The 55,489-nt window shown below is 39.5% G+C and overlaps 1 protein-coding gene and 1 pseudogene across 1 annotated transcript; one reads left to right on the plus strand and one right to left on the minus strand.

Moving 5' to 3' along the window:
* The first annotated feature begins 18,179 nt into the window (after nucleotides 1-18,179).
* On the plus strand, nucleotides 18,180-19,609 carry LOC142179132 (uncharacterized). Its single transcript, XM_075248951.1, has 4 exons — nucleotides 18,180-18,429; nucleotides 18,484-18,788; nucleotides 18,877-19,295; nucleotides 19,408-19,609. The coding sequence occupies exons 1-4, from the start codon at nucleotides 18,180-18,182 to the stop codon at nucleotides 19,607-19,609; spliced, it is 1,176 nt and encodes a 391-aa protein (XP_075105052.1).
* Nucleotides 19,610-26,471: 6,862 nt separating this feature from the next.
* On the minus strand, nucleotides 26,472-27,335 carry LOC142179133 (protein TRANSPORT INHIBITOR RESPONSE 1-like; annotated as a pseudogene).
* Nucleotides 27,336-55,489: the final 28,154 nt, after the last annotated feature.

A 55,489-nucleotide genomic window follows, 5' to 3' on the forward strand; every position in this document is an offset into this window, starting at 1 on the left:
TATCGTGGATTCCGACGGAGATTTTCAGCTGAGTTTCCCTTATAAAATGGACACTAGCCAAACTTGCAGGCAGTTAAACCCAACCTATGGCCATACAAGACTATACAAAGCATTATGGATATGTACGTTATCTGCATATCACCATTTTGTATTAAAAAAAAGAGTATTCACAAGCTATTGCTTACCTCATAGAGCCGTTTCACCTTATAATGCGTCCTTCTTTCCCCCGGTATCCTCGTTATTTTCACTCTGGAATAGGTAAGGGTATTTAGACTTCATCTCCTCTTCTGCTTCCCATGTCATTTCTTCTATATTCTTGTTCCTCCATAATACTTTCACGGAAGCTACATCCTTTGTTCTCAGCTTGCGGACTTGTCGATCTAATATAGCCACTAGCACTTCATCATATGATAGATCCTTTGTAACTTGTACATCTCTGATAGGGACGACCCGAGAAGGGTCTCCAATACATTTCCTCAACATAGATACATGGAATACCGGGTGGACAAATTCCAATTCAGATGGCAATTCTAACTCGTAAGCAACCTGTCCAATTCGTCGAAGAATTTTGTACGGCCCAATATACCGCGGACTCAACTTACCCTTCTTCCCAAAACGCATAACACCCTTCATCGGCGAGATCTTCAGGAAAACCCAATCACCAACCTCAAATTCCAGATCACGATGTCGGACATCGGAATAAGATTTTTGTCTGCTTTGTGCCGTCCTCAGCCGCTCTTGTATCACTTTCACCTTCTCAATGGCTTGGTGAATCAAATCTGGCCCATATAATTCTGTCTCACCGACTTCGAACCATCCAACTGGTGATCTACATCTCCTCCCGTAAAGTGCCTCATACGGGGCCATTTTAATACTGGAATGGTAGCTATTATTGTAGGTAAATTCTATAACTGCCAGATGGTCATCCCAATTCCCCTTAAAATCTAGAACACATGCTCGTAGCATATCTTCCAGCGTCTGGATGGTACGTTTAGCCTGTCCGTCAGTCTGCGGATGGAATGCAGTGCTGAGATTTACTTGTGTGCCTAAACCCTTCTGAAAAGACCTCCAAAAGTTAGCCGTAAATTGAGCTCCTCGGTCTGATATAATAGATACCGGCACACCATGAAGCCTAACAATCTCCTTGATATACAACTTCGCATAATCTTCAGCCGTGTAAGTTGTCTTAACTGGTAGAAAATGGGCAGATTTTGTAAGTCGATCAACTATCACCCAAATGGAGTCAAACTTATGATAAGAGCGAGGTAATCCAATAATGAAGTCCATATTAATCACCTCCCATTTCCAGGTCAGAATCTCTATATTCTGAATCAATCCACTGGGTTTCTGATGCTCGATCTTTACTTGTTGACAATTAGGACACTGGGCTACAAATTCTGCAATAGACTTCTTCATGTTGTCCCACCAATACTGCTCCTTAACGTCATGATACATCTTTGTCGAGCCAGGATGGATAGAATATCGGGACTGATGAATCTCAATCATAATCTTCTCTCGCAACCCTGCCACACTAGGCACACATAATCGGCCCTGGTATCTCAGTGTCCCATCTCCTCCGATCTTGAAAGCTGTAATCTTACACTGCTGAATTCCCTCTCTCAATCTTACTAAGGTAGGATCTTCATATTGCCGTGCTTTTACCTCGGCTACCAAAGATGATTCTGCTATATTCTGTACAGTAACACCTCCGTCATCAGAGTCCAACAATCTGATTCTCATATTGGCCTGCTGGTGAAGCTCTTTGGTCAACCCTTGTCTACCTGCCTCAATATGTATTAAGCTTCCCATTGACTTACGGCTGAGAGCATCTGCCATAACATTAGCTTTACCGGGATGGTACAATATCTCGACATCATAGTCTTTCAGTAATTCAAGCCACCTACGCTGCCTCAAATTCAACTCCTTCTGCTTGAAGATGTATTGTAAACTTTTGTGATCTGTGTAGATGTCAACATGGACGCCGTATAAGTAGTGCCGCCATATCTTCAAAGCATATATTACTGCAGCCAATTCCAAATCATGAGTTGGGTAATTCTTTTCATGCTTCTTCAATTGTCGTGATGCATAAGCAATCACCTTCCCACGTTGCATCAATACGCACCCCAAACCTATACCTGAGGCATCACAATATACCACATAACCTTGTGTTCCTTCTGGGAGAGTGAGCACTGGCGTGGATGTCAATCGATTCTTTAGCTCCTGAAAACTATGTTCACAAGCATCAGACCACTAGAACTTGGTAGCTTTCTGTGGTAACTTAGTCAATGGTGCTGATATAGAGGAAAACCCTTCTACAAACCGCCTATAATATCCTGCTAGCCCCAGGAAGCTGCGGACTTCTGACGGTGTTGTAGGTCTCAGCCAATTCTTCACTGTATCGATCTTCTGAGTGTCGACACTAATACCCTCTTCAGATATCACATGGCCAAGGAATGCTACTGAGTTCAGCAAGAATTCACATTTAGAGAGCTTAGCATATAACTTATGATCCTAAAAGGTCTGGGCATAAGCCTGAATACGGGAAATATCCATGCCCTCTACCAAGGAGGCTGTTGTGCACTCATTTATCAGATGTGGTCCCAACCCGTTCACGAACAGGTGCACCCGATCACTCATCTCGGCCACCATATGGGGAGTATACCTTGCTAAAGAATCAAACTGTATACTATACTCTAGTACACTCATATTACCCCGTCGAAGGTTTAAGAACTTATCAGCTATAGCTCGTCGTATCTCAGCTGGCAAGTAGTGACGAAGAAAGGCCTCAGAAAATTCCTTCCACACAGCTGGAGGAGCATTCGGACCCCTAGATCTCTCCCAACTATCATACCATAAAATTTCTAAGTCCTGTAACCGATAAGAAGCCAACTCTACTGCCTCCGTATCACTAGCATGCATAACCCGCAATGTACGATGAACCTGATCAATAAATGTTTGTGGGTCCTCCTTGGGGTCTGATCCGGTAAACACTGGAGGGTCTAGGCTAATAAAATCACGAACTCTCGCACTAACTGGTTTATCAGCAGCACCGGTATTCTGCCTCTGAGCCTGAGCAGCTACCAAGCTAGTCAACAACTGCACCGCACTGCGCATATCGTGGTCTGTAGTGCCAGACGGTGGAACTGGATGTACTGGGTGCCTCCTAATATCCTCTGGAGGAGACGGAGAGGTATGAGATGGCATCTCACTCTGAGCCTCACTTTGGCCTGCTCTGGCTGGAGGCACCTGAATGTTACCCTCTCCCACAGCTGTATCAAGCCGTTTACTAATCGCTTGCGCCCTAGTCGAAGGCATCGCTAAAAGAAAGCAAGGTGAATATTAGATATGAACACTTACGCCTCAACTCTACGCACGATCTAGATTCAGGAAGAAGGTAATAACCCTAGATGTCATGTAGCCTCCTGATTATAAATGTGGCGCGCTACACATCCATAATCAAAACTCTACTAGACACGGCTCATAGACAACCCCTAGGACAGACTTGCTCTGATACCAAGTTTGTCACGACCCAACTAGAGGGTCATGACTAGCACCCGGGCCATACTAGCCGAGCACCAACGTACATTTTATCTAACCTTCCTTATTATCTTTAAGGGCCGACAAGACCAATATAAATGGTAGACATGGATCATGAACATCCAACAATGAAAGATAATGTCATGAACATACATAACATGGGACGACAAGACTGTCAAGAAACTATATATAAGGTACGAGCTACCATGAGTCGACACTTGTCTATGAGCCTCTAAAGGAACATAAGTTCTACAACATTGCCGGAACAGGGCCCCGACATACCCATAATGTCTATAACAAAAATGCATACCAAGACCATGGCAAGTCCGGAGAAGGGATCTCGCCAATAACCGCTGAACTGGACAGCCTACTGTGGTGGGGGAGCTGCGTCTACCCGTCTATCAGGACCTGCAGCACGACATGCAGTGTCCACAAATAAAAGGGACGTCAGTACGAATAAAGTACTGAGTATGTAAGGCAGGAAAGCATAAGTAAGAATAGTAATGTAAACATGGATATGGAATATACAACCTGTGACATCTGGGTACCTCTGAGGGCTACTGACATGAAATACATGATACATACATATATATATACATAAACTTTTAAAACATATGCCTTTGTGGGCATCATCATCATCATATCGTACCCGGCCGTAATAGGCTCGGTAAAACGTACCCGGCCATCATAGGGCTCGGTAGAATCGTACCCGGCCACGTGGAGCTCGGTAAAACCCAACTGATCAGTGGTTGCACAATAGGTTCCATACCCGGCCGACTATAGCGCGGCTCGGTAGAGTAAAATAGATACATATATATGATGCATGCTGGACTCATTGGAATCACATTTTGAACCTTTCGGAGTGACGTAAGGTCGGTATCCTTCGTAAATGTTATTAGGATTAACTCTTCATCAAGAATCTTATAAGAATAAGGAACTACCAACAACATTGATAATATAAGAATAAGAGAAGCAACATCAATATCAATTGCTTCATAAGAAGGGCAGCAATGTAAGTACTGCTAGCTTCTAAGAGTAGAGTATCTTTGGGAGCTCGTTCATTACATTATGTACAATTGGAGTCGTGCAAAAGAATGAAGGGGATAGCCTCGCATACCTTGTATATACTGCCCAACCTCAAGCTATGCAAATGTCACGACTCCTTAGTCTACAATAAGATAAATGACACTATCATTATCGTTTAAGTGTCGTAACTATTATGTATCGACCGCAACCTATTTTACGATGAAACGGACAGAACCTCCCCTATTTATATGACTTCACACAAGTCAATACAATCACCAAACAGCCCAAACAACATCATTAATAATCATATTGAGCCTCCAAAACAGTCCACCAACTAACAACATTACTACCAAGCCTTTCGATATATATTTCACAAGTTCTAGCATCAACGACTTAGCCACAACTTGGATAATCTTAAATATATATAGAGTAAGAGGCTCCTTACCTTTAAACAGAAAGAACAACTCCAATTTGACCTTAATGTTCCACGAAATATCCCTCAAATTCTGCCACAAGAACAAGGAAGCGAAACTAGCAATCAATTTGGGCTTTTCGGAACTAGAATTACTTTAGAAGACTTGAAATCACCTAGGGTTGATATTAAGAACTTTAAGGAGTATTTATAGAACATAAAACACTTAAAACAACCTCCAACACGAGCTGGAACAACACAAAAATCAGCAACAACAAGAAGAACAAGAAACTTACTAGCGCCACGGGATTCCCGACACTTGATTTGTGTTGTTTGCCCTTTGTTTGGGTCTTGGATCATGAGAGAACCTTGAGAGAGTGTTTTTAGGTGTCTAGGGTCTGAAGAGAATGAAAATTAATGAGTTAAAACGGGGTTAAAGGGTCTGATATATATCAATATATCTCAACCGCCTATGTGGGCCCCATAGAGAGCTGCTTGGCGCACTCTCGCGAAAACGCGAATATCTCTCTATTCCGAGATCGTATCGACAAACGGTTTAATGCGTTGGAAAGTAGACTCATAGATCTTCAATTTGATAGGAAGATCACCCCATAATTCCATGTACATTGGGAGAAAACTGTAGTAACATTTGACCTAAATTTTATGTAAAATTATAAACGTAAGTTGCGACAACTTTTATCGACTTTTGTTTCATAACTCTCTTGACTTCAAGACTTATGATATGGATATTATATTATTCAAATACATTAAAACAAGACCTCTTGGGAAAATTAATCACCTCTAGTATTACCCGAAAATACAGGTTACAACATCCTCGATTCGTTTAACGTCAAATACTTGTTAACCACTGTTATACACCCTTGTATCATTTAAGACCAATAGGATTAAATTCTTATCATCTCAAAGATAATATCTTTTTGGATTTACGTCGAGTAACGTACGGCGTGATCTATGGTATCCGAATTTGGGTTGTAACAGCCAATATGATGATCCTCATTTACTTGTCCTTAAGGACACGTTGATGCAAGAGATGTTACTATTGGGGATGATGGAGTATTGAGGATGGAGGGACGGATTTGTGTGCCTAATGTGTTCTTGAGGAGGCCCACAGTTTGTGGTATTCCATTCACCCGGGTGCCGCGAAGATGTATCAGGACTTGAGGTAGAATTATTAGTGGAGAAGAATGAAGAAAGATATAGTGGGGATTGTAGCTCGGTGCCTTAACTGTCAGCAGGTGAAGTATGAGCATCAAAGACCGGGTGGATTACTGCAGAGGCTAGAGATATCAGATTGGTAGTGGGAGCGAATCACCATGGATTTTTGTCATTCCCCAAACCTAGGGGGCGTGGATGGGACCCAGTGCCGTACTGGACCGAGCGAACCACTCTATAACTTATGATCGTTCAACGAAAATTAGAACATGCATAGGCCGACTTGGCTATACTCATTGTTTTTGTGACCATCTTAGGACAACATGGCCACAATTCGTAATGCATTACTATAAGTGGGCAAATGCTGTATGAACTATCCATCGTACGTAAAACATGAATACACAAGGGTCGTCAAGGCTTCTATACATAATGAACCTATGTCTATAAAGCCGCTAAGAGTATTTGACATCAAACAGGATAAGGCCCCGACATACCCATAATTCTGCAGTAAAACTCTGACAAGATAACTTATAGACTCGGCTGCACTTCGAACGAAGTGAAGTCTTACCGATCTTTTGCTGAATGCTAACCTCGTATACTATGAGGGCTCATCAAAAAAATTTCTTATACCTGCAAGCATAAATGCAGCGTCCACAACAAAAAGATATCCATACGAATAATGTACCCAGTATGTAAGGTAAAACTGAAACATAACTATAATTCAACAGCAATGAGAGAGATATATGAATCAAACTGAACCTCTGAAGTTCCACTAAAGGCCATGATATCCATACTAATTATAATTGTATATATAATGCCTCTTTGGGATTATTATCCATATCATAACATGACTGCCCAATTGATCAGTAGTAACTGCCCGACCTACCGTAGCTCGGTGGTAAATGTATAACTGCCCAACTGGTGGTAACTGCCCGACCGACCGTAGAATGGTGGTAAATGCATGACTGCCCGACTAGCCGTATCTCGGTGATAAATGCATGACTGCCCGACCGGCCGTAGCACGGTGGTAAATGCATGACTGTCCGACCGGTCGTAGCACGGTGGTAAATGCATGACTACTCGACCAGCCGTAGCACGATGGTAAATGAAGATACATGACTGCCCAACCGGCCGTAGCTCGGTGTTAAAATGAAGATGCATGTAACACTACGTTATGAACATTAACATCTTTATCGTATGCCTCAATAAAGACTTAGAAATATACGTAGACATGTTTTGTATTATATTTCATATGAATGAATAACGTAGACATTCTTAACTACTAAGAGTAGAACCATTATAGAATAATATTACGTTTACGTTTCATTGCTTGGATCATGCCAAAAGAAGAAAGGGTTAGCCTTAACATACCTTACTTTATTATGAATTGATATCCGACTTGCTAAGATCCTGAGAAAACCGACGTTATAATCGCGAAATTGTCGGAAACAATCATGATTGATCCCGAGTCAACCTCACCTTGTATATTCTCGTAGTAACTTTTGGGGCCATAAAATTTGTTCAAAACTAAGAGCAATGTGAGATGCTACTGATTCTTGTTATTTCTCCATTACAAAATGATAGAAAAGGTCATATAATAACCAAGAGTTATTCTCTTATACTGGACCCATTTAAAGATAAGAGTTCATATTATGATAAGAATAAAAATACGTGGAAGTAAGGCATACATAGTGGTAATTACTATGTATTATGCTGCAACATTTGTTTACAATTCCTAAACACATGACATGTAGCCCCCACCTCTAATTACATTACACTTCTATTATAACAAAGTGTTGTACAAAGATTTGACATGTAGAAACATTTGAACCAAACATATAGCTCTTTACCCACTACTATTAATAAATCAGAGGTATTTTATAAAATTGGGACATATACTAATACTTCAAAAACTATATTTTATCAAATTCTAATTTTTCCAACTTAATATATAGGGTGCATATGTTTGAACTATTGATTCTCAAAGCGGTATAAAGATAACTTTCTTATGAAATGATAATTTCTATTTTTATAATAAAGAAAATCCCATTTATAAACTTTCTCATATTATGTGTATAGCTAAAAACTTATCCAATAAAATAGTATACTAATAACTTTAGAAAATCACATTTATCCAACATTTGCAAAAAAATAATGTTTCACTTAAAATAAAGTACCATATCAAGGCAATATATAATGTTTTCGAAATTCATCAAATTTACGGGGTCTTACATCTATAACTTCATGTACGACCTTAATTCTCGCCAACTCATATGTATTACAACGACTCATCCTAACACTAAAGTACGAGATGTTACACTACTAGCATTAGAGACCCCCTTTTCATTCTACACATGCAGATATCTAGGTGCATACCTAATGACTCATCACCAAAATTTACACCTCATATATATAAGTGTCACTTTCTGCTCATTCAGAGATATGGTCCATGTTGAATAATAGTCATCCAACAATTCCGAATAATTTTCGCACATCCACTACACTTTCCTATTTAATTAATTACACACATAATAATTTATGAATCTCACTTCACTTAAATACTATTCACTTTTTAACATACTTCATATACCTTACTATCACGGTCATGAGGTATAGCACTAGTCCATAAATATAGGGTATTATAGCTTGGACTGTATTTTATCCCAAAATATCAAACTTCTACGAAACTCATTTTCTTTGATTTGTTTACCCTCTGACCTTCACGACACTTACTTATCACTTGTTATAAATAGCATAAATACTTATAACCTCAAAAATAATCTTGTCCTTGAACTTATGTCAATTATCTTACGACAAATCTAACGTACAAAAGTGTGGGATATAACAATTTTCTAGTTGGACTCCCACGGACTTTGAGAAAGTTTGATGCTATTTGGGTGATTGTGGATCAGATGACCGAGTCCGTGCACTTCATTCAAGTTGGGACTACTTATACTTCAGAGTGGTTGGCTGAGATTTACATCCGATAGATTGTTCGCCTTCATGGTGTTCCAGTGTTCATCATTTTCAGATCGGGGCATGCAATTTACATCGTAGTTTTGGAGCGCCGTACAGTGAGAGTTGGGCACCCAGGTTGAGTTGAGTGCATCATTGCATTCTCAAAAGGACGAACAGTCCGAGCGCACTATTTAAATATTGAAGGACATGCTACGCACTTGTGTCATTGATTTTGGGGGTTCATGGGATCAGTTTCTGCCACTCGCGGAGTTTGCCTACAACAACAGCTACCAGTCAAGTATTCAGATGGCTCCGTATGAGAATTTGTATTTGAGACAGTGTAGATCTCCGATGGGTTGGTTTGAGCCGGGTGAGGCTAGGCTATTGCGTACTGACTTGGCTTAGGATGCTTTGAAAAAGGTTAAATTGATTCAGGATCGATTTCACACGATGCAGTCTAGACAGAAGAGGTATGCCGACAGAAGGCCCGTGATGTTGCTTACATGGTTGGGGAGAAGGTTCTTCTCAAGGTCTCACCCATGAAGGGGTTTTGAGGTTCAGGAAGAAGGTCAAGTTGAGCCCTCGGTACATTGGGCCGTTTGAGGTACTTCAGAGGATTGGGGAGGTGGCTTAAAAGCTTGACTCGCCACCTAGTCTGTTGAGTGTACATCCAGTGTTTCATGTTTCTATTCTCCAAAAGTATGTTGATAATCCGTCTCATGTTTTGGATTTTAGCACAGTTCAGTTGGATGGTTATTTGACTTATGATGTGGAGCCGATGGCCATTTTGGATTGGCAGGTTCGAATGTTGAGGTCAAAGGACATAGCTTCCATGAAGGTGTATTGGAGAGGCCAACCAGTTGAGGAGGCAACTTGGGAGACCGAGCGGGAGATGCGGAGAAGATATACACACCTATTTGAGACTCTAGGTACGTTTCTAGACCCGTTCGAGGACGATTTAATAAGGGGAGGATGTAACGACCCGACCAGTCGTTTTGAGAGTTGTAGCCCCGTTTCCCCATTTACTGCTCATTTTGTACTCTATAGTGGTTATGTGACTTGCCGGGGTAGTTGTCTCGGGTCCGGAGAGATTTCAGAATGAATTGAGATACTTAGTCTCGAGGTTGAAAGCTTAAGTTGAAATAGTTGTCCGAATGTTGACTTATGTATAAATGACTCCGTAATGGAGTTTTGATGATTCTGTTAGCTTCGTTGGGTGACTTTGAACTTAGGAGAATGTACAGATTGTGATTTGGAGGTCCGTAGTGGAATTAGGCTTGAAATAGTGAAGGTTGAATTTTTGGAAAGTTTGACCGTTAGTGGAATTTTTGATATCGAGGTCGGATTCCGATTCCATAAGTTGGAGTAGGTATCATTTGTGACTTGTGTGCAAAATTTGGGGTCAATTGGACGTGAGTTGATAGGTTTCAGTGTCATTTGTTGAAGTTGAATTTCCTTCATTACATTAGGCTTGAATTGGGGTGCGATTCGTGTTTTATATATTGTTTGATGTGATTTAAGGGCTCGTCTAAGTTCGTATAGTGTTTTAGGACTTGTTGGTATGTTTGGTTGAGGTCCCGGGGGCCTCGAGGTGATTTCAGATGGTTTTCGGATCAACTTTTGAGTTGGAGGACTATTGTAGCTGTAGTCTGCTGGTGTAACCGCATCTGCAGAGCTTTGATCGCAGGTGCGAGCTGAGGAGCGCAGATGCGGCCAAGACTGGGCAGGACTGTGATCGCAGGTGCGAGGAGTTTTCCGCACCTGCGTGATGGGCGCAATGCGAAGGGTGCGCAAGTACGATGAGGAGTTCCGCACCTGCGGTTGCGCAGATGCGATGGTGAGGACTGCAGAAATGGAGGCCTAGCACCAGTGGTTCACCCCAGAAGCAGAAGTTTAGTCGCTTCTGCGACACCGCAGATGTGGTTAAGTGCCCGCAGAAGCGGAAAGGCTGGACAGAAAGATAAATACAAGGGTTCACAATTTTTGCTTCATTTTAACATTTTGGGCTCGGGTTTTGGCGACTCTTGAGAACTTTTCGAGGTGATTCTTGAGGTAAGTCCCTTGTGTTCATTTTTTATCAATAATATTGTCTCCCCATTGATTTCCCACCCAGTTGGTGTGTATTTAAGGTGTAAATTGGGAGTTTGAGGCTAGTGATTTGGCGAGTTTTATTTGGGGATTTGGGTGACGATTTTGTGTCAAATTTTAATAAATTTGGTATGGTTGGACTAGTGGTTGAATGGGCTTTCGGGTTTTATGACTTTTATCGAACTTTGAGATGTGGGCCCAAGGGCCGGCTTTTGAGTCGATTTTTGACATTTGATTAATAACTTTGCATTTTCTTATGGAATTGATTCCTTTAGCTCGTATTGATTATATCAAATTATTTATTGCTAGATTCGAGGCATTAGGAGACCGTTTCACAAGGCAAGGGTGTGTTGGAGTAGAGATTTGCTCGGATTGAGGTAAGTAACAGTTCTAAATTTGGTTATGAGAGTATGAAACCCCGGATTATGTGTTATGTGTTGGGTTTTGAGGTGACGCACATGCTAGGTGGCGGGCGTGTGGGCATGCACCGTAGGGATTGTGACTTGGTCAATCCCATGAAACTTTGTAGTTGAATAATCTGTTGTTACCCATACATTCTCCCCATGTTAGAGAAATTGAACGGCAAATCATGTTAGAAATCATGTTTAAATTATGTGTTGGCACTGTTGGGACCCTCAGAGGTCGCATACATGTTGAATTATCTACTAATTGTTGTTTTGTTCTCAGTCACGCTTTTACTTGCATATCATATTTCTGTTTCTATTGTTCCTTGTTGATACATTACATGATTTCCGTTTGGGCTGATTTTCATGATCATTGAGAGCCGAGAGCCTGGAGAGGTTGATGACTGAGTGAGGCCGAGGGCTTGATTGTGAGGATATTTTTGGTATCGGGCTGCACGTCGCAGCATGTTTCATTGATATATTCCATGATTGGCTTGTTATAGCGCTTGGGCTGAAGGATCCCCTCCGGAGTCTATACACACCCTCAGTGAGCGCAGGTACCACTGAGTGCAAGTGCCGAGTGCTGAGTGATTGAGAGGAATGAGTGATTGTGAGGAAAGAGTGATTGTGAGGTTGGAGTGAATAGAAGGACTGAGTGACTGTTGCCTAGAGTGGATGCATTGACTTCATTATTCTTGCATTTTAGCTATCATATATCACTGTCTTGAAATTTCTGAGAGATGTTATCTTCTGTTCTGTTGAACTTGATATGAATTAGCTGTTTTGGTCTTAATTGTCGAACTTGAAAGGATGCCTCCTTCGTATGTTGAAATTATTGTAATTGGACTTTAACTGTGAAGCTCGTCACTACTTTCAGTTCTTCATTTAGTCTTGTTACTTACTAAGTTGGTTGTACTCACGCTACACCCTGCACTTCGTGTGCAGATTTAGGTGTTTCTGGACACAGTGTGTGTTGATCTCCTTGCACAGTTCATCTTTTGGGAGATTCCAAGGTAGCTGCCCGGCGTTTCGTAGACCTTGTCTCTCCTTCTCAATCTTTCCGCTTGTTGTATTTACTTTTAGACTATCATAGACAATATTTTCCAGACTTATGATGTATAGTTGGGAACTTCCGGGTTAAGTTTTGGGTTTCTATCCCCTATTATGAGAATTTTTATTACCTAAACAAGTTTGAATCATTTTCTATTAAAAGTATTGGGATTTATTTTGTAATGTCAGCTTGCCTAGTACCATGATAGGCGACTGTAGACATATAAAATTTATTAAGTTAATCCATACAAAATTTGGATTGAATCTTAATTTTATTTGGGTTAAATAATTAATTTGTTCTTTACAAATCAAATCAGTCCATTTTATTATTTTTAAGCCCAAGGTCCATTAATTTTAAGGCCTAGACTCATGCCATGTGTCAATTGACATGGCATATCTAGTCAAACTGCAAGCCAAAAAGACGTCGCCACGTGTTAAATGATGTGACAATCCAAGTCAAAAAGCAAGAACCAACCACAGGTCGCCAAGTGGCTAAAATAACATGGGCCAATCAGAATCAAGCAAGAGAGTTCATATGTAGCTGGACTGTCCATCCTCTACAACTATAAATAGAGGGGTTACATAACTCTCAAGACATGGAGAGTTGGAGAAGAACACTCCGCAATTGGTGAAGGCATCCACTCTCCATTCTCGCTATTTGACAAACTTTCTCAAACAACCCCAAACCTTGGTGGATTTGAGGATTTAGTGGATTCTCCAGTTTCAATGAAAGTCAACGCTTTGATACCTGACGCAACTAACGTGGACGAAAAGTTTGCAATGATGCTATACAAGTCTTGATGAAATCTGTTGAAGACAAAGACCTTCAAATCGCTAAACTCATGAACAAACTTGAGGCCTATGCACCTGAAGAGTCAAGACACGTCCCTCTTCGTTCATCAGTCTTCACCTCGCAAAAAACGGTTGTTGAGGAATCACTTACCAAATTTAGAATTTAGAGGTATCAACAATCCACTTCGGTTGCGGCGTTAACTTTCCAACAATTGCAGGACATGATAACAAATACCATCAGAGCTCAATACGACGAACCATCACAAAGTTCATTGTACTACTCTAAGCCTTATACTAAGAGGATTGATTGTCTAACTATGCCAACCAATTATCAGCCACCAAAGCTACATCAATTTGATGGCAAAGGAAACCTAAGGCAATATATTGACCACTTTATCGAGACTTGTAGCAATGCTGGAACGCATGGTGACCTTTTGGTAAAGCAGTTTGTTTATTCGCTAAAAGGAACGCATTTGACTGGTATATTGACTTAGAGCCCAAGTCCATTGATAGTTGGGAGCAACTTGAGAAAGAATTCCTCAATCGTTTTTATAGTACCCGAAGAATTGTATGCATGATAGAGTTGACAGGCACCAAGCAAAGGAAGGACGAGCCCGTGGTGGATTACATCAATTGTTGGAGGGAATTAAGTGTGGACTGCAAGGATCGCCTTTTAGAAATATCTGCTATCAAGATGTGCATTCATGGAATGCATTGGGGCCTTTTGTACATCCTACAAGGGATCAAACCTCAAACTTTTGAAGAACTTGCAATTCGAGCTCACGACATGGAGTTAAGCATCGCAAGCCATGGAAATGCATCTCCATTCGCTGATCAGAAAGAGTTCAAGAAAAATGTTGCATCAAAGAACCGAACCAAAGAATCTATGGCGGTGAAAGCAACTTCTGTGAAAGTCATGACTAAGCAAAAGGTCAAGGAGGATAAGACCCCGAGTCAATATCCCAAAGAGGAGAAACGTCGTCTAACCTTGAAGGAATTGGAGGCGAAGGTTTATCCATTTACAGATTCAGACGTATCCACGATCCTCGATGAATTGCTGGCCAAGAAAATCAAAGATCTCCTGAATCAAAAAAGGCCTAAAGAAATTGGTAAAGTTGGCGATCCAAAATTCTGCAAGTTTCATCGCGTCATTATTCACCCTACAGAGAAATGCTTCATCCTAAATGAGAAAATATGGCTCTTGTAATTGAAGGAAAAATCATCATAGACATGGATGAAAAACCATAAGCAAATCATGCAAGTATCGTGCTCAAGGAAAAGAAGTGTTCAAGGTTGCAAAACATGTCAAGCACAACCTTCTTACAATTTGGTAGTTTCGAGCCCTTTGAAGTTGATCTTCCAAGGAAACCTCTTGAAGGTTCACTAGAGCTAGACAATCACTCCAAATACAAAGGCGATGAGGGTTGGATTCTAATCACTCACAAGAAGCGAAAATATCAGGTAGTTTTGAGGCTACGAATTCCAAATCCAAGAGCGATGATGAGCAATGCGAATAGGCTACAACCACTAAGAAATATCAAATCTTCTACTAGCAAGAAGATTAACTGTGCCTTATCGCCAAAGTTCTGAAAGCCCATCACATTGCATGAATTCTTTCCTGGAAAAATCCTTCATGGAGGCCACGTTGGTGCAACTCATGTAGTTTCTAGTACTGATGAAACAAAGGAAAGCAACGATGAGCTTGCTCCAATGAAAACACAAGAACATCATGATAACGAAAAAGTTGTCACATGTTGTGCAACAATTTCCTTCACAGATGATAACTTGCTACTGGGGTCTAAGCCACATAACAGACCTTTGCTCGTTGTAGGAGCCATTAGGGAACAATATCTCAATCGCATACTTGTTGATGATGGTTAGGCTGTCAACATCATGCCGAAGATGGTGCTATAAAGCTTGGTATCTCTATCGATAAGCTATCCAAAAGTAACCTAACAATCCAAGGTTTCAACCAAGGAGGATAACAAGCCATAAGTATGATCTGCGTAGGACTATCCATTAGTGATATGAAGTCAAACACCTTGATTCACATCATAGATGCTAAAATATCATACAGCCTACTGCTCAGACGTCTTGGGATTCATGATAATGGAGTGGTATCATCCACTTTGCATCAATGTCTGAAGTACATAAAGGATGGAGAGATAGTCAAAATTGACACACATATCAATCCTTTCACTAAGACGGAGTCATACTTTGAAGATGCAAAATTCTACCTAGATTCTTGTAAACTGAGTGTGGAGAAACCATCATCAGTCGACGAAGCTAATATCAAGTCAGAAGAATAAAATGAGGCTCAATGGAATACCACAAAGCTACTTAAGAAGAGAACCAAAGAAGTCTCCATTAAGTTATCATCATCTGAAGGTGACATACAGACAAAAACTGATAAGGAGCATCTAGTTTTCGTTATGTTCCACGTGAACGTCGAAAGAATAGGCAACCTTTGCTACAGGAATGTACTCCAAATAAGCAAATGAGTCACAAAGATATCCAACATTTGAAGGAGCATATGACTATCCCAATTGCACAAATCCCATACGTGACTTGTGAGTGTACTAAAGGCAATCTCCAAGCTGATAAAATAAAATGGCACTATGATCCTAAGGCCTTCATACTGCTTGAAAAGTCTAGTTATGACTTCTACAATCCATCAAGACAAAGAGAACTCAAAGACGAAGTCACTGGTGAAAAGATACATGGGCTCAATGAGTCCCAAATGAAGTTGAGAAAGTAAGGGCAATACATCGCCACTCCAAAGTTTGGGTTGGGATTCAGTTTGGTAGAGCCTCTTCGAATTTCATCTAAGAGAAGAAAAGAGATAAATTCATCACAACACATCTCAGTAGAGGAGATGAATGAAGCTAAGGGGAAGAAAATAAAACAACGGGCTTCAGTGTTTGATCGCATTGGAGGATCAACCCCTCTGGTCTCGGTGTTTGAAAGGCTAAGTCACAAAGGTGAATGTGTATCTTCCAAACATATAAAAGAAGTTTCCACTACCTCAAAGACCTCCTTATTTTGTTGCCTGGGAACCACAAGGAAGTCACCATCTAGAAAGATACTGTCAAAACATAAGGAGCAAGTCCATGAGAAGCAGGATCATTTTAAAGTTGTTGCTGACAAAGAAATTTGTAGTGTTTTCCCATCACGTATGAAAAGGAAGTCTATTTTGTCAATATCCATAGATGGTCCACTGAAGGTACAAAAGAGAACCATTGTTTACACTTGCCAGCCTCATAAAGAAGCAGAGAAAGAGAAAGAAGCCAGACCGACCATCCAAGGAAGTGGAAGAGAAAAGTCAGACTTTGTTGAAACATCCTATAACATAACTGTGGAAGATAGCTCATGCCTTGATGTTGATGATGAAGTCCATGAGGCTCCCCCTCGACTAGAAGATGGCGGTCAATCAACTATGGATGAGCTTAAGGAACTCAATTTAATGCACTTCTTACGCCTCGGGAGGAGGAGTAATACTCCAAGTTATTGACCGAGTACAAAGATGTATTCGCTTGGTCGTATAAAGAAATGCCTGATCTTAGTACTAAGGTAGCCATTCATCATTTAGGGATCAAAAGTAGAGAACGCCCTGTGAAGCAGTCACAACGCATGTTTCGACCCGAGCTAGTATCACAAATCGAAGTTGAATCCAACAAGCTCATCGAGGGGGATTTATTCGAGAGGTGAAGTACCTATCATGGATATCGAATATTGTATGTGTCAAGAAGAATAATGGTAAAATACATGTTTGTGTTGACTTTTGAAACCTAAACAAGGCATGTACGAAAGATGACTTTCCGCTACCAATTATTGAACTCATGGTTGATGCTACAACAGGGCATGAAGCTATGTCAGTCATGGATGAGTCCTCCAGATACAATCAAATCAGAATGTCTCCAAAAGACGAAGTGTGCACTGCTTTCCGAACTCCAAAAGGGATATACTGCTACAAATGGATGCGCTTCGGTCTGAAGAATGATGGTGCCACCTACCAATGCACGATGCAAGACACATTTGATGACATGCTTCATCAGAGAGTTGAATGCTACCTCGATGACTTGGTGGTGAAGACGAAGAGTAGGCGTTACCACCTTGAAGACCTTCAAATTGTTTTTGAAAGGTTAAGATTATTCGACCTAAAGATGAATCCACTCAAGTGTGCATTTGGTGTTACCTCAGGAAAGTTTCTTGGATTTATTGTACGCCATTGTGGAATTGAAGTTGATCCCGCAAACATTGTTGCCATTCAGAAAATGCCCAAGCCAAAGAACTTGAGGGAGCTTCGAAGTCTATAAGGAAACTTAGCATTCATCCGGAGGTTCATCTCTATTCTGGCCAGACGGTGTCAACCTTTCAATCATCTATTGAGGAAGGATATCCCTTTTCATTGGGATCAGTCATGTCAAAATTCTTTTTAAAGCATCAAAAGATACTTGGTGAATCTACCTGTGTTAGGGGCACCAATGCGTGGGAAGCCATTTATACTCTACATTGTGGCACAAAAACGCTCACTTGGGGCACTACTTGCTCAAGAGAATGATGAAGGAAAGGAACAAGCGTTGTACTACCTTAGTTGAACTCTGATAGGAGCTGAGTTGAACTACACGCATGTTGAGAAAACATGCTTAGCGTTACTTTATGCAATAAAGAAACTAAGGCATTATTTTGAAGTATACACCATCAAACTTATCTCTCGAGCAGATCCTGTGAAGTTCGTGATGACTCGAACTATTCTTTCGGGATCCCTAGAAAGATGGTCCATATTGTTTAACCAATATGAGATCACATACACACGTCAAAAGGATGTGAAAGAACAAGCACTAGCCAATTTTCTATCTGATCACCCTCTTCCGGCGGAATGGGAGCTTTCAGATAAGTTTCCAGATGAAGACATTTTGTTCATTGAAGAATTCCCACCATGGACAATATTCTTTGATGGATCTGCACATCGTAATGGCGCGGGGGCAGGTGTTGTGTTGATCTCTCCAGACAGATAAGTCTTGCTATTCTCTTTTGTTTTAGGTGAAACATGCTCCAACAATGCCGCGGAGTACCAAGCTTTGATTGTCGGTCTCGAAATGGCATTACTGATGAAGATTTTACAGTTGGAGATCTACAACGACTCTAAGCTAATCATCAACCAACTGTTGGGGAGTTACGAGGTAAAGAAGGAAGATCTCTTGCCATACCATCAATATGCTTATGGTTTACTTGAAAGATTCAACCAAGTGTTCTTAAACCACGTCCTAAGAGAAGAAAATTGCATAGCTGATGCTTTGGCTAACTTGGCCATAACGATGGCACTTAGAGAGAATGAGTCAACAAAGGTACATGTGTGTCATCGATGGGTCATCCCTAGACTTCTTGATCTTCAAATCAATAAAAGTCATCATACGTCAGTTGGGGTGATTGAAGAAGAGGATTGGAGGAAAGTTACCCGAGGATCTACGACAAAGAACAAACATCAAGCGAAGGGCACCACGATTCATCTTCTACAAGGGGACATTATTTCGCCGCTTTTTTGAAGGACTATTCTTGCGATGTCTTGACAAAGAAGAAGTCCACCAAGCGATGGAGGAAGCACATTCTGGCTCATGTGGAGCACACCATTTTTGTCCTAAACTTCATTTTCGCATCAAGAGGATGGGATACTACTGGCCCACAATGATGAAGGATTACATGAAACATGCCAAAAGATGTCAAGTGTGTCAATTCCACGCCAACTATATCCACCAACCTCCGGAGCCTCTTCATCCAACTGTAGCTTCATGGCCTTTTGATGTGTGGGGACTTGACATTGTTGGACTGCTTCCAAAGTCCTCAGAGGGACAGATGTACATATTGGCTGCCACATACTACTTCTCTAGATAGGATGAAATTGTTCCAATCAAGGAAGTAAAAAAAGGAAACTGTTGCCGATTTTATCAAATCGAACACTATTTTTAGGTATATCATACCAAGATACATAATCACTGATAATGGAATGCCATTTGACAACAAGCTCGTGACGAGTCTATGCGAGAAATTTGGTTTCAAGCAACATAAGTCTTCAATGTATAATGCACCCGCCATTGGCCTTGCTAAAGCTTTTAACAAGACGCTTGGTAACCTTTTGAAGAAAGTTGTTGAAAAGAACAATAGAGACTGACATGAGAAAATTGGTGAAGCTTTGTGGGCATACCGGACAACCTTCAGAACTGCTACACAAGCAACTCCTTACTCTTTGGTGTATGGTGTAGAAGTAGTCCTTCCGTTGGAGTAACAAATTCCATCATTGCAGATCGCAATCCAAGAAGGACTCACATCCAAAGAGAATGCTAAACTTCGCCTAGCAGAGTTAGAGGCATTGGATGAGAAAAGATTGGAAGCGCAACAAAAATTGGAGTGCTATCAAGATCGATTAGCTAGAGCCTTCAACAAGAAAGTGCGGCCACGATCATTCCAAGTGGGAAATTTAGTTCTAGCAATCCGACGACCCATAATCCTCAACAAGCGCACATGCGACAAGTTTACCTCAAAATAGGATGGGCCATATGTTGTGAAGCAAGCCTATTCAAGTGGCGCATACAAAATCGTTGATAAGGATGGTCTCAGAGTTGGTCCAATCAATGGCAAATTTCTGAAGCAGTACTTCCCATGAAAGTCAAATACGCTCCTCAACGTACGAGCCTAAACTGCAAGTCATGACGCTCCTTGATGCATGAGGCTAAACTGCACGTTGCTACACTCCAATCCTGCATGAGTCTAAACTGTGTACGGCCAAAAAAAAAACTAGGTTGAAAACCTCGCGAGAGGCGGCCTAGGCAAAAAATTAGGACATAAAAAGAAGAAAAAGAAAAGAACTCACCCCTCTTAACTACGTTATGAATTGATCCTCTTCAAGAGGTACGCAGGCAGCTTGGAGTTTCATTCTAAGTTTAGTCGTATGAGTTTTTTAAAAAATAAAAATTTGGTGTCATCGGATCATCACATAAATTCTTCAAGTGTAGAGGCACATATCTATAAGGAAAATAAGACGATTTGCGTTGAAGTACAAAAGATGTTTTATTGCTTTAATAGTACAAAAGTTGATACATCCAAAAATGTAGAGACAAAAGGAACTAAACATTTTTCTATACAAAAGCCTAAATCATGAGGATGATCGTAAAGTAGGCTTGGTTATTGACGCGTCTTAAATGCTTTTACAAGTCTGTATGACGTCTCCACATATATTGTCATTCTCGATGTATGTCTCTCGCGTTCAGTAGTTGTGATGATCTCTTGACCACATATCTTGTTAGGCCTCGAGCATGATAGTTTGCTTCTCTTGTCCAAGTATTGGTTGAAGGTCCCATATATGAGAAGTCGTCTCTCTTGAAAAAAATCTTCATTCACCATGGGAGCCGCCATTGATGAACTTCAATAATATCAACAAATCAAGTGCAATAATTGGTGAAGGGGTGGCTCCGTATCTTGTATGACACCTCAGTCTGATATCTCGACCCTTTGAGTTTTTTGCTAGTATGCAAAAGAAAACGAAGAGATAAGATTTGTGAAGCATGATAGTCAAAGTTACTACATGCAAGATAGTAAATTCAACTTCAAGAAGAAAAAAACACTCTCAGGACAACTCAGAGAGCATAGAGATGGAAAGCGAGCTCAACAGATGACGGGATCAACTTTGAAAAAAACTACCGCGGTCCATCTGGATGATGTTATGCCCCTAACATTTTTTTATGTTGTATATTCAGATGTCTAGTTTCCAACAATATAAACCGTTTGCTATTTGGAGATTCCTAGCTCAAGATACGATATCTTTTGCCGAAACTACACGAATCTGAAAGTTTACTGCAGATAGGTCGACTTTGAGAATTTTCTGTTTCCATCCCAAAAGGATTTCTGACATGAAATTCATATGTGATTCAGCTCTATCAGTTTGTTTTCTAATGGCATAAACGGATCACAATTTGGAGATTCCTAGCTCTAGATATGAATTTTGCGCTTGGAGCGCGTAAACCTGAAAACCAGCAAGGCAGACACCTAGATCAATTTCAAGAAATTGTTGCGGCCAATCTGGAAGGAATACTTCTGTGATATTTTGAGATTTTTCTTATCTATGAGTCTTATTTCTATTGGCACAAATGGCTTGTGATTTAGATGTTCCTAGTCCAAATAAGCAAATGAGTATGGCAGACATTCTGTAGCAACTTCAAAATATTATGGCAGACGTTCTGAAAGGATTTTTGCCGTGATATTTACAGATATTGTGGGTTTTGGAGTTTTCTTTCCAACAATATAGATGGATGGATCGCAATTCCGACACCTGAAGCTCGAGATATGAATTTTTCAATGACAGCATGAAATGCTATGAAGTCAAAACAGCAGAGATGCGCCGGGTGCTTGCTTGCCGAAGTTGGAAAGGCCTACTCCAGTTGTCTTCCTCGCCAGCCTACAACGATGCGAAATGGTACATATTGCGCTTGCCAATGATGATATAGGGTCTCTCCCAGCATCCAAGAGTAGGGATTTTGTCGCCAATGTTGAAAGGACACTTCATGTGTCTCTCTCGCCAACTGCAACAAAGAGATGAGTGGTTCGCTCGCAATGCATCTTCCTAGGGACATCAAGATCTCTGGAACTCTCTCAAAATCCTGCAAAAGAAAATATTTTTGGAGTCCTTGGTGCCAATAGCACGATGTTTCAGCAACATGATACTTCAATTTCACAATATCGATGAAAACGACAGGAAGCTTTTGATTTCACATGATTGATTGGTGTCGACGGTGCAAAGCTCAGTTCAGAAACCAATGCTTCATGGGCTATAGATGATTTCGTTTAGTGGTTCTACTGCTTCATGAATATTTCTCCACAGCCCCACGTTCTAATAAAAGAAAAGAAGAAAAAGGTTAGCATGAGTAACAAAAGGTTTGATTAAAACTATTCAGCATGGAAAGGGAAGTTAAAATTTGGGAGCCTCATTAATCTCTAGCATCGACTAAGAGTTAGGTTGTTGATTATCCGAAACCAGATGTTCCACCAGCCACGCGCAAGCAATAAAGACAACGGTACGGAGCTTTCACTCAGCAACAAGAACCTGTGTCAATGACACGACGCTTCAATGCGGATAGTGAGCATTGTGACGTGCACTTCTCCGTCAAATTTCGATGGATCGTACGCTTCATGAACCTCTTCCGTACAAAAAAGGAGTGGTGATCATCCACTTCTTCTCATGATTCGGGTTGGAGAACTCGCCATGTATATCTTTTCCAAGCCTGCAACAAAAACAAAGGAAAAAAAAGAAGTATGCTGCCCGAACAATCCTCTCGATTTTGGCGCTTGATTGATCAAAGATTTGTTGCGTCTGGATCAAAAGGGCTGGAGCTTCGACTTTTATAGAGTTGTATCTCACCGAGTCTTCTTACCAACGGTGTAAACAGCTCGTAGTTCGGATGCTCCTATGTTGAGATATGCATTTTTTTTAGCAAGAGCATGTAAAGCTGAAAATTCGAGCCAGCATGTCGGAACTCGTGTTCCAGATTCAGCAAATTATCTGGGAAAACCTAGGTACTTCCTTACTGTGATTTCTACATATGTTGTAGCTCCAGGAGTATAATTTTCAGTGCCGCAAACTTCTTGTGATTTGGACGCTCCTATCTCGAGATACGAAATTTTCGCCTAGAGTGCACAGAGCTGTGAGATTAACGGGCCAGACGCGTATACCAACTTCAAAAGTTAATTCCAGACAATACAGAAGGAATTTGGCTCTTAATTTTTTATATGTTGGATTTATTTGAGTCTAGAATCAGTAGAATCAAGTGGCTCGCGATTTGGACTTTCGATCTCAAGATATGAATCGTTTGTCGAAAGTGCGCAAATCTGTGAGATCAACACGGGCCAGACGTGTAGATCAACTTTGAAAATTAATTCCAGCTGATACAAAAGGAGATTTGTGCTGATTTTTTTATATGTTTCAGTCCTATGAGTCTAATTTCGGTAGAAATAAGCATCTCATGATTTGAAGTCTCCTACAGCAAACTATGAATTCTTTTTCGCAAGGGTGCAAAGTTGGCTGACTAATTGTCTTACCTGGCCAGAGACTCTCGTCTTGAAGTTTTCTTTTGGTGGTCGAGGATCGCACAGGGTTCCGTATATAATGGTTTAAGGCGGCTAATACTTGGACTTCTAGAAGGAGATAATTAAAGAATTAGTGTTGGAAAAGGAGTTGGACTTTCCATACATAGCTGAGAGTAGCTGCTATTTGGCCAACACTACTTTTTGGTATCCTATTCAAATTAGGATATGTGTATTAATATTTTCCCAAAAGACAATAGCTAACCCCTCGGTGGTTGCATCTTGGCTAAAGTCATGCGCTTTTAGAAAACATTACAACTTATCCAAGTAGTCAAATTCTTCTTACTGTTAAAAAAATGTGATTCTCTTCACCCGATACTTCAAGCCTTGTCGCTACGGCTCATCAAGTTTACACTTCGACAAGACTTGAAGTAGGGGTATCTGTAGACATATAAAATTTATTAAGTTTAATCCATACAAAATTTGGATTGAATCTTAATTTTATTTGGGTTAAATAATTAATTTGGACTTTACAAATCAAATCAGTCCATTTTATTATTTGTAAGCCCAAGATCCATTCATTTTAAGGACTAGACTCATTCCATGTGTCAAGTGACATGGCATATCTAGTCAAACTGTAAGCCAAAAAGATGACGCCACGTGTTAAATGATGTGACAATCCAAGTCAAAAAGCAAGAACCAACCACAGGTTGCCAAGTGGCTAAAATGACATGGGCCAATCAGAATCAAGCAAAAGAGTTCATATGTAGTTGGACTGTCCATCCTCTACAATTATAAATAGAGGGGTTACATAACTCTCAAGACATGGAGAGTTGGAGAAGAACACTCCGCAATTGGTGAAGGAATCCACAAACAAGGAGATCAATCATCAAGTGCATAGTTCTTCAACAAAGGAGTGATCAACGGAGTTCTTTCCGGAGATCAACCCGTAACAACAAAGTGTTGCTTGACGTTCTTGGCGATTAAATACATTACAAGGAGGTATGCATCATCCTACATTCGAGAAAGATGTTTCTCAAGCCCTCAAATCATGGAGAATTGTAGAGAGGAGAATCAAGGGATACATAGAATTGTACTCACAAATATTTATTAATAAAATCTCTTTTTCTTCATATTATTTTTGTTGCACTTTATTTTTCGGACTACGAAAATTTGTTGCGAACAGCGCCATCACGACAGGTTAGGATTTTAGATTTTGACAGAAGAAGAATCCAGTGATTCTCTAGAGTAAACTCTCATTACTCAAAAAAGGGCTGGCAAACGACTAATGGAGTCGAATCTCAAACAATCATCACAGAAGAAAGGGAAAATCGAAATCGTAGATTTAAGCCCCGAGGACAAGATGAACTTCTATGGTCTTGAGGAGAAGTCCAAATTGGTTGCCTACAAAGGGAAGTCGATTGCTTACGGATGCACTGTAAGTTTAAAATCTATGAAGAATTCTCACTGTGATGTTGTCTCTATGTTTGAAACTCAAAAACTTTTATCTCTATTTGCTATTGTTGGTGATACTGTTTATGAAAAGTCTGTGTGTATATTTTATGCACTTGTTTGTAAATGACAAAGATGATTTGGAATTTATGGAATTTATGGTTCTTGGGATGTGACAAAGGAAACTGGAGCAGATGTAGCTAGATTAAGAATCAATCTTCAGACCACAAAAAGACAAAGGATCAGGGCTATGTAGGATATAATTGATCGTTTGATTAAAGTCACCAAGGAGATTGATGTCTCTTATGACAATTTCTGCACCAAAGTGATCAACACTCTGAAGTATTTCCTTGGAAGGAATTGTTGTCTGGGTTGTTTTAACTATGACTACTTGGTTGTATAGATAAGTACTACATGATTGTTATTCTATGTCATTATCTGTCATTTTCTATGTATATTCTCTTTTTCTTTTTTATTGATATCAAAGGGGGTGAAGAAAAAGAGTATAAAGAAAGAGGGAGCATGAAGATGAGGTAGCACAACATATAAAAGGATACAATATGAAGGAAAGTGTTACAAAATCCTTGAAACTTTTTTGTTTATTGTCATCATCAAAAAGGGGGAGATTGTTAGGTTTCGAATTTCAATGATCATGACTCAAAACAAAAGTTAAACACTCTCTACTAATGTATTTACCACGTGTGCAGGTTAACTATTCAAATCACAAGAAGGAAAGTGCATCAGAGTAGGAAAGAAACAAAGAAAGGTCCAACGACAACTATCACATTCAAATCCTTCTATCAACTGCGTACATCAGGAAAACAAGGAAGGAAAGTGAATCAATCAACTATGCAAAATAGACGAAAGACTATCAAGGAAGGAATGAGAATCAATCAATTATGCAAAATCAACGGAAGACTCAACTTCAGTGATTGGAAAGAAGTTCAAGGCAAATACAACATATTAACTAAGGATGAATATGGCCCTGCTTCGTGCGCTGGATTCAATAGGCAGCCCTTGGGTCCTACTCTTAGAATACATTGACTCAAAAGGAAAATCATATAATCAACGATTTTCCAAAATCTTCGAGAAAGGAGCCAACAACCTCATCAAGCTCTATATAAGAAGAGAAGAAAGGACTTGCGATTTATGCAACTTTCATACAAGTTTTCAATCTATCTACTTCTTACAAAATACTATATTCCTAAGCTTACTGGTGTCTCAAAAGATAGAGAGAAAAAAGAAATTGATCGAAAGATTGTGTTAAGAATTAATTTGTAACTCGTTTGTGGTAAACGTGAAGAAAATCACACTCTCATTTGTAACTGTTCGATTGAAGATCTAAGAGAATCCTTGTGACCCATGGTAACTGGATGTAGGTGCCACATCGGTACATGAACTAGTATAAAAATCTCGGTCTCTCCTGTTTATTTTTATTATTCTCCGTTACTTTTATTTGTTGTACTAACTTTTCTGTGCAGAACCTTGGTAGTCAACTAAGAACAAAGTTAGTCGACTAAAGAATTTTTACAATTCACCCTCTCTTGTACTTTCAAGTTAGGGGCGTCAAACCTCTATCCTGCCACTGTCCTATATATATAAAGTTTATTGATAGCACAACTTTCTGGTCTCATTTACAGATCACCCCTCTCATCTATAACTTCAACATTAAGCTCTGGTAACTTATGATCCAACAACTTACATGCTCCAAAATTTACTGAACCATGGTCTCCAGCTTTGTAGCATTGGCCAATAGAGCCTCAGTGCGAAAGGGGCAATCTTTGATCTCCAACCAACTTACTGAGGCTTTAAAAAGTAGAGAGGATGTAGTGGAGTCCTAGATCGTTATCCCCAGCAAAAGCTATGGAAAGCATCTCTAACTTCTTAGCATGGACCCCAATGTACTCAAACATAAAATCTGTAAGGAGGACAGAAAGCAAAAGTCGATGCAATTCCTTGCAATGTTGCACAATTTCCCCAATACCATCATCAAGTGATCCAATGGTTAAGTAATAAGGAGTTTGAGGCTTGATTATACACAAACAAAATCAGATCATGTTAGGACAATTCCTTGCAATAGTAACCAAGCAGGCAGTCTAGAGAGGGAGAGAATCATCTCGATAATAGAAATGTATACATTGCTTAAACAGGTACTATGCCTAGCTCGCGTTACAGTACTATTCTGAAATCCACTAGGAAAAGATCAAAATGCAAAAGTTAACAAAAAAATTGGTATCACATTAACTGGAAATTGATGACCCACCCCAATGGCCAATCAGAAAAATAAAAAGATTTTCTCTCCCTTCTCTCTAGACTTTCTCTCACTATGACCCACCCCAATGGCCAACCACCTCAGGACCCACCAGATCCATCAAAGCTCGCACCTAGTGAAAAAGTGACAACTAACCTAAAATCAATTCCCATATCAACACGTAGCCTAAACCCACCTACCACCACCACCAAATTTCTTCCGACTACCAAATTTGGAAACCCCAAATTCATGAAGGAAGTGGAGAAATCCACTAGTTCTCAGTTAGAAGTACATCTGGAAAATAATAAAAGCAATGATGATTCTGAAACACCTGAACAAGAGCTTTCTGGGAAATCGAAGATGGAAGATGAAGTTCCAGATTCTCAAGCAGGAAAGACCAACTATAATAGTAAGAGTTCAGTTCAGAATTTCCCAAAGGTGTCATCAAACTTTGCTAAGATTAATCACAATAAGAAGGCAAATGCATCAAAGGCTCCAAATGGGAATGAATAGATGGGTGCTAATCCGACTAGGCCAACATCAAATCAATGATAGAGTGCAATATCTATGAATCCACATAGTTCTGGGATTAGAATACCTACTATTGCTATGAATAGACAAAACAATCCGGGTACTTCCAAACCATCTTTTGTGGTTGTTGTTCAGGCAAAGTTGGCAATTGGGAATTCAGGTAAAAACCCAGTTTCAATCAAACATGGTATGCGTAAAAACAAGCGGCTGTCTTTTTCATAGCTGGGGATTAATTTGTGAATCTTGCTCAAGATTGTAAATTTACCATTATTGAGAAGTTTTATAGCGGAAACCCAACGATGGATGACATAAGGAAAGAGTTTGTTAGTCAATTTCAGCTTAGGGTAACTATTAAATTTCATATTTTGATCATCAGCATGTGTATCTAGATTTTGATACTGAAGTTGAATTTACTCATGTGGGAACTCGATAATTTGTGAATATTGGAATAGCCACAATGAAAATCATGAAATGGACCCCAGATTTTATGCTAGAAGTGGAACCCTCTATTGTTCAAGTTTTAATCTTAATACATCAGCTGGCATGACATCTATTCAAGTGGGACTTTGTTTCTAGAATGGTAATTGCAATTGGGACTGTTGTAGCTCTTGATATGGCCACATATTCCAATTCTAGAGGAAATGTGGCTAAGATCAAAGTTGAAGTTGACTTACTAAAACCAAAGTTAAATAAGATATGGCTTGGGTTCAACAGTTTAGATGGAAAGGAAGGTGGGGGTATGGCTAAAGATTGAATATTAGGGTGCCCCTAGCTATTGTCAATATTGTTTCATGCAGGGCCATTTGGAAAGTCAGTGTAGAAATACAATAAGGGATGAGAGGAACAAAGCTCAAGTGGAAGAAAAGCATGTCAGTGACGATGTCACATAGATGGAGGGTGATTTTTAGAGTGTAAGCAGAAGAAGGAAAACAAGAGATAATCTAACAAAAGCAAAACCAAAAGGAACCACTAGAAAACCATATGTCACACAAACTAACAAACACAATAGCAGAAAGAGTAATGGGGTAGTTTTCAAGGAACCAGGCATCACACATTTAGAAAAGAGTATAGTAGAAGTTCTAGGCAAGGGTAAAGGAGATGATAAAATTTTAGAGGAGGTGAATGAGACATTTATGGGTAGAGAAATTCTAGGAAATCAGGAGAAGATATCCACAAAGAATCCAAATAAGCATAGAAAACAAAAGAGAATAAACAAGGAAAAGAAACAAGTCTAATGGCAAGAACAACAAGTGTCAAATGTACAAAATGAGGAAGTAAAGGCAAATACAAATATTTCTAGATAGGAGATAGTGGGCAATAAAATGGAAAAGATGAGGATGGGGAAGGAAGATCAGGAGGTAGATAAGTCAATGAACACTAGGGAAGAGCATGCTACATTAGAGGAAATAATTCCTGACTCACCTGAAATGACTCTTAAGGAATTAGCAAGATACATAAAGGGTAGAAACACAACACCTACTACTCTTATGGAGAAACACAATGTTGGCACAGGTACAAAGCAAAATGATAACAATAAGAAGACTACATTTGTAAAGAAGAGGCTAAGTAGACAAAGGGAGGAAGCGACCACATCTCATGTTATTGATCCTGGACAAGTGTAAAATGCTTTCAACAAGCTAATATGTGGAACCAACTTGGAGACCTCACAGAAGAAACTTGAGATTGACGAGGAGAGTCCATGAGAACTGTCTGATTATGAAGATGGTGAAAGCTTAGAAGATAGTGGTGACTATGCTAGTGTTTACAATGAGGATAACAGTGAAGGCAATCATGAAGATAGTGATGAGAATATGGAGTCACTTATTGAAGGTTTTGCTCCTCAAACTAACCCAAATGAAAACTTTGCAATGGTAGTGGATGAAGTACTTGGCAAGGCTCATCTATCACCTAGAGGCAGATCAAATCCAAAGGGAGGTACTGGTTCAAAAAGAGAAAGGAAAGCAATCCAACAAACACCGTATGAGCTTATCACAAGGTCAACAACTCTCTGAATAAGTTTATCATGATTAAGTCTCTATTTTGAAATATTAGGAGCATAAAACCTATGGGTGACCTTGAGAGACTTGGACAAATGATTAGAAGCTAGAAGAAATTTCCAATTATTGCAATATCAAAACTTTTCTACAATTTTGATAAACTGGACAAATACAAAAGAATGTTGGGTTATACAAATTCATTCTTCAATGTTAATAGTTAGGTATGGGTATTTTGAGATGAACTAGTCGTACATCAAGTGGTGCAGTCTGATGAGCAACAAGTTACATGTGAAGTGAAAGTGGATGGAAGTTCTTTTTTGATGTTATTTGTTTATGCTAAATCTAAAGCAAGTGAGAGAGAAGTCCTATTGGATAATCTTAATTTTATATCTGATACTTATAAGATACCTTGGATTGTGGCTGGAGACTTTAACTGCATTCTTCATCATATGGAAAAATGGGAGAAAGTCCACATAGAATGGCTAAAAGTATGGATTTTTTACAGTGTATCATAGATTGTGACCTGATGGATATTGGATATACTGGCTCCAATTTTACTTGGTGTAATGGATGGAGTCCTAATAGGAGAGTTTGAAAGAGATTGGATAGAGTGCTGGTGAATCAAGAATGGATGAATCAGTTTGCTACCACAAATGTCTCACACTTAGTTAAAACTGATTTTGATCATTCCCCTCTATTCATCGAAGTGATTTCCAAGAGTAAGGAACCTATTAAATATTTTAAATTCTTAGACTTTTGTGTTTTTGAACCTGACTTCATGGAGGTGGTGGAACAAGAATGGAATGAGGAGATTAATGGCTCTCCAATTTGGAGATTTTATTTGAAACTAAAGAATACTACAAAGAGGTTATCTGAGTGGCGTAGAAACTCTATTGGTAACATTTTTTGATAAAGTAAAGAAGCTAGAAGATAAGGTTGTAGACATGGAGGCTATATACATTGCTGAAAACTCTAAATACAATAGGACTGCTCTCAGAATACAATAGGACTGGATTGAATGAGAGGAAGACATAGACAATGAAGCTATGGAATCTTTTCAGAAACAATTTTCTCAGGAAATACATAATAGAGACCTATCACCAGTGAACCTACTACCAAAGATTATAGGGAGTGAAGAGAATTTGTTACTGAATTCTATCCCTACGATAGAGGAAATAAGGGAGGTGGTGATGTAGATGAGCAGCCATAGTGCACCAGGACCTGATGGAATGTCTGGAAAGTTCTATCATTCTTGTAAGGAGATCATCAAGAATGATCTTTTACTAATGATACTTGATTTTATTGCAGGTACTGAATTACCAAAGGCATTCACACATACATGCCTTGTACTCATACTTAAGGTGGGGTGCCCACAACAGTTTAGTGAACTCAGACCAATAAGTCTGAGTAACTTCACCTGCAAGATCATCTCAAAGTTGTTGAATTGAAGACTGGCCCCATTGATGCAGAAAATGATCCCTCCTAACCAAATAGGCTTTACTAAAGGGAGATCAATCACAAAAAAATATTATATTGACTCAGGAGATGGAATATAGCATTAGAAAACCTAAGCTGCATGGAAATGTAGTGCTGAAGCTTTACATGACAAAGTCTTATGACATAGTTGAATAGGACTATCTATGCCAAGTACTTATACAGCTTAGAATTCAATGAACTATGGATAGATAGAGTATGGAGGACCCTCTCAAATGTATGGTACTCAGTGAACTGTAACGACCCAAAACCTAACCCGTCGTGATGGCGCCTATCATGGTACTAGGCAAGACGACCTTTCCAAAACACTTTCAAAATTTAACAGAAATGAATTAATACATTTAAAATAACCGGAGTTTTTTCCTAAAATGGGGGTAAAACCCAATTAAAACATAAGTGCAAAACAATAGCCCGACATCGGGGTGTCACTAAGTCACGAGCATCTAACAACCAATATAGAAAATAGAGTTTACTACAGTATGTGCCAAATGCCAATACAAGAGAGAAAGGATAATAAGAAGGGAGAAACAAGGACTGCGGACACCGGCAGCTACCTTGTAAGTCTCCGATTGTCAGCTCGCGCACGAACTCAGCGACCACCAGAACCGTACACACCTAGATATGCACATGAAGTGCAGGGTGTACCATGCGTACAACCAACTCAGCAAGTAACATAATTAATAAGGAACTGAGAAGTAGTGACGAGCTATAAAAATACATTTCATTTCAAAAGTTTTCATTAAATAGTGAACATGATTTCAAATCCGGTGGTGTAAGTCAAATTAGTTCGAGCTCAAATAAAACAGATATGAATCTTCCAAAAATTTCACCACAATAACAGATAACAACTAAGTGCAACAATAAATAAAAGCAAGTACAGCCTCTCAAGGCAGCGGTCACTCAACTCATCTCAACAGCTCATACCCTCGACTCTCATCCTTCAATACACACTCTCGATAGGTACCTGCGCTCACTGGGGGTGTAGAGACTCCGGATGGGCTCCTTCAGCCCAAGCGTTATATTGTTGCAGTACGCATCCCAATCCAATATTGTTGCGGTATGCAACCCTATCCAATATTGTTGCGGCATGGAACCTGATCCAAATATATTTATATATCCTGAAAGCTTGTTGCGGCGTGCAACCCGATCCATATACCTCACAGCTCACGGCTCGGCACTCAGGCCCTATATCAGTCACTAATCTCTCCAGACCCTCGGGCTCACAGAATATCATAATAACTAGCCCAAACATAAAATTCAACAAGTATCAACAATAAATGAGAGAAAACAGAGATATAACACACAAGTAAGACTGTGACTGAGTACGAGACAACAATTAGCAGTCAATTCAACAAGTATACGACCGCTGCGGGTCCCAACAATGATATCATATAGCCTAAGCATGGTTTCTAACATGAAAGGTAGTCAATTGCTCAAAGACAAGGAAAACAAGTAATAACAATGGCTATTCGACTTTAGAGTCTCATGGGACGGACCAAGTCACGATCCCTCACGGTGCACGCTCGCACGCCTGTCACCTAGTATGTGTGTCACCTCCAAATATTCACATTACACAAATTCTCGAGGTTTCATACCCTCAAAACCAGATTTAAGACTGTTACATACCTCAAATCGAGCAAATTTCTACTCTGAAATGCCTTTGCCTCTCAAGTCAGTCTCCAAACAGCCCAAATATAGCCACAAGTAGAACAATACAATCAATATAGGCCAAAGGGGTGAATTTCAAAAGAAAGGTACTAAATTATAGCCAAAAATCCGAAATTGGCCCGAACCCGGCTCCCAGGCCCACGTATCAAAATCCGACAAAAGTCACAAAACCCGAAAGCCCATTCACTCACGGGTCTAACCATACTAAATTCATCAAAATCTGACATTATTTGGTCCTCCAAATCCCCAAAATCCACTCTCCAATTCTCAAGCCCTAAACCCCTAAATTTCACTTCAAGATCTCGCTAATTAGGAGGGGAAATCAGTGCGGAATCAAGATTTATGATAAAAAAAAATGAGTACAAGAAGCTTACCTCAATAATCCCCTCAAAAATCTTCTCCAAAATCGCCTAAGTCCGAGTCTCAAATAGTGAAATAAGACTAAAATAATGAACCCTTGCTTGTAATCACAACATCCGAAGCAATGGCATCTGGTCTAGTAGGAAGAGCATAGAAACGCTCCTGGTAGCTCCCTGATCGGCCTCACCCTCTCGAGCGAGCCCTAGCTGACTGGGCTCCACCCTGGGATGGCTGAGCGGGTGGTGGAGGGGCTGGTGCTAATGACCTAGACTGGCTCCTCTGCGGAGCTGGACCTCCCACTATACGGGGACACTCTCTCTTCATATGATAAAACTCCCCATACTCATAACAACTCCTCTGTGTGGGTACAGGGGACTGAAAGGAGCCCCGAGCACCGGGATAACTTGTAGAAGGACCTGGCATAGGCGAACCCTGACCCGATGGAACACATGACGAGTTCTGCGCTGGGAGGGCACCGAGAGATGAACGAACTTGCTGATAACTGTGAGAACCATGGCCAGATGATGCACCACGGTGAGCTGGACGAGTCGTCTGAGCATGTCTGAAAGGACGGCCTCTACCATGCTAGAACTGACCCCTAAAAGGAGCACCACTAAATCCTCCCTGTCCACGAGGCCTCTTGGCCTCCCTCTCAACCCTCTCCTGACTACGAACCATCTCAATCTGACGAGCAATGTCGACAACCTCAACAAAAGTAGCACCAGACACTCTCTCTCTGGTCATAAGCAATCACAACTGATAAGTGAGGCCATCTATAAACCTCCTGATCCTCTCCCTTTCTGTGGGAACCAACCAAATAGCATGACCGGCCAACTTCGGGAATCGCATCTCATACTACATCACAGACATATCACCCTGACAAAGCTGCTCAAACTGTCTGCACAACTCCTCTCTGCAAGACTGAGGCACGAACTTCTCCAGAAAGATAACAGAGAATTGTTGCCAGGTAAGGGGCGTTGTGCCGACCGGCCTACGCCTCTCGTAATCCTCCCACCAACTGAATGCAACCCCGTAGAACTGAAAGGTAGTGAACGAGACCCTACTAGTCTCCAGAATACCTGCCGTACGGAGTATCCTCTGACACCTATCCAAGAAACCATGTGCATCCTCTCACTCAGCACCACTTAAAGATGGAGGATGGAGTCTCCCAAAGCTCTCCAATCTACGCTGCTCATCTTCAGGCATAGCAGGAACCACATAGTCTTGAGCAACTTCCACTGGTTGGGCTGGGAGTGCCCTCAGTGTCTGGAATCCCTCTACCACCTGCTATGGTGTGCGGGCGACGGGAGTCTGAGCACCTCCCCCGGCCTGAGAAGTGGTTGCTGCGGACGGAACCGAGACCACCTGAGCAAGACTAGTACATGCCGTCAGAATATGAGCTAAGGCCTCCTGAAGGCCTGGAATCACAATAGGTACAGGTGGTGCCTGAGCTGGTGCATCAACAACTGGAATCTGGTCCTGATCTGGGGAAACTGGTGGATTTGCAGGTACTGCCCCTGCTGTTGTGCGGGCTTCACCTCTGCCCCTACCGTGGCCTCTAATGCAGTCTCGGCCTCTCGCGGCCCTGGCAGATGGTACTGGTGGTTGTCCATGTTGCCCGTTTGTACGAGTCCTCACCATATGTGAGAGAATGAAACAACAAATGTTTTGTTAATAGAATCAACAGATTTGAATGACAAGAATTCAAGAATGTGGAGTTTCCTAAGCCTCTCGAAGATAAGTACAGACGTCTTCATACCGATCCGCAAGACTCTACTAAACCTGCTCATGAATCGTGAGACCTATGTAACCTAGGCTCTAATACCACCTTGTCATGACCCAAAACCTAACCCGTCGTGATGGTGCCTATCGTGGTACTAGACAAGCCGACCTTTCCAAAACACTTTCAAAATTTAACAGAAATGAATTAAGACATTTCAAATAATCAGAGTTTTTTCATAAAACGGGGGTAAAACCCAATTAAAACATAAGTGAGGAAGAATAGCCCGACATCGGGGTGTCACTAAGTCAGGAGCATCTAACAACCAATCTAGAAAATAGAGTCTACTACAGTTTGTGCCAAATGCCAATACAAGAGAGAAAATATAATAAGAAAGGAGAAACAAGGACGACGGACGCCGATAGCTACCTGGTATGTCTCCAATAGGCATCTCGCACACGAACTCAGCGACCGCCAGAACCGTACACACCTGGATTTTCACATGAAGTACAGGGTGTAGCATGAGTACAACTAACTCACCAAGTAACAGAATTAAATAAGGAACTAAGAAGCAGTGATGAGCTATAAAAATACAGTTCATTTCAAAAGTTTTCATTAAAGAGTGAACATGCTTTCAAATCCGGTGATGTAAGTCAAATCAGTTCGAGCTCAAGTAAAACAGATATAAATCTTCCAAAAATTTCACCACAACAACAGATAATAATTAAGTGCAACAATAAATAAAAGCAACTACAACCTCTCAAGGCAGCAGCCACTCAACTCAGCTCAACAGCTCATACCCTCGGCTCTCAGCCCTCAATACACACTCTCGATAGATACCTTCGCTCACTGAGGGTGTACAGACTCCGGAGGGGCTCCTTCAGCCCAAGCGCTATATTGCTGCAGCGCACAGCCTGATCCAATATTGTTGTGTCATGCAACCCAATCCAAATTGTTGTGGCATACAACCTGATCTAATATTGTTGCGACGTGCAATCGGATCCAAATATATATATATAGCCCGAATACTTGTTGCGGCGTGCAATCCGATCCATGTACCTCACAACTCGCATCTTGGCACTCAGGACCTATCTTAGTCACTAACCTCTCCAGACCCTCGTGCTCAAAGAATATCATAATAACTAGCCCAAACATAAAATACAACGAGTATCAACAAGATATGAGAGGAAACAGAGATATAACACACAAGTAAAAATGTGACTGAGTACGAGACAACAATTAGCAGTTAATTCAACAAGTATACGACTGTTGTGGGTCCCAACAGTGATATCATATGGCCTAAGCATGGTTTCTAACATGAAAGGCAGTCAATTGCTCAAAGACAAGGAAAACGAGTAATAACAATGGCTATTCGTCTTTAAAGTCTCAAGGGACGGACCAAGTCACGATCCCTCACAGTGCACGCTCGCACGCCTGTCACCTAGCATGTGTGTTACCTCCAAATATTCACATTATACAAATTCTCGGGGTTTCATACCCTCAAAACCAAATTTAAGACTGTTACTTACCACAAATCGAGCAAATCTCTACTCCGAAATGCCTTTGCCTCTCAAATCGGTCTCCAAACGTCCCGAATCTAGCCACAAGTAGAACAATACAATCAATATAGGCTAAAGGGATCAAATCCACAAGAAAAGTACTAAATTATAGGCAAAAATCTAAAATTGGCCCGAACCCGGCTTCCAGACCCACATCTCAAAATCCGACAAAAGTCACAAAACCCGAAATCCCATTCACTCACGGGTATAACCTTACTAAATTCATCAAAATCTGAGATTATTTGGTCCTCCAAATCCCCAAAATCCACTCTCCAATTCTCAAGCCCTACACCCCCAAATTTCACTTCAAGATCTCGTTAATTATCTGGGGAATCAAGATTTATGATCAAAATCGAGTACAAGAATCTTACCTCAATAATCCCCTCGAAATACTTCTCCAAAATCTCACAAGTCCGAGTCTCAAATGGTGAAAGAAGACCAAATTCGCGAACCCTTGCTTTTACACCTTCTACCCAGAATTTTTGCATCTGCGGCCATTTATCCGCACCTGCAGGGCCGCTTCTGCGGAAACATTCCCACTCTTGCGGAAGTCACTTATCCTCTGCCTCTTCTTCTGCGATCAAAGGACCGCATATGTGCCTATAGCAGGTGCGGGAAACTCATCGCACCTACGGCTCGATCTCGCTCATGCGCCCGTCTGCCCGCTCCTGCGGCCATCGCATGTGCGGGAAAATCTTTGCACCTGCAACCTCTGCTCAACTCATACGTGGCCGCTTCTGCGGGCTCCTTCACCGCTTCTGCGAGCTCGCACCTATGGTGCCCGCTCCGCAGGTGCGGTTACATTAGTAGCAGCAGCACTTCACCTGCTTCATCAACTCACAAAATCACGTCCGTTAACCACCCAAAATCAACCCGAGATCCCCGGGACCTCAACCAAACATACCAACTAGTCATATGACCCAATGCGAACTTAGTCGAACCTTCAAATCACCCAAAACAACATCAAAACACCGATTACACCAAGATTCAAGCTTAAAGAACTTCTAAACTTCCAAATTCCACAAACGACGTCGAAACCTATCAAACCATATCCGATTGACCTCAAAATTTGCACACAAATCATATTCAACATTACGGACCTACTCCAACTTCCATAATGGGAATCCGACCCGGATATCAAAAGTCAACCCTTCGGTCAAACTTTCCAAAAATTTAACTTTCGTCAGTTCAAGCCTACATTAGCTACAGACCTCAAATTCACAGCCCGGACACGCTCCTAAGTCCAAAATAACCCAACAGAGCTAATGTAACCGACAAAACTCCATTTCGGAGTCGTCTTCACACAGTTCTGACTACGGTCAAAATCCTAATACTTAAGCTTTCGTTTTAGGGACCAAGTGTCCCAAAACACTTCAAAATCAAAAACAAAACCTCCTGGCAAGTCACGTAAGAAGAACCAGATACGGAAAAAATAGTAAATAGGGGATCGGGGCTAATACACTCAAAATGACCGGCCGGATCGTTATATGAACATAAATAGGGGTAGATATGGTTTCTTTAAGTCAACTAGAGGAATCAAGCAGGGGGCCCTTTATCACCCTCATTATTGGTCATATGAGCTAAACTTCTTTCAAGATTGATAGATAATTTAGTAAATACTAGATTTATTCTTTATGTTATTGATAGGAAAGAACCTATTATTACTCATTTATCCTATGTGGATGACACTGTTTTGTTCCCCTCCGATGATCCAGAATATTTGAAGATGATGATGGATAATTTGAAAATCTATGAACAATGCTCACGCTACTTTGTAAATAAACAAAAGTCAGGTTTCTTTATGCATTCAAATTCTCCTGATGATACAATTGCAGAGGTGGGCAGAATCACTAGTGTCACAGGTTCAGAATTACCTATGCAATACTTTGGGTGTCCTATTAATGTTGGAATGAAAAAGGTTGTGTACTTTAACAATATGGTGGAAAATGTGGCTTCACGATTACAAGGCTGGCAATGAAAAATGCTTTCTTATGGTGGTAAAGCTACTCTTGTCAAATTTGTGTTGCAAGTAGTGGTGGCAAACGGGCGAGTCGGATTGGATATGGGCGAGGTTAGAAAATGGTAACGCATAAACAGATAAATTAACCGACCTCACCCACGTTTAATACGGATAAAAAATGGGTTAACCGACGGATAATATGGATATTCATATTATCCATAGTTTCTTGAATATAATTAATTTTTTCATTCAATTGTTAAGGGAAGGAAGAAGAGACTTTCTCTTAAGAAAATAAGGATGGGGGATGGCAACTGGATTGAATGAGAGAAAGACATAACTAATGAAGGTGTGGAATTTTTTCAGAAACTATTTTCTTAGGAAATACAGAATAGAGACCTATCACCAGTGAACCTACTACCAAAGATTATAAGGAGTGAAGAGAATTTGGTACTAAATGTTATCCCTACGATATAGGAAATAAGGGAGGTAGTGATGTCGATGAGCAGCCATAGTGCACCAGGGCGTGATGGAATGTCTCAAAAGTTCTATCATTCTTGTTAGGACATCATCATGAATGATCTTTTACTAATGATACTTTATATTTTTGCAGGTAATGAATTACCAAAGGCATTCACACATACATGCCTTGTACTCATACTTAAGGTGGGGTACCGACAACAGTTTAGTGAACTTAGACCAATAAGTATGAGTAACTTCACTTGCAAGATCATCTCAAAGTCGTTGAATCGGAGACTGGCCCCATTGATGCAGAAGTTGATATCTCCTAACCAAACAAGATTTATTAAAGGGAGTTCAATCACAAAAAATATTATGTTGACTCAGGAGATGGTAGATAGTATTAGAAAACCTAAGCAGCATGGAAATGTAGTACTGAAGCTTGACAAGACAAAGGCTTATGAAAGAGTTGAATGGTACTATCTATGCCAAGTACTTAGACAACTTAGATTCAATCATGAACTATGGATAGACAAAGTATGGAGGGGCCTCTCAAATGTATGGTACTATGAACATAAATAGGGGAAGATATGGTTTCTTTAAGTCAACCAGAGGAATCAAGAAGGGGGACCCTTTATCACCCTCATTATTTGTCATAGGAGCTAAACTTCTTTCAAGACTGATAGACAATTTAGTAAATGCTGGATTTATTCCTTATGTTGTTGATAGGAAAGGGCATATTATTACTTATATATCCTATATGGATGACACTATTTTTTTCTCTTCTGATGATTACGAATCTTTGAAGATGATGATGGCTAATTTGCAAATCTATGAACAATGCTCACGCCAATTGGTAAATAAGCAGAAGTCAAGTTTCTTTATGCATCCAAATTGTCCCAGTGATACAATTGCAGATGTGGGCAAAATCATTGGTATCACAGCTTCAGAATTTCCTAGGCAATACCTTGGGTGTCCTATTTATGCTAGAAATAAAAAAGGTTTCTACTTTAACAATATGGTGGCAAAGGTAGCTACAAGATTACAAGGCTGGCAAGGGAAAATGCTTTCTTATAGTGGTAAAGCTACTCTTGTCAAATATCGGTTGCAAGTAGGGGTGGCAAACGGACGGGTCGAGTTAGCTATGGGCGGGTCATAAACGGGTAACGCAAAAACGGATAAATTACCCGACCCCACTCACTTTTAATACTAATAAAAAAATGTGTTAATCGGTAGATAATATCGATATCCATATTATCCATTGTTTCTTGAACATGCTCACTTTTGGGAGAATTTCTAGTCCCCCAAACTTGAAGAACCCCCAATTTGAGGCTTTACAAATGTAAAAGTTAAACCCATTAGTCATCTATTGGTTATCCATTTTCTAAATGAATGATATGGTTCTTATCCATATTTGACCCATTTTTAAAAAGTTCATTATCCAACTCATTTTTAATGAATAATATGGGTGGATAACTGTTTTTTCTTATCCATTTTTCTACCACTAGTTGCAAGCACTACCTCTTCATCAGCTCTCAGTGCTATCTCCACCTAAAACTATTATTAAACAAATAGAGAAAATTATGGCTAATTTTTTCTGGGGAAAATTGGAGGACAAACACAAATTTCATTGGATGAAGTGGTCTGATTTATGCTACCCAACTTCTGAAGGAGAGGTAGGATTTAGATCCATCCAAGATTTTTGTATTGCTTTTGCTGCCAAGATGTTTTGGAATTTCAGAAATAACAACTCCTTGTTGAGAAAAATTCCGATTGCCAAATATTGTAATAGGGGTCACCCTATGTCAAAAAAGAGGAGATATGGCCAGTCACATATCTGGAGAAGGATGGTGGAGATCAAAGATGCAGTGGAACCTTTCATTCTCTGGAGAATAAGCGATGGTGATTCTTCATTCTGGTGGGACGGATGGACTGGCTTGGGACCATTGGCCTAGCTAGCAAATGGTAGGCCAACTCCAATGAATATCAAAGTCAAAGATTTCATATCAAATGGTAAGTAGAGATGGAATTTTCTTTGTATTCACACTGATAATTTTCAGCATTCTCACATCTAAAATTTATTTTCCTCTTTTATATGAGGCCAACGTTATTTCTTGCTAAGTGTTACACCCGAATCTGCAATGCCCTTAATGTTGCTCTACCGCCGGACTCAATTTTCGCATTGAGGTGAGGTGAGACTCGTTCTGATTCATTCGATCACGAACTCGTTTGACTTTGATCACCAAAGCTAATTCATGAGGTGAAAAGTTGTGAACTAGTTATAAGCTTATATTCCTGAATTGTTTTGCTACTTTAGGTTTGCCAAAATTGATCATGTTTGGTCACTGTCAAAATATTTTAAAAACTCTATTTGTTAGATTTAGCGGGAACTTTGATAAAAAAAAAATTAAGAAGAAACACTAGGAAAATCTGTCAAATTTCAAAAATTGGAGCACCAAACACTGCACCACACATAAGAAATAGGAAAAAATAGTAGAAATTACATCCACAAGAAATAGATCCCAAAATAGCGGAAACTCAAAAAATTGCACTTCCAACAATGAATAGTGCTTCATGTTAAATTTTACAACCAGAGTTTGTTACTCTCTCCGTCCCATTTTATGTGAGACTATTTTTTTTAATCAGTCCCAAAAAGAATGTCATATTTTCTTATTTAGAAACAATTTATATTTTATATTTCTACTTTATCAATTTTATTTACAGCCACACAAATATTTGTAGTTTATTTTAGATCACAGGTTTCAAAAGTTTCTTTTTTGAACTTGGTGACAAGTCAAATACCGACATATAAAAGAGTAAATATATCAACACTGCTCACAAAGTTAAAGAAACTAAGACTATTTCAAAATTGGCGTCCAACCAATTTCTACCTAACATCAATGATCTGGTGCCCTTGTAGATGAAGTTTGAAAATAACCCCACACTTCAGAAAATAATTTTTTATACAAGTAAACTTTGTTCCATTGTCGCTCCTGAAAATTTTAACTCGTTTAATGGATTGTCTCTCTACCATAGCAAAACATTTCTTCATAGTTTGGCTACTTCTTTCTTATCAATCGATAAAAAAATCTACACAGCGCGCGAATAATCATCTACAATAGTAAAATATATGATGCACCAGAAGACGAAATCATTCGATAAGGTCCCCATAAATCACAATGAATTAATTCACAAATGCTAGAAACTCTAAAATTACTCATAGGAAAATTTTCTCTCTTTTGTTTTCCCAGAAGACTCACATCACAACTCTTATTCAAAACGTCAAACTTTTCCTTAAAATCTACATCAAAAATTAATTTGGTCACTTGTAGAGAAGGATGTCCCAAATGCTTGTACCAAAGATCCAACGAGTCAACACCACCTATCTTCAGGCACACACCCTCGTCTTGTTTTAAAAATAGTAGAGTCCATCTCTTTGTTCACACGCTCCAATCAACATCCTCGAGGTGATCATGTTCTGTATAACACATTATAGTTTAATGCATAGGAAAACAATCTGAGTGATCCATCAATTGCGATAGAGATATCAAATTGCATGTTAAGCCGGTCACATATAGAATATTTTTCAAAACCAAATTTCCTAAAAAATTTGTTGAACCCTCGTTGGTGGCTACAACATTGCCTCCATCAGGTGAAGTACCAAGACATCTATACATTTTATGCACATTATGCAATAATTTTAAATAATCTGTCATATGATTAGATTCCCTTGTGTCAATGATCCTTTATCATATGTAACGACCCGACTTGTCATTTTGAGAATTAACGTTCCTTTCAACGACATAAGATTTCGAGCAACTTCACAATATGTATTATAACGTATATGTGCGGTCGAGTTCGGTTTTCGGAAGATTCATAATTAAAATGAAAGAACAATTCTTACTTTTGAAGATTAAATGAAAAGAGTTGACCAGAGTTTTGACTTTTGAGCAAACGACTCCGGAATGGAATTTTGATTATTTCTGTAGTTTCGTATGGTGATTTCAGACCTAGGCATATGTCCGAATTTGAAATTGGAAGTCCGTCTAATAATTCGACGCATTTTGGCGAAAGTTGAAAAATGGAAGATTTTATTTAGAAAATTTTATCGGGAGTTGACTTTATTGATATTGGGGTCAAAGTTCGATTCTGGAAATGAACATGTCCATTATATCATTTATGACTCGTGTGCAAAATTTGAGGTCAATAGGACTTGATTTGATAGGTTTTGGCATCGAATGTAGAATTTCGAATTCGGAAGTTCATAAGTTTCTTATGCTTGAATCGATGTGTGATTTGTGATTTTGAGGTTTAGTACATCGAGGAAATTCTTGAATAAATCTTGTGTGAAAGTGATGATTATCGAAATAAACTTGACCCGGAAGAAATGTAAAGAAATTTCGTCACCAGCGCCCAGGGTAGCGTGGGGAACTAACCCTGGCGCTGAGATTTTTGAGGTTCTGGAAACAAGGGAACATGTAGCGCCCCACGCCACTTGTGGCACTCAAAATATTAATTACTCACTTCGGGGCTCATTATTCCCCACTTCTCTTGGCCGAAATTTGGGGGTTTCCTCCACTCTCTCAAGAACCTCCAACTCCCCCCATATCCAAGGTGAGTAGTCCCTACTAATTTGGTATTTTATTAAATCATTTCCACTCTAGAACTAACTTAATCCACCATAAAATCCTTATATATTCAAGAAATTTCTTCATTTTTGATTGGGATTTTTGGAGTTCGGTTCTTGGGAGATTTTGAGGATTTCTTCATGACTTCGACTGGGATAAGTGTTCTATATCCGAAAGTAATTATATTTCATAAATACATAGTTATATTCATCGTTTAATTCGAGTTTTAATGGAGAAAATTCGGATTTTTGTAAAACTCTGCAAAAATAGAAATTTAAGATTTGGAGGATGATTTGTTATTGGAATTCGATAAAATTGGTATGGTTGAACTCGTATCGGAATGTTCGGATTTCGTAACAATTATGTCGGGTTTCGGAACTCGACTTTTGGCTGACTTGTTAATGTAAAATTTTAAGTCGATGTTTTATTATCCGAAAATGTTTTCGATGAATTTCAATTAAGTTATACAATTAATTTGGATAGGTTTGAGCTATCCGGAGGTCAATTCAAGCAACAAGGTTATTTTGGAATATCAGCATAATTTCAAAAAGGAAAGTATCTTACCTAACCTTGAGTGGGCGAATTACCCCTTAGGCATTGAGTCTTATGTGGAAATTTTGTAATTGAAAACCATGTTAGCGAGGTGACGAGTACGTACTTGGTTTATATGTGCAAATTATATCTGTTAAGATTCGTAGACACCCTTATGTATTAAATTGGAAATTGTTGGCACTTATTAAATCCTTTATTTGTCATGCCTCATTCCTTGTTTGCCGAGGTTGTTTTTTATATGATAATTTGGTGTGCTTGCCACTTTTATTTTTATGTGAAATTCCGTGATTATTGGGTTGACAGTTCTTGGAAATAATTTTATTATGAATTCCTTATTTGCAGATAATTATTTAAATAAGTTTAAATTGAAGCATTAACATATTTATCAAAAAATTGGATTAAAGAAGGCGTTGTCCTATGTTGAGTTATTTTTCCATCCTTGTTGTTTTTGAGGTTTCATATACGTTGTGTGGACCTTGGGATATTTGTTATGAAATTAATCAATTTTGTTGTATCCTTGGAGTTGGTCGTGGCCTATGAGCAAATTATGATATGAATTTTTGTATTGTGTTGTGGTGATAATATTCCGTGTAAATTATTGTGTGATTTGAGTTATTAGTATGAGGACATAATAGTGGCATTCCACTGTTGATATTATGTGGGTATAAGGGTGGCATTTCTCTATTGATAATATGCGGACATAAGGGTGGCATACCACTGTTGTTATGTGTGTTGGGGTATTGTCTGAGAGAAGAGATAAGGGAGGCTATTATAAGGAGAGATAACGGTGACTATAGGAGAGATAAGGGTGGTTATAGAAGCGATAAGGGTGTCTATTAGGATTGTCAGGGCGGAAGGATAAAGGAGGCTATTGATATTGTCAGGGCGGAGGGATAAGGGAGGCTATTATTATGGAGTGATACGAGTGGCTATAGGAGAGATAAGGGTGGCTATTGTCAAGGATAATACGTGATGATGTGGGATTATTGTGTTGGTGATTTTTATGTGATGTGGTGATTTTCCTTGTGTTTATTTTTATCTCTTGTGCAACCTGTCTTGTTGCTTTGATAAACTTGATAATAGTCAGATTCATGTTGAAACTGTGAGCCTGTGGCTATTGCCGGGTGGTTTATCTTAATGGCACGTGAACTGTCCATGCAGATGTGATATGAACTATGGGCACGAGGTGCCGGGGAAATATGATGATTTTATTATTGGCACGTGAGTTGTCCATGCGGTTATGAAATAAATATGGGCACGAGGTGCCGGGGAAATATAATGATTTTATTATTGGCACGTTACTTGTCCATGCGATTGTGATAGAAATATGGGCACGAGGTGCCATGGAAATATGAAAGCGGGCTGAGATCCTAAATGTTTATGATTACGAAATGAGGTGTCACGTGGTGATTTTATTTGAATGAATTATATTCGAAAGATATGTTGAAAGATTCGAAATATATTTATTTGAAAGATATTTATTTAAAAGAAGTATATTCGAAAGAATCATATGTGAAAGATTTATATTTGAAGGACTTGATTAATTGGTTGTACTTGTGTTCCTTATCTGTTTGAGAAATAATTATGGTGTTGTTGTTGCCTTGCTATTTATATCACTGGTTATATTTGTTGCTATCATTACTAGTTATTTTCCAGTACTATTGTATACTGCTATATTACACAGGTTATTTGACTAGTGAGTGTCTTGACTGTACCTCGTCACTACTCCATCGAGGTTAGTATTAATACTTATAGGGTACCGACCGTGGTGTACTCATACTACACTTCTGTACATTATGGTCCAGAGCCAGTTATTGGGGATATCGAACTCGGGCAGAGTAAGTGTGTTGATCGCAAGGATTCAAGGTAGAGCTTCTTAATCGACACAGTCCCTTGGAGTCTTTCCATTTTATTGTACTGTCAACTCTTATTCGAACAGTTTTGTATATTCGATCCTAGAGATCACTGCATGTATTCAGTTAGAGTTCGTGACCTAGAATTACCAGTCTTGGGAGGTTGTTATATTTTTTTCCGCTTTGGTTTTGACACTTGTATTAAATTATATGTTTTAAAAAAATGGCTAAAAATGTAATTGTAATCGGCTTACCTAGTCTTAGAGACTAAGTTCCATCACGATGCCTGTGGTGGGATTTTTGGTCGTGACAAGTTGGTATCAGAGCTCTAGGTTCATAGGTTCTACGAGTCCCGAACGAGTCTAGTAGAGTCTTGCAGATTGGTACGGAGACGTCTGTACTTATCTTCTAGAGGCTACAAAAGTGTTAGGAAATCTCCACTTCTTTTATTCCCGTCGTGTGGAATTTGTTGATTTTGGAGTTTGAGCCTTTGTATCTCTATTCTCTCATAGATGGTAAGGACACGTGCTACCAGGTTAGCTGAGCAGATACCCGCGCATACTGTTAGGGTCGCAAGAGGTCGAGGCCGAGGAAGGGAACGTGTCACAGCTAGAACACCGGTCAAAGGGGCAGTTGAGGAGCCGCTAGTAGCTCTAGTTAGGGGACAGGCACTAAAGACACCTGTTGTTCCCCCCCCCCCTCCCGGACTTCAGGAGACTTTAGCATAGTTCCTAAACATGTTTGGCACATTAACTCAGGCAGGATTGATCTCCGTTTCGCCAAATATTTCAAAGATTGGGGGAGGAGTTCAGACGCCTACCACCCGTACTCCAGAGCAGCATGTTCACATTGGTCCGGTTCCGGGTATAATATCGGTACAACATGTTATTCCGGTTCAGCTTGAGTTCAGGTTAGAGGCATCAGAGGAAGAACAAAAGAGACTTGAGAGATTTAAGAGGTATCGTGCACCTACCTTCAGTGGCACAGCTACCGAGGATGCCCAGGGATTTCTAGAAAAGTGTCACCGTATTATCCTCACCATGGGTATTATGAAAGTGAGTGGAGTTGCCTTTACTACATTTCAGTTGTTAGGAGTAGCGTATCAATGATGGAATGCTTAAGAAGAGGGTAGACCAACCGATGCAACAACACTAACTTGGGCCAAATTTTTGGAGATGTTTTTGAAAGAGTTTGTTCCCTAGAGTCTCCGGGATACGTGGTGCATATAGTTTGAATGGTCCCGTCAGGGTTCAGAATATTCCATCAAGTTCAGTGAGTTAGCCCATCATGCACCTATCTTGGTTCCTACAGTTAGAAAGTGAGTCCGCAGATTCATCGAAGGGCTTGATTATGATTTTAAAATATGTATGACTCGAGAGTTACATACTGACATTCTATTTCTGCAAGTAGTAGAGATTGCTAGAATGTTAGAACGTGTTCGAAGTGAGGAAAATGAGTCTAAGGAAGCCAAAAGGTCTCGAAACTCTGGAGGATTCAGTGGATTCTACTCTGCAGCTATGACTTATCATGGCGGAGGCTCGGGCAGCGCAGTCCGCAATTTAGGATACTTGTAGTGCTCAAGTTAGTATTTTGAGTACACCAACGGCACGGGGTTCTTACAGTGGTTATTCCAGTTATCCGGAACAGTCTCAGTATGAACAGTCACGCCCGCAGAGGGGTTGTTATGAGTGTGGTGATACTAGAAATATCATGAGAGATTTTTCCAAACTTGGGATAGACGAATTTCATCATAACACTTAGGCTACATGCTTTATTCCAGTTAATACCTCACGTGCACAACCAGTAAGGGGTGAAGGATAGGCGGGTAGAGGGCGCTCAAGAGGGGGAGGCCCGACCCATTGATGTAATTGCTATGAATTGGCTATGTCCGCTACACCAGATGGTGTCATTTAAGGCACGGTCCCGGTTTGTTGTAAAAGGATATTTTTTCCTAATTTGATTCGGTTCTGAATATCGAGGTGAGACCTCCTATCATTCTCCACTTATGGGTGAGCTTTATAATTCTGTAAATCTACTTATGTATTTACCCTTGTGAAGAGATTCGGTGGCGATAGCCGTGTTTATCATTCTGTTTTGGTCACTAATGAGAGCTGTGAGGCGAAATGTGACTTTTTGTTACTCACTACAGTGTGTTTTGATATAAATTCGGGGTAGTTTGGGTAACATTGTGAAATTTAATGCCATACCAGTATGGGGGTTCATTATATGTTGTAAAATTGTTATCGAAATTTATTTAAAAGAAGGAAAAAGAAATGGAAAAAATTTCAGGTGGCACGATGTGCATAATACTTGTGATTCAGAGTTGAGGATGGGATCCTCGCGTTTTAATGTGAATTGATATGTTTAAACCAGGCTACGTGCTGCGATGAAAGTTATATCGAGATGCCTGCTATGCTTGTTTGATAATTCATTTGTATGTTTATCTGCGCATGTTAGTCATAGTTGTGTTGTGCTTATTGTGTTTTAGCCTATGAGGTATGTGCCCAGATGGCGTTAAATGTTATTCGTTAATTCGGGTGAATAATTATGAGTTTTCATTTTCCTCAAATCGTTGTTAGTAGTGTGAAAGTTTGAAGCTAGGCTTGAACTAAGATGAAATTTAATTGTTGGTGGTGAAATTGATTATGGGCTGCCATTGTGGCCCGAGTTATTATTATGGGCCTATGTATGATGTGTCACGCTATATGAATGTGTCGTGCGAGAGTAGGCACAAATTGCTACAACCGGTTGATTCTAATACTGTATATCGATGTGAAAAATCAGATCTCTTTGAAAATGATTGAAGTGTAAGAATTTTGGTTTTAAGGCTTATAAGTGTAAACATGAGAAATAATCTCAATTGAGATGGTGTTGTCGGACTTATGACAATTGCGGTGACGTAGGATCACCCGCGAATATATGTATAGTAAATGCACTCAGTAAATTTAAGCCCTCAGAATAATTTTTGGCACGTTTAAGGACGAACGTATGTTTTACAAGAGGAGAATGTAACGACCCGACTTGTCATTTTGATAATTAAAATTCCGTTCAGTGACTTAAGGTCCCGAGCAACTTTATAATATGTATTATAACGTACATGTGCGGCCGAGTTTAGCTTCCGGAAGATTCTGAATTAAAATGAAAGAACAATTCTTACTTTTGAAGCTTAAATGAAAAGAATTGACCGGAGTTTTGACTTTTGAGAAAACGACTCCAGAATGGAATTTTGATGATTCCAATAGCTTCGTATGGTGATTTCGAACTTAGCCGTATGTCCGGATATGGATTTGGAAGTCCGTCGAACAATTCGACGTATTTTGGTGAAAGTTGGAAAATGGAAGAATTGGTTTTAGAAGTTTGACCGGGAGTTGACTTTATTCATATCGGGGTCGAAATTCGATTTCGAAAATGAATAGGTCCATTATGTCATTCATGACTCGTGTACAAAATTTGAGGTCAATCTGACTGGATTTGATAGGTTTCGGCATCGAATGTAGAATTTCGAATTCAGAAGTTCATAAGTTTCTTAGGCTTGAATCGATGTGTGATTCGTGATTTTGAGGTTTGTTACCGAGGGAAAATTCTTGAATAAATCTTGTGTGAAAGTGGTGGTTACCGAAATAACCTTGATCCGGGAGAGATAGAAAAAAATCTTATCACCAACGCCCAGAGTAGCTGTCACGAACCAAAATTCCACCACAGGCGTCGTGATGGCACCTAGTCTCTAAGACTAGGTAAGTCGATTTCCATTACATTTTGAAGCCATTTTTTTTTATTAAATGAGTAATAAAAACTAACAGCGGAACAAATATGAATGTACAATCTCCTAAGATTGGTAGTACTGAGTCACGAACTCTAACCGAATATATGGAATGATCACGAAGACCGAATATACAACAATGTTTGATTAAAAATTAACAGTACAATGAAATGAAAAGACTCCAAGGGACTGCGATGACCAAGCAACTCTACCTTGAATCCTTACGATCCCGCTTTACTCTGCCTAAGTCTGATATCTCCAATACCTGGCTCCACAGAAAAATGTGCTGAAGTGTAGTATGAGTACACCACAATCGGTAGCCAGTAAGTATAAAGACTAACCTCAATGGAGTAGAGACGAGGTACAGCCAAGACACTCACTATTCTAATAGCCTGTGCAATATAATATACAAAATAGTAGGAACAGATAACAATAAGGACATCATAAAACAGCCAGTGATATGCACATCAAGACAACAAAACACCATTTAATATCGCTCAACAAATAATAAATACAAGTACACCCAATTAAATCAAATTCTTCAAATAAATGTCCTTCACATATAATTCTACCAAATAACTCTCCTTCAAATATAATTTTCCTCAAATAAAATATCTTTCAAATATAATTCTTTCATATAATACTTTATAAATAAAAATCCTTCCAAATAAATATTTCACATAAATTCAAGGTGGCAATCACACCAAATTATCATTTAAAAATAATTTCAACAAACAAGGATCTAGGCATGACAAATAGAGGATTTAATAAGTGCCAATAATTTGCACATATAAACCAAGTACGTACTCGTCACCTCGCGTACATGGTTTCAATTACACAATTTGCACATAATACTCAATGCCTAAGGGGTATTTTCCCCAATCGAGGTTAAGCAAGGCACTTACCTTTTTTGAAGTTATGCCGATATTCCAAAATCACCTTCTTGCTTGAATTGACCTCCGGACCGCTCAAATCTATCCAAATTAATTGTATAACTTCATTAAAATTCATCGGAAACAATTTCGGATAATAATACGTTAACTTAAAAATTTATTCCAAAAAGTCAACAAAAGTCAACGCGGGGCCCGCCCCTCGGAACCCGACATAAGTTTTCATGAAATCTGAACACTCATTCCAATACGAGTTCAACCATACCAATTTTATCTAATTCCAATAACAACTAGACCTCTAAATCTTAAATTTTCGTTTTTGGAAGATTTTTACAAAAATCTTGATTTCTTCGATTAAAATCCGAATTAAACGATGAATATAATCATAGATTCATGAAATATAAACAATTTAGGATATAGAACACTTATCCCAATCCATATGGTGAAAATCGCCTCAACAATCGCTTCAATCCGAGCTCCATAGCTCCAACTATGTTAAAAATGGCTGAAACCTCGAAATATAGCTGCTGCCCAGGTATTTACTCTTCGCGATCGCAAAAAATGCTTTCCGATCGCGAAGCACAAAATGTTTCAGCCCCAAAATTGCTCTTCGCGATCGCGGAAAACCAATCGCGATCGTGAAGAACAAACTCCCCAACACTTCCAGACAGCCTCTAGTAAAATGGTCATAACGATTTGTACAAAACTCCAAATGATGAATGGTTTAACTTTATGAATACTAGATTCCAAGTACTATAACTTTTTGTTGTTGCTTATCTCCCAATTCCTTATATATTTCGAGATATAAGCTTCCAAAGTCATCTCTATGCAACAGAGATTTCCAAACTCCTCCCAGCTAGCCTATAGTATATCTACCATAACTTTTTGTACACAACTCCAAATGACAAATGGTTAACCTTTCGAAAAACTAGATACGAAGGGATACATATTTCATTTTAGGATCATCTCCAAAGTCCTTATAGATTACGAAATATGAGCTTCTAAATTCTATATCTTGTGCCGAAACACATCAAATCAATCTGGAATTACTTCAAATTTTGCACACAAGTCATAATTGACATAACGAAGCTATTCCAATTTCCAGAATCGGATTCCGGCCCCAATATCAAAAAGTCAACCCCCGGTCAAACTTCCCAAAAATTCATCTTTTGCCATTTCAAGCCAAATTCCTCTACAGACCTCCAAATAATTTTCCGGACACGCTCCTAAGTCCATAATCACCATACAAAGCTATTGACATCATCAAAATTCTATTACGGAGTTATTTGCTCAAAAGTCAACTCTCTAGTCAACTATTTCCATTTAAGCCTCTAAATAAGGATTGTTCTTTTAATTTAATTCCGAGTCTTTAGTAATTCAAACTCGACCACATCCCGCGGGTCATAATATATATTGTGAAGCTGCTTGAAACCTTAAGTCACTGAACATGGCTTAAATTCTTAAAACGACGTTGTCGGGTCATTACATTCTCCACCTCTTAAACAAACGTTCGTCCTCGAACGTGCTAAGAATTATTCTGAGGTTACCAAATTGATGATTTTACTTTTACACATATACTCACGGTTGATCCCACATTACCGCATTTGAGATAAGCCTGACAATACCATCTCAATTGAGATTATTCCTTTTATCCATATTTATAAACTTTAAGACCAATTTCTTACACTCCAAACATTTTCAAAAGGCCTATTGTTTTTTCACAACAATGCACGGTATTATTCTCAACTGGCTATAGCAACTCGTGCCTACACACACATCAACTTTATTGATAGTGTTGAAGTACTTCAAAAAGTTTCTAGGGTGTGACATTCTTCCCCGCTTAGGATCATTCGTCCTCAAACACATAATATAATTTATCTCTTCTTTCACACATATCAATCTCCCAATTTTTTCACAAAATTTCGGCAGAGTCTCCCCTGTAAATGGGCCTATCCACCTGCCAGAGTAACACCAAAACGACTCCAAACAACACATCCACAAGGTATATATCAATAACACTGCTCTCAGCATTACAAGCATTGCATTATCGTTATGATATCAGGACATGAAGTACATCATATGTATGCTTATCACCACATCATAGGTCTTAAAAGTTATTCATAATTAATTCCAGCATCATCAATTAATCTCATATTAACCAGTATCTTGTTTCAAAATTTTCACAACACTGACAACATAATGTGAGGCATGAATACCTCATAACTATTTGCCCGATTTAACGAGTCATATTTAACGCCACCCGGGCACAACTTTTTAAGAGATAAGGACTTTATGTCATTTGGCTAAAGAATGTTATCAACAAAGCCAACAATGTCACGGTCATAATCCTTCCACATAGTAGCAAACGTTCCATTTCATAATCAATAATCTTGTTCATAAGCTTTAAAGAGGAATTCTTATATTTGCTAAGTTATGGATGAAGCTACAACAAATCCATGCGAGATTTCATAAGGTAATAGCAACGGGATTTTTCGATTCTAAGGGAGTACGGTGCAATCTTTCTCAAGAATATCATATGGATTTTCCCCTACTTTGATCCGCCAATACATGTTTTGGCAAAAGACGTGTGTTAGAGGAATTATCAAGAGAATCGGTTCAGGTATGTTAAGGCTATCCCTTCTTTTTTTTTGGCATGATCTATACGACACGAACGAAAGGAGCAAATGCTTAACTTCCATAAATGACTCTATTCATAAAAGTATTAGGGGTGTCTATGTTATTGATTCCCCGTGTGAATTATTATTATATATTTTGTTCATGGGTCTCAGAAAAATACGTATTTAATAAATTTTAACTGAAAGGCATATTGATTTTATGACAATCCAAGAAATCTTATGAACATAATTCTTATGCATTTATACATGTATATTGACCTATGACCATATGGCGTTATATACGCGTATATTATATGTATTTGGAAAATGGGAAAAGGTTATGGCGTTATATATGCACCCCCACTTGATCAGCCGGTATACGTTGATGATTTGCCCACAGTGGTCGAGATGATATGATGGGATTCCCTCAGGGGCTTGATGATGATATGAACGCATATACTTATGCATGGTATAACATTTATACGCATATGCATTGCATTATAAATAAGAAATGATTTACAAAGCTATTCAGACATACGTGTTGAGTCTTTTGCTCCCTGTTTCTCCCATCTCTATTATTTATTGATTTTCATTCCTTACATACTCGGTACATTATTTGTACTGACGTCACTTTCCCGGGGGATGTTGCGTTTCATGCCCGTAGGTCCGTTAGACAAGAGAGAGTCCTCTAAGTAGGCTATCAGCTCAGCGGAAGGTATTGGTGCGCTCTATTTGCTCCGGAGTTACTATTGGTCAGTATGATTAGGATATGTGTTGATTGGTATGGCAGGGCTCTATCCTGACCTTTATGATATTTATGTACTCTTAGAGGCTTGTAGACAGATGTCATATATATGGATACTTGTATGGCCTTGTCGGCCTATGTTTTAAGTATATAATGGATCACATTAACCTTATAGGTCCGTATGTCACAGGTATGAGTTTCTATATCAGGTTGGGTGATTATATGCCGGGTATTCCCTCATGTTTACTCTATTTATATCATGACGCTCATTCTGGCCCACTTACCTATGATGATGTAATAATAAAGATACGTTACATTGGTACTCGGTTGAGTAAGGTCCGGGTGCCCGTCGCGGCCTATCGGTTTGGGTCGTGATAGTACATGTATTTTGTGGCAATAATCTGGGGTTTGGCGACCTTCGTGGCTTGGTTGAGCTAGGGATATTCAGTTCTGATGGCTTGGTTATGTGAAAATTGGTTCCAAATTGTTCTCGATAATTTCTACAACGGTTCGAGGTGGGTATTTCCTACTGGCATGAGAAACATGTTGCGTATTAGGATTTTCTCTTGGAGGACATCAAATGGGAGGTTTCTGAATGACCAGGTATGTATTCTGCTAGCGACTCAGAATTGATTATGAGATTCTAGTACTTTTACTATGATGGTACGATAGATGTGGTGTGTTGTGTGAGGTTGAGATTTGTATGAACAAATACACGGTTCTGTTTTGAAGGGTAGATCATGAATTCTTAGACAACATGGACGTTTTTAGATGTCTAGATGAATGCTATTACTACTTGGTATTGCCTGAGAAGGGTGCATATTTCAGGAGGCGCATTGTGTTTTGACTTACAGATGCTTCATTGGTATTGTGGTACTCCGATGGTTGATCGAATACTAATATTCAGATTTTTTCTATGTGGCGCGAAAGAATTATAGAAGTATTCCTCGGGGGGTGATCGTGTATGAGAGATGTGTTAGACATTCGGACGGTGGAGTTGGGATTAGATATGGTGATTTGTGTGTTCTATAGATTTGGAGACTGGAGTTCTCAGAAGCAGATTGTTTCGTGGTTGTGGACTGTGAAAATGTGGCCAAAGCTAGCCAGAGGATAGTATGTGTTATGGTTAGGTCGTTGTGGACTTTCGGAGGGTTATTTATCTAATTGTGGATGACTAGAGTTGATTTGGGGGCACATTGGTAGGCCCAAGGAGGATGTGTATTCTACATCGGGTCAGATTGGTTGACTCCATACTGCTACCATTGAGGGATGTGTCATTCAGTTAGAGTTGAGCGTATTCGTGTTTTTATATGATCTATGTGTTACTCCTCTATTCTATGAGGGGTTGTGATTTGTTAGCTATATGCGCACATGGTATAGTTCTGTTTCGGCCTTATAACGAAATTTGAGCGAGATGGATATTAGGGTATTGAATGATTGATTGCGCATTTGGTTACGTTCTTTACGGACTATGATATTGTGTTATT

This window comes from Nicotiana tabacum, unplaced genomic scaffold (genome assembly GCF_000715075.1).
Source record: "Nicotiana tabacum cultivar K326 unplaced genomic scaffold, ASM71507v2 Un00395, whole genome shotgun sequence".
NCBI classification, from domain to species: domain Eukaryota; kingdom Viridiplantae; phylum Streptophyta; class Magnoliopsida; order Solanales; family Solanaceae; genus Nicotiana; species Nicotiana tabacum.

Bases quoted from the DNA above. Each gene is read 5' to 3' on its own strand.
- LOC142179132 (XM_075248951.1), top strand. From the start codon at position 18,180: ATGACTCGAACTATTCTTTCGGGATCCCTAGAAAGATGGTCCATATTG. The intron at 18,430-18,483 runs GTGTTGTGTTGA...CTTTTGTTTTAG, and splicing joins TCGTAATGGCGCGGGGGCAG to GTGAAACATGCTCCAACAAT. The intron at 19,296-19,407 runs GTACATATTGGC...CACTATTTTTAG, and splicing joins AAGTCCTCAGAGGGACAGAT to GTATATCATACCAAGATACA.